This window comes from Rhincodon typus, chromosome 15, assembly GCF_021869965.1.
Source record: "Rhincodon typus isolate 14 chromosome 15, sRhiTyp1.1, whole genome shotgun sequence".
NCBI classification, from domain to species: Eukaryota; Metazoa; Chordata; class Chondrichthyes; order Orectolobiformes; family Rhincodontidae; genus Rhincodon; species Rhincodon typus.
Window position 1 is genome coordinate 41,340,954 of NC_063346.1, and position 72,089 is coordinate 41,413,042.

Sequence of the window (72,089 nt, forward strand, 5' to 3'; positions counted from 1 at the left end):
CAACACATAGATTGCGATCAACTTGTCAATTGCAGTCTCTCTGACAGTGAATCTCATCACTTGCCTGCATTCCCTATTCGCGCCCACATCCATCATCAGGCCGTGCATGAATTCTGCTTCGAAAAGCTGCACAGCTAGAGAGAAGCGCACGCTGTTAACAGGCTTGGCCAACTTGATGCCTCATTTTTCAATTTGGTCCAGATGGGCTATCATTGCAGTGTAAAATGCAATTTGTGGATGCAATGCAAATAAATGAATAAGAAGTATAATTGGACTGAAGTGTGTAGCCATTATATTACAGTATGAGAAACACAGGAGGCTATTCAGCCCATTATATTCATGGGGCTCTCGGCAGGAGCAGCTCAGCTAGTCCTGCTCTTCTGCCTGTTCTCCATAGGCCTACAGTTTCTTTTCCAACTAATAGGTGTGTGCAGGAAGATTAATAATTATTGGGGGGATGGTAGGCACTATTGTACCCTGTATCCAATAATCAATCACGCAAGCTGATCAGTGGCCCCAGAAACAAATCATGACCCCAGATGTGATGTCCCCTACCTCCATACTTGTAACATCCTGGATGTTCCAGAGGTCGACCTGAAGTATGAGTAATGGCAGAGTGACGTCACCATCTGCAAGGTGAGGCAATAAGGTGAGTGATGAACCTAGACCATCTAAAAAGAAAATGTACAACTTCCACATGGAATGGAAAAATGAATTTCTGTTCACAACTGTAAAAGATAAGACCATTTGCTTTATATGTCACCAAAGTATATTGATCAGTAAAATAGGTGAATTTAGGACCACAAAATGATGCACATTGAATTCAATGTTAGCCTTCCCTTGAAAGGCATGCTTTGGCCAAATGAAGTTGACGAGCTAAAGGCTGCTTTGTAAGCTCAATAGCCATTTTGTTATAAACCAGCAGCAAAAGTAAGGCTTGCAGTAAAACATCATCTCACATTTGTCATTTTCTGGCAAAGCACAAGAAATCAGTTACAGATATTAAAGAAGCAATGATTGTGGCTGTTGATTCTATATTCAAAGACTTTAAGGACATTGAAAATACAACATTGCAATCCTGAGCATATCACTTGCCGCTTCCACTGTAACAAGTTGAATAAGGCCTTTGCTGTAAGATTTTGTTTTGCAACTACAGCAAGAGCTGATGAACTGTGAATCTTCTCACTTTGATGAATCCATAGACATGACTGATGCAGCCCAGCTGGAAGTTTCTGCGTGCAGAATTTATGGATTTTATGCCCATAACAGCTAAAGAAGATATTCTCAGCATTTTGCCCCTTGAGAAAATAAGGGATGAGGATATTTACGATGAATTTAAACGGTACGTGCTTGAAAAAAATCACACTTAATGGCGCACCAGTCATGCTTGGTGCAAATGTGGGCTTTGTTGCATTTTGCAGAAATGATCCTGATTACCTTCTTTTGCATTCTAGAAAGATTGCAGAAGAGATTAACCAGGATGTTGCCTGGATTACAGTGAATCACCGATGAAGAGAAGTGAGATAGGCTGGAGTTGTTTTCCTAAGAGCAGAGAAAGCTGAGAGGTGATCTGATTGAAGTGTGAAAAGTTCTGAGCGACAGAGTTGGGATAGATAGGGAGAAACAATTCCCCTTATTAAAGAAGTCAATAACTAGGGGACACAGTTGTCACGTAAGGAGGATGTTTAAAGGTGATTTAGAATTCAGTTAATTCACTTAAACAAGAGTAATTAAATATCAGTACATGCCATTGATGCAAATGAGTACAATTGTTGAATTGAAGCTTTGCTTCTTGCATTTATCAAAGCAGACTCTCAAGACTACCAAGTCCGAAAGGGAACAACAATTTATATTGTATGAGAAATGGGTGGCGATTGGTAAAGTGGATTCTGACTGTTAGAGACATTGCCATGTAGAATCCATCTGGGCCCAAACAGAGTCGACTTACCTAGTTTCAGTTTAAACAAAAGGTTGAGGGAATATTTGTTTCCTGGTGCATTCTCCATGACAATGTCTCTAACAATCAGTGTCCACTAGCCAACCAAACAGCACCTTTTTTTCCTCAAACAATATAAATTATTGGTGTAATTTTAAATTAATATCCTTGCAATTCTATCATCATAAGCATTAGACAGAAAGCTGTGATAGCATGATACACAAAAAATTGGACATTTTCCATTTTACCAATCAATCTAATCTGACAATCTGATCTGCTTTCATCATTGCACAAACATGAGTGACGTGCAACCAAATTTGAAGCTCATATTTATCATGCCACAAAAATGCTGTGAAGCAAGTTTCAAGTTTACTTCAGAATTGAAAATCTATGCTTATTCTATTATCTATGATTCTGCTTAAAGTATGGATTAACCAAAACATTGATATTCAGCATTTTAGCAATTGGGAAAATTCAGTTTTGTTTATGGAAGCATAAAATAACGTAAACCATCTATTTCAAAGTGTACTCAATGGTTAAATGTATCGTGTTTTAAAATATCAATGTTTCCCTTCCTCTTCACCAACCCGATTATCTCACTGGAAACTTCTTCTGCCTGGTGTATATTGATCATTTCTAAATGTTTATTTTTGCAACGACAAACAGATGCAAATTAAGGGCACATTTATATGAATTTGAACTTGAAGGATAAACATGACCGATCAGACTCAGCTCTTTGTACATGAATAGACTCTGTTATGTAGCTTTTGTGTGGACAGTAAGGGAATATCTGTGATGCTGCGTAAAAAGTGACCACTCTTGCTTTGAGATATGGCAATTTTTTTCAGTAATTATTTTCTTCATGCTTGAGGTGTGGGGATCGGTGGTAATGTCAGCATTTCTTGTCCATTCCTAATTGTTTTTGAGCAAGTGGTGATCCATGTTTTTGAGCCCTTGCAGTCCAAATGCAGTAGATACACTCAATTGCAGTTGGGTCGGAATTTCCACGATTTTGACCCAATGACATTAGAGGAAAAATATACTTTCAAGTCAGAGTTGATAGATTGTTACAATTGATTTGATTTAACATTTCTTTAAAACAAGCTACTAATTAAAGAAATGCAATATAAATTCTAATAAAAACTGCATTTTATACTTGACAAAATATTACCATAGTGGTTATATCAGAATGTTGTATTACCAATGGATAATGCTATCTCGTTAGATTATTTTTAAACAATAGTAGCTATGATACCTTTACGCAATGCTTTACACTTCTACAACATTTGCTTGAAATGCAGGTTACAAACTCAGTCTTCTTTCTTCCATTCTCCTCACACAATTATGTTTAATTTTTCTCAGAATAAACCTTGAATAAAAACTTTAAAATGAAGACTATTTATTTGCTAATTTCCTTCATCCATTTTATGACGGTATCAAAGACCAAAGAGTAGATGGAAAGACCACGTGTGCTTATTGGTAAATGAGGTCTCGGAAAATGTATCTTCTGCAGCCCACTTCTTCCCTTATTCACTGAAATTAGTGGTCAGTAGGTATATACCACTTAGTTTTTGTACAACTTATTTGGTGGGCATGGACAATGCCCTAAAAACACAGTGTAATGGAAGGAAATGGCTAATGTTCATTGATTATATCATTGCTGCAAATAATGTCTGCTAGTTGACATACTCAGTGAGGTGTTCCTAATAGTGTTTTTATTCTGCCCTGGCTTTTTGCCACCCGGCTGCTAAAATGTAAGCATCCACAGCTGCAGTTCAAATATTTGACTGCTATGAATTGGTGAGACTGGTAACCTGGGAGACAGGTTAAATACAAGTTTCAAAGCAGCTTGTTTTTCACAATTCTCTGTATTTTATATTACATATAAATAACTATCTCAGGAATACAGAGAGCTAGCACAGGTCCTATGAAAAGTAAGACCTCAAACCTCATACCTGCTCTCTTATTAAGATAAGATGCCTGTCCTTTAAGAATGAAGGAATATTTATTCTATCTAATAATTTTTCTCCAACCATAGAACCATATTAGAGTCTGTGCTTCTGATTGACAATTTTCTCCAAACTTCACCCCGATAATTAGTAGGTAATCTTTCTATTTCAGTTACACATATCAGTCGTACAGATTCAACAATACAGTTATTTGATTTTTGTAACACTGGGGTAGCTCAAGGAAATCAGACAGGGTTCCCACTCTGAATCACGATGTAACAATTATCACTAGAAATGGACGTGCATGGACACTGGATAAAGGGTTACACCCAGGTTATATATACGTACAGCTCGTACATACACAATAGTCATTTGGACTTGATATTTGGCAGATAACCATCATCAGTGGACCCTACATTTGATTCCTGATCAGGGGCTGAAGATATCAGGCCTCTTGTGTGCAGTGGTAGTGTCCCTGCCTTTCAGTCAGGTTTACTTCCTACCCACTCCAGAGGTGTATCATGTCACATCTAAATAGGTTGATTAAAATGAACTACCACGTGAGGGAGTCAGCACTTTGTGGGATAGGTTGAAGATATTTGGAGAAAATAAAAGTCTCTTTATTTTACCCGATTTTTGGTTTGCTAAAATCAGATCTGTACAAGAAATGTTTTACAAATTTGTTACATTCACTTCAGCTTAATACACTGAAAACTTAATCAGTGACTCCTTGTTGGTGAATGCAGAGCAGTTCTCATGTATAATTGTTGTCATTCTGCTTCAAACATTATTTTTCAATTAAAAATAAAGACCATGTGCTTTCGAGATGCAAGTTTCCAATTTTCAGTCTCCAGGCACATTGCAGAGTTTGGCAATTTCTCTGTCGCTTAAATGCAGAAGAAACAGCATTACGATAGAAATCCATTCAAAGACCAACATATTAGTCATGCAGTCAGTGCTTCTTTTGTGATAGAATTTAGAAAGAAAATTTCTTCTCAACAAGCATCCAGAATTACCATTTTGCTAGCCCATCTACTAGGATCCAGTAGGGATGAAAAGAGCTGTGTCTGACTTGAATCCGGTGTTGTGGTTTGTTGATAAATGAAAATTCACGCCATTAAAAACCAAAGGAAGCCACGAACCACTTCAGGGTATGCCTGTAGGTGATAATACATGCTTAATTACTGCATCATGAATTGTAATAAAATGTAATTTATTTACCCCATATCAGTACTAATCCGATGAGGAATGTTCCGTTTAAGAGCAGATGTGATTGCTTTTGCCTTGTTATTAACAAATGAAAGTTAAAGTGTTTTTTTTTCTACTTTTCTTTCTCACCAACCCAGCGGTCATCGATTCCTTGTTAGGATGTAGCATGTTTCCCCATTAGCTTACCTAACATTCTTGATTTTTAAGCAAAAACAGCAAGAACATAAACTTCCATAGCCGACTTCAAGATGCTTTAGTGGGGTGGGTGGCACTTGCTCTTTGTCTTGTCACCTTATCCCAAATCCAGGGTGAGGGAGGAAGGAGGGGGCTATCAATGTAATTCAATATTTGGGGTGCGTGGCATGCAAGAACACAGCCTACTCCTCGGAGCTGGTGGAAAATCAGAATGACATCTTGACATACAGGGAGTAGCAGTGAGGAGGGATGAGTACAGGGGATTAAAGAGATTCCAAAACCCTTGCATGGTTACAGATTTAAGTCAAAAAAGAAATTTGATGTCCTCTTGATTCTCAGGAAACACATACCAAAACCTAAACCTGTCTCAACAAACGGGATCTAATGAAACTAGGAGAACTGAGTTGGGGGAAATTCCTGGACCATTTTGCAAATGTCCTTCCCAAATAGACCAGTACAGTCAGTAAGCGGAGGAGATGGATAGAAGGTTCAAATGATTCTCACTATTTCGTCTCCCATCCTCCAATAGAGATTTCCAACATTAGGCAGAAAAGCAGATTGCAGTAAAACTGAGTGTTCCATTTAAAATTACTTTAAAAGTAAATGCTCCAGTTTCTCCGCAGTTTTAACATTGTACTTTACCCTATATTAATAAGCACTAAAAGAGTGAGTGGGTAACCTGCTCGATTCCTCTGTCATACTGATCTTGAGTTGGCCAAAGCAGGGAAATGGGATGAAGCCCAATAGATCAAAGCCTGGAATTTGAGGTCTTCAAGCTCAATAGGTTCTTCTACCCTAGAGGTCTTACAACTGGCTTTGGTGGTGCCCATACTCAACAACTGCCTCTGCTTGTTATAATAATGTCCTCAACTCGCCCATCTTCAGTTTCTTCATCAAGTACCTTCCCCCTCATCAAGAGGTCAGAAGCGGAGATATTCTAATCTAACCCTCACCTCCTGACTTCAATGGCATTATCATTGTTGAATTCCCTATTATCAACATCATTAGGATTACTATTGATCAGAAATTGAACCTGACAATACACATACAGTAATTACAAGAGCAGATTAGAAGCTAGGAATGTTGCAGCAGGTAGCTCATCTCCTGACTCCCCAAACCTTGCCCATCACCTACAAGGCACAAGTAGGGAATGTGATGGAATATTCTCCACTTGCCTGGGTGAGTGCAGCTCCAACAACTCTCAAGAATCTCGACATTATCCAGAACCAATCATCTGCCTTAATTAGCATACATTTTCAACCCTCAACATTCAATTCTTTAACCACTGTACCAGTGTGGACCATCTATAAATGCACTACAGTAATTCACCTAACCTCCTTTGACAACATCTCCCAAAAATGTGACATCTACTACTGAGAAAGACATGGGCAGATGCATGGAGACACTACCACCTGTAAGTTCATACCAAAGTCACTAACCAGCATTTCAGCAATATATCAATCTCCCTTCACTGTCACTGGGTCAAAAATCTTAGAACTCTCCTACCTAATAGCACTGTGGATATATCTACACTACAAGGAGTGCCAAGAAGGCAGTTCACCACCACCTCCACTGGGCAATTAGGGATGGCAGTAACCATTGGCAAAGGCAGAGATGTCCACATCTCATGACCAAATAGTTAAGTAGCTCCCAAAAGCTGTTATTTTGTCATCCAACAGAACTCCAGCAGAAGTCACTCTGAAATATAAAACAGTCACTTACAGCATGTCATATAACATTTAGTTCTACGTATATCTAATTTGCAGAACACTAAATTTGTTAACCTTGGTAGTTATTTAAATGAGAAGAATAAAAAAAAATTCAAAAGTAACTTTGTGAAGTAAGTGTAATAATATTTTACTTGCTCAGCAACATTTATAGCAGTGAGAAATAAATGTTGTAAAGAATTATCTATCAGCAGAGGTGGGGGGACCTTTTGAAGTTTCCAAAAGCATGGGGGGGCATGGATAGAGTAAATAGGCAACATCTTTTTCATAGAGTAGGAGAGTCCAAAACTAGAGGGTATATGTTTAAGGTGAGAGGCAAAAGATTTAAATGGGGCCTGAGGGGTAACCTTTTTGCGCAGAGGGTGGTGCTTGTATGGAACAAGCTACCAGAGGAGGTAGTGGAGGCAGGTATGATTAAAACATTTAAAAGGCATCTGGATGGGCACATGAATAGGAATGTTTAGAGGGATATGGTCCAAGTTCTGGCAAACGGGACTAGGTCAGTTTACAATATCTGGTCAGCATGGACGAGTTGGACCGAAGGATCTTTTTCCATGCTGTATACCACTATGACTTTATGACTGTATAAAATCAGTATTTCTGAAATGTTGAAGAACATATTTCCCAATCTATAAAGCATCTATTACTCATTTTTGTTGAAAACATAACAATTTTGACATATGTCCATCTTAAAGACTCCTTCATGCTAAATATTGAACAATGAGGTAAACAGGAATATGCCAGACAGTTGGATTAGGTTAAATGCTTTCTGTGGAGGAAAACACCAGCTCAGACTTGATAGGATGAGTGACCCGTTTTTGTACTGTAAGTCTATGATTAGAGTTATTGAAAATACAACCAAATAGCATGGTGAAAGAGTTGTTACACCAGAGAGATCAGCCTTTTGCTATTTCTGACTTTCCGTTATGCACCTCTATAAAACTTTAAGAGTCAGTTGCAACATAGCACCAATGTTTAAACAAATTTTTATCATTTGGACAGAGAATTCCTGATTTAAAAAAAAATCAGAAAAGCAGCATATTGTCATATTAAACATAAGCAAGTAACACCCATTCCTTGCCATTTTAAAAAAAATGTTGGTGTCCTCTTTAAAATTGTCCTTTACTGTATCCTCCTTCCTCCTAAAATGGCAGCTGGGTAACCTACTCAACTCCTTTGTCATCTTTGGTTAGCTGATAAAAGGATTTGTGATGACACATTATTCCATCTTTCTGCAGTTCCGCAGCTCTGAATATTGCCTCACACTGATGCATTAATGAAATAAGGAACTTGTTATGTGCAGGACTGTGAACTTGAGACATGCCCTATCAATGTTGGAGTCAGAAACATCACAAGTGAAGACTAATGTTAGCTGTTGAGTTTGTACAATTTGTGTAAAATAGGTGATAGTGACTCAGCACCATTTCTAATTTTTATTCCAACTGGGTTGAATGCAATTAAAATCTGGAAAATGTACAATAAATTCCTGATCCGTTATCATCCATTTTATGCTATCACATAGAATGAAACTCTCCTCCATTGTGTTATTTATGCATCTGCCAAAGAACAGAATTGTAATTGGACTCTTGGTTGCTACAATCTTTACCATTTTACTGATTTACTGAACTTACAATGTTTTTAGCTGATCACTGCACAAGAGGCAAACAGATAAATAGTGACTGTGTCCACTTACTGCGGGAGTCTTTATGCGTCCTTTGGTGAATGGATAGTGTGGGAGTGTGCAGGCTTGTGAGCATGATAAGCAGATTAGTAGACCTCTTGCTGACTTTTGTTCTCTTTTTCAGCCATTCAGGTAATTAAATATATATATTTCAAAGAGGCAAACTCAGCGTGAATTTGAAAAGATTTTGCAGCCAAACTAGTCCTTGCTTCCTGCACCAATGCAGCAGTCATGATGCCAATTTACACTTCATGACTGTAAGCCTGAGCTTAACCATAGTGCAACATTAGCGTTGTTGTAAATCCCATACTGTAACTTGGAAAGGAGGCAAAAAAAATCACTTTTTTGGAATAATTTGGCTTTGGTTGCTAATATAGTCTATAGATCTATAAATAAACGTTGAATGCTACCTCTACTGTGTTATAGTAATGTTTCATATAATAAAATCACAATACTTCCACAGAAAATTGTGACTTTCATTCTCAATGGCAAGTAAACATTTCAATTTACAAGTTTGATACTAGAACTTATTAAAAGTCTAAAATTAATCAAGTGGAGTTGTGTTATGTTTTTTTCTCTCTCTCCCATCATACTTATCTTTCTTTGTTAAGATGTGCAGCTTTAAGGCAAAGGGAAGAAAAACCCTGCTTTTAAATTGACCAGCTGTGATTGATTAGCATTTCATTACTTCACTACTCTTTGCACCACAAGCTCCCAATAGGGGTCCACATTTCACATGCATGCATTTGATGGATAATGTTTACAGAGGTTTAACAAACTTTTGCTATTAACAAAGAACCAACAGCTTAACTTAATATACAACAGAATTACATTCAAACAAGATGAACTCTTGCTCAATCTCACTGAATGACTTCTACATTATTGTTCTGATGTGAGGAGACACCATTTTCTTTTGGTGTGTGGTACAGAGAAGAAGTTCACATCATGCAGTGGGATGATTAGTTGAGTTGCTAACCTGTAAACAGTGGAAATTTAGATCACCCATTGTTTTAAGGCACTAAGATGGCCACAGTCATAAATGAAAGAAATGCTTCCAAGTCCTGTGTGAAAATAAATAAAGTGTTGTGAGGCAGGCCAGAAATCCCAGGGGGGAGGCGATGGCCTAGAGGTATTATCGCTGGACTGTTAATGCAGACACTCAGATAACATTCTGGGGACCCAAGTTTGAATCCCGCCGTAGCAGATGGTGGAATTTGAATTCAATAAAATATCTAGAATTGAGAATCTAATGATGACTGTGAATCCATTGTCAGGAAAAACCCATCAGATTCACTAATGCCCTTTAGGGAAGGAAACTACCATCCTTTCCAGGTCTGGCCTACATGTGACTCCAGATCCACAGATATGTGGTTGACTCTTAACTGCCCTGTAGGTAATTAGGGATGGGCAATAAATGCTACCTAGCCAGCAGTGTCCCTCATCCTGTGAATGAATTAAAAAAAAAGCAATCAATATTTTGAAAAGGTGTTGGCATTTGTTTAAATTGCTCCATCATTGAGTAGAATCTAAAAGAAGGACCCATTTGTATTTATATTTATTCATACTTATAGCAGGGGCTCCCTCAATGTTCTTTGGTTGAAGACATCATTCAGTGGAACAGGAAGTTTTCCAGAACAAAGAGCCCAGTTTAATGGTTGGTTTCGGCTATGGCATTTGACCACACCCCCAGTAGCCTGCCGCATTCCTATTCATGCTCAAATGCCCCTGCTGGAATGTGTCCACATGTGGCAACTGGGTAAGGTGAGCTTGTGATGCTCAAATAGTCAAATAGCCTGCAGATAACTGAAGTTGGAATTTATCCTGTGTGTTTCTGAAGCCTGTCATCAGGCTGAGATGTGGGACAGAAGTGCACATTGCATGGATAACAGTCATTCATCGTGTTGTTCCTCGGGGCAGGTTGGGCTTGACATCCAGTTAAGGACAGTAGGTGGGCTTTCAAAGTGGGAGGATTAATAACCGGATTTCCAGCATGAAAGCAACAACGGGTTGCTGTGGAAGTTAAATGAGGGAAAAGATACTTCAGAAAGGAGGTGCCTTCTCTTCAATTGTTTACATTTAAATTAAAGAACTGGTCTTGCATCCAGGCTCCCACTCTGCTTGAGCTGTTCCACAGGGCGGCTTGTATCTGCTGTAGCATGCCCGTGGAAAATCCCAGTTGGCATCTTTAAATTGATATTAAGTCACCCTTAAATACATTAATCAGTGATGTGCAGGTTTTTATCCAGCATAGCCCTCATTCTGCCTCCAATCAATGGCCCAGGAATGGGCTAGAGCAAAGGAACCAGCACACAGGATAGCAGTTTTATGTTTTAGCATATTTTTAGCCCCTACTCTTTCTGAATCCAGCCCATCTGGGCTTAAAAATGAAGCTGTCACTGTATTGAGCTCACATGTGGAAGTTGGACACTCCAGCGAAATATCAGAAGACTGTTGACATTCAATGAACCAATATCAGAATGAAGTCAGTGCTGTTGGGAGAGGACACAGAAAATAAATTAGAATAAAAAATAATTATGAATTAAAAACACAAGCAACCTTTCCAGTTTGGCTCCATGATGTAGTCGAAACTTTTTTGTTGAAATGCAGACTGACAACAGAAAAATAAACACCTTGTAAAAATCTTGATAAGTATTAGGAAGAATTAAAGAAAAAAAGCTAACTGGGGACTCACAATGCACCATGTTCAAACCCTAAAGACATCAGTCGATTCTTCCATGACTGAATCTAGCATTATTGCCCACCCTCCATAAACTTCAGCTCATTCATCCACCTTCTCATCTTCCACCGGCCATAAATGTCAGCTCATCCAAAAGATGCTGACTGTATCTTAATGTGTGCTAATTCACAGACACTCATCACCCACTTCCTTAATAAGCTGTCATAGCTCCTGGTGCCCCCGACATTCCCCCACACTTCCAATTTAAAATGTTCAGGCTTGTATTTAATTTGCTTCACAACTGTGTGTGCCTCTCTAACCTCTTCCAGCCCTTTAACCCCTGCAGAATTCAAAGCTCCTTTTGAGCATCCTCCATTCTTCTGACTCTACAATTTGAAGCTCTGCCTTCATTTGTGGGATTTTTTTCCCTGAAATCTCTCCATCTCTGCTTCACACTGAAAGCAAAAAACTTTTACCAAGCCATAATGATAAAGACGAGATACTGCAGATGCTAGAAATCCAAAACAAGCAGAGAATGCTGGAGAAGCTCAGCAGATCTGGCAGCCTGAGTGGAGAGAGAAACAGAGTTAATGTTTCGGGCCTGGTATGACTTCTTCAAAACTGAAAGATGTTGGAAAATAGATTTTTGTTAATACTTTTTGGCATGCAGAAGCCCAGTTCAAAAGACAAAGGGATTGAGAAAGGAGCAAAGAGATGTAAAATGGATGTAAATTAAGGTGTAAAGGGAGAGAATCAGTCCTCTATTAAGAACAGGGTTGACAAAACAAGGCTGTAAGGAAGAGGGGGGAATGTAGGACAAATAGAGAAAAGACATAACCCGATCAGTTTCTGAAGTTAATTAATTCAAAGTTGAGACTCTAAAGCACCCAGGCAGAAAATGAGGTGGTGTTCCTTGAGCTTGTGTTGTGCTACTTTGCAACATTGCAGCAGAAATGTTAACGTAAGAACAAGGATGTTTATTGAAATGGCAAGCAATTTTCATCAATCTTATTGTCATCCCCTTTAACGTCTCCTTCTTTAACTCGGAGCACAATCTAATGGACATGAAAGGATTTTGGTCACTTGCTGGAGAAACAGTGAGAGCTCCCAATACCACCTCTTTCACAAAAAGGCCTGCTATAATAAGTGCCAATCAGGCACTGATCTGGACAATAGTGGGCCTGCCCCAGGATCAAAGACCACACGGGCAAAAGACCCTCCTTTTGAGAGCTACCAGCCAATGGTAGCTCTAATGAACAGCAATGCTTCCAAAGAGGTGACATATAATACTCAACTGAGGCATAGTATTGTCACTGGATCTGTACTCAGGAAAGTGATGGGAAGGAGATTGTGGTGTGGAGGGTGGAGGGTGCAGGGCTGAAGGCTGGCTGTGAGCAGTCTCCCACATCCCAATGCTCAGTCCATCAGTATGGCCCTATATGCCTTTGAATGAGCGACACTCCACTTGAAAGTCAAAAACCAACCCTGCATACATTTACTTATTATTCCCCCTTAAATGATGCCCTTAACTGGGCCCACTTAGGGGCTTCAATTGGCAAAGTACCAGGAGGCTGCCCACAGGCCATCCCACCAAAATGGGTGAGGCTATGTCATCACATGCCAATTTCTTGTTGGATTAAATGGACCGCCACCAAACCTTCCATTGGGTAGGGCATTAATCTCCACCCTCGCTGTCCAGCTATGTGCACTTTGGGAGGTTTTTGTACATTTTAAATACAAATGTGGCTGATACCATTCTGAGACCTGCCACAATAATGCCTTCCAAGTGATTGACAATGTGCTGTGACAAGGGTAACAGCATCAAAAATAGCTGCTCCTCCAAATGTTCAAATAAATTCTTTATTCCTCACAACTCCAGTTGGCTATAATACTTGTAGTTTAGTCCAGAACATCAGATCCCTGGCAATCTAGTGGTAAGTATTTGTTCATTTTCTTATGAGTTTTACTTCAGTTCGGTAACAACCTAATGGTGAAGTACTTAGCCAATCCCTTGGGATGGGCGTCTTACGGGGGTAGGGGAGTCTGATGCCTGGTGAGCTAATGATGGAACACTTGTCTGTATTCCTGACAGTTTTTGTGGACTAGTTAGTTTAAGACAGATTGATGGATTTTGTGTTTTAGAGCTGGTCAATTTTCTTTAAAAAAAAAGTAGCACAAAATGCGGAAAATCATGGAACATGCAGTTGAGATCTTTGACTATAAGAACTCCTAAAATTTCTTTGCTCCAGAATTGATTCAAAGATTAAGAGCAAAGTTCACGAGCTTCTTGTTTTAGGCTATCAAGGTTAAGTCATTATTACAGCACTTTGAACTAGTGAACACCTATTTTCTATCAATAATGTACAGTATAAGCAGCGTATCTACATACCCCACTGAGTTTGAGTGACAGGATTTTAGTTAGGTAAATAGAGACAAATCTTTTGGTGATTATCCCCTACCCTGTAGAATTATTTCCCAATCATGTTGCCTCTCTGCTTCTTTTTCAGCCTGCTAAAACTTTCCCTTTAGAACCGTTCCATTTACATCTCCTCTTCCTCTGCTAAATCTACTCCTTTTCTCTGTCTTAAATCATTAAGCACTCTATGGCATTTCTTTTCTGGAGGTCACATACCTAAAATGTTCATTCTCTTTTTCCCTCTCAAATACTATGAAACCTGGTAAATATTTCCAGGATTTTCAGTCTTTATTTTGGATACCAGTGTCTGCAGTATTTTGTGCTTATATAGATGTAAGCTTCTTGTTGTTGTAAATGTGTGACAAAAATAGTCTTTGCTGATTGACAAGTCTCCCAGCTTGTGATAAAAGTTGTCATTAATACTCTAGATCTATCATTCACATCTTAAAATACAGCCATAAGCATCATGGACTTTTATGACTAGTACACTCTGAAATCACTATTTAATTGCTGTAGTCAAGTTACCACACACTTAATAAACAGCAGTTCACTGTATTCCTGAGCAAAGTTGACACATACTTTGTTTTATATCATGTCTGGTAATATCCATTCCATGGCATTATTCCACATGGAAAATGGAAGAGTCGGCTCATCATCTGTTCCCTGTCTAGCTATCGGCCTGCTGGCAGCCGCATTTTGTTTTGGAACTATTATAGTAGCATTGTGCCAAGTAGCTGGCTTCTGAATGGGTAAAGTGATACCTTAACCTTTCATTTCACATTCATATCTTTAGTTCTCAAAGTATTCTATTGTTCTCAGTACAAAAGCTGAACTTCAGAGTTCTGATGGTAAAATTAGTGTACTGGGGCAGCATAATTGGTAGAGATGCAATATTAAAAATCTGCTTAAGTTACATGAGTAATGTCTTTGTGTCAATTTTGGGCATTTTGTTAGCAGTCAAAAGGTGAGTGTATTAACCCCTCCAGGACTGAATTTTTATTGCAGCCTTCAAAATACCTGCTTCTATTATAACATGTGCTACTATATTTGTCAAGGATAAGCCAGTAGCAGCACACTGCTTATTGTCACATAAGATATGTTAAAATGTTTATTGAGTGATATAGCTTTAGTTAAACTATCTTCCTTCACAACGGCCTGTAATTAGGCCTTGTCCCCAGTGAATGGAAAGCTGTAATTTTTTCTATGCTGTTAACTGATGTGCAATAATTTGCTTACTAGATTTAGCAATTTCTTCTGCTGAGGAATCAATAACTCTTCAGAATGATTGTTACTATCAGGTAGCTAAGATTTTACAATTTAAACTAAATGATTCCTTTATTTACAATTAAACAACACAAAGCTAAGCACAGAAGTCGGGATATATTAAAAGCACAACTCACATATAAACATGCATTCAAATTGGTAATGGCTCAATTGCTGTTAGCAAGATCAACCCTTGACTGTCCATGGGAGCTGACAATAAACTTTGAACGAAGTGCATGTTTTAAACATTAAATATAAAAATCTTCTATATTCAATTCTAATACATGTTGTCATTCTGACATTTTATAAATTCATTTATAGGCTGTGAGCTTCACTGGCAAAACCAGCATTTACTGCCTTTCCCTAATTGTCATTCAAAAGGTTCTAGAGATCCATCTCCTTAAAACGTTGCTAGTTTTCCAAGTAGGTAACAATGACAGTGAAGGAGCTGTAAAATGTTTTCAAGTCATGATGATGTAAGGCTTGGCGGTGAATCAGCAAGGGATGGCATTCTTATGGGAATGCACTCCTTGTTCTTGTAGGTGGTAGGTGCTGTGGGTTTGGAAGATGCAGACAAATGAACATCAGTGAGTTGCTGCAGAGCATCTTGTCAATGGTACGCACTGCTGCTATTGTGCATTAGTGGTGAAGTAAATGAATTGTAACATGGTGGATAGGCTGTCTATTATGGAGGCTTTGTTCTCAATGGTGCTGAGCTTTTTCAATGTTGTTGCTGGAACAGAACACATCCAGGCAAATAGAAAGCGTGTCATCACACTCCAGTCATAGAGTCATACAGTATGGAAACAGAGCAGTGCCAACCATAATCCCAAACTAAACTAGTCCCACCTGCCTGTGCTTGGCCCATATCCCTCCAAACATTTCTTATTCATGTACTTGTCTAAATGTCTTTTAAATGTTGTAACTATATGTGCATCCACCTCTTCCTCCAGAAGTTCATTCCACACACGAACCACTCTCTGTGAAAAAAATTGCCCCTCACGTATTTTTTAAATCTTTCTCCTCTCACCTTAAAACTATGCCTCCTAGTCTTGAAATCCCCAACCCTAGAGAAAAGACATCTGCCACTCACCTTATCCATACCCTTCGTGATTTTATAAAGCTCTATATTGTGTCTTGTAGTTGGTGGACTAGCTTTGGGGAATCAGGAGGTAAATTATTTGCTGCAGAATTCCCAGCTCTGACCTTGCTGCTGTTTCCACAGTATCTTCTTTATTTCAGCATAATTCTAAGAAGTAGAGAGTTTGGGCCTGATTTTCATCTATCTCTATCTTGGATTTGTTGATGCTACACTTGGTAGAATGCTGTCTTGGCATTTTGGACTTCAGTTCAAGTGCCTGCCTATTCAAGTCAGATTATATGCCCTGTTTAATGAAAATTGAGGTCCTGCAATTCAAATTTTAGGGAATTCTACATTGATCATCACTGATGTGATATGCTGACCTGAAATATATATTTTATAGATTAGCTCTCATTGATGGCCTTGCAACTGAAATTGATGCAGTGGTATAAACTTGTTCTATTGCCCCTGGGTTCCACAATAAAAACAAATAGAAACATTAGGGCTTGTACGTGCAGGGACAAGTGAGGTTTTGACAGTCTGATACATTGCAAGCACCAATGAACAATTGCACTGGGCCTGAAAATTTACTGTTAAAATGTGCCTCTCAGAAGAAAATTATAGTTGGATTTCTTTTTAATTGTTTACATTTCTGTCTATACCTTCCTTTCTCTCCTGTCTTTCCAACTGTCATTCCCAAACTTTATTTAGCTTTCTATACATTATTTAAATGTAATTTATATTTCCTGTTTCATAGTTAATTCCCTGTAAAGACTGCCAGACTGAAACATACAATATGTGAGGACAAGCCTGTATTTTGAAAAAAAAACTTTGTGGAACTGTCAGTGAAGTGTCCAGCAAACAACATTCCTTTTTTAGGAATTCTTCATTGTTTATGCCATTATTCCAAGAACGTTTGATTTAAAATTTAAGATGTTTGTAATCAAGTTTAATTGCTTTTATTATGATTGTTATGATAGTGAAACATATTCCCTGTCTAGACTTTTGCATCTAATTATATACATGCCATTAAACTATGATTTTGAGTTGACACGAAAGATTCATTAATCCACACCCATCTTTGAAGAGGTGATATCCTTTTATCCTCATCCTAGTTGGGCTGAAGTTCAAAAATCTTCATAAAATCAAAAGTGCACCATGTAATATTTTGGATGAAGTCCAAATGTGTTCCCATCCCATGTTTAAGTAAAATTTGATGCAAGCGTTAAGACAGGTGCCTGCATTGGACTTGAATGATGATAGGAACTGATTTCTCCTGTTAAACCACTCGTTCTTTCAATTACAAGACTGATGTTGTGAAAGAGAATGGTAAATATAAAAAAAAAGTACCTGCCAACAACAGGGGCATTGTTGAAGAAGAAAACTGTCTGGGTGGATATAAAACACATGTAATCTCTGAACTAACAACTGTGTTTTCAGCTAACCCACAATCAAAACCAGAGCGAAAGTTGTCCCTTAAGACACTTATAAATTACTTATCTCAAGGCTGAATTGAAAGAAGGCCGTAGGTTTTGTAAATGTCTGGCATACAAATTCGTTGCAGGAACCACTTCCCAAATAAATGAAGTCTTGTTTTACAACACGAAGTAGATCTTAGATGCATCTGAGTGTATTGAGGACATGAGGGCTCAGTGGAGACATTTTTCAATGTTAAGGCTCTGTGATTTTTATTTCAATCTGGTTTGCTAGTATGAGTTGTTCATGTCAATGGCAGGTATGTGGTTTTTATAATGTCACACTGCAAGCCTCATGGACCACAGTAAGCTTAATAACTAGAAGTGCTTTATGTTTCTGAACAAGCTGCCCCACTCCCCACACTATCTCCTGAAACCCAAAAGGAAAATGACATGTCCATGTCGGAAAGACAGACAAGCCTTATCACATGACAGTTCCAGATTACGGATCCCAGGAGACACTCCTGACATTGGTATTTTATCACTGAAATCACATCCCAAGCTGTTTGTTTTCTGTACCTCCACATAGTTCTCAAGGTGTTGCCAGCAGGGCCTGAGGCTGACACTGACACATGTTGTCACATTGCAAAGTCTTAAAGAAAACATGAGTAAAATTAAAAAAAAACATGTTTAGGTTGAGAAGTCTTTCTTGCAGAGTTATTTGCGTAGTTTTCTTGACTACTCTTCCAATTTAGAACATAATCATTAGTTTTCTTGTGCATAATTCTTTTTGATATAATGCAGCAATGTCATATTGACATGATTAATTAAAGAGGCAACAGCTTAACCACAAATATATATTAGCCAAACTTTGGTCTCTGTGTTCACAACACTGTAGTGTAAGTAATATATAAACAAATTGTATCTCAATGCACTGATGATTAAGTTAGCGCAATAGATTTCTGCTCTTTTCTCTCAAAAGAAACTTTAACTTGTAATAAGGAAGAAATTGCTATTTCTTTAGCCTGTTACCAATATGTAATGAATATCTTGGGTTTAATCTGACAGTTTTGCTTCAAAACACTTGAGGCTAATTTTTTTAAATTCAAAGTTGTCATTTTTTCTGTTCATAAAACATTGATGGTCTTAATCAGAGGCTTTCCATGTATGTAAAATTCGAAAACATAATTCACTTTATTGAAAGAAAAAATAAGTTAAATTAACATAAAGAAAATTATTCGCTCCCTATTTATATTTTTCCACCTATTACTCTCTGGAGAACATGCATTGTGCATTGCTTTAATTGCAGCCACTTTAGTATTTCCAATTTTAATCATTCCATTGTACCTTCAGCTTCCTAGATCCTAAGAACTGGAATTACCTTCTTATGCTTCTCCGTCTCTCTACCTCGCTTTCCTCCCTTAAATCACTCCTTAAATCCAACTCTGACCAAGTTTTCTTTCATCTTCCCTTATGTTTCTGTGCAGCACCTTGGAATGTTTTATTACAATGCAAGGCACTAAATGAATATGTGTTGCTGTTGTCATTTCTGACTTTTATTCCAAGCTAATAAAATTGTATTACAACAAAATAACAATTTAAAACTTTCAGTACAGGAAGTGTGCTTGCACTAGGTGCATGTTTCTCTGAATATGTGACGCTCTCAGATTTTGGATATTGTTATTCCCTGACACAACACTAAATGAGACTTCAATAGAACTTCCCATCATTAATTGAGCAGCTTGCTACTATAGCCCCCAGTTTCCCCACCACCTCGAGGCTATACAGCTGATGGAGCTGCCAAGCCTCCATAAAACTGATGATAGCTGTTTCAGTCTCAACACAGATACATATTGACCCCCAACGTCCCACCAGTCTCTCACTGTTACTCCTGGCAAAATGGCGCTGACCTATTTGCACCAGGAGCCGCCATTTCCAGTGATCTTTCAATGTCATGTAAGCTGTGCGACTTCTACCTGTTCTTGGAGAATCACATGGTGGACCAGGGCGAGGATAGTGGTGGGGAGATCCTGAATTGGCTATTGCAGTTGCTCAGGCTCACTAGTAACATTGCATGGTGATCGTGGTTGATATATATGAAACCAATAGAAGAACAAAGAAACCTCTCTTATCAGAGGATTGTGGTAAATGTTTTCCGCTGTGGCAAAGTTTGTCATCCTCAGCCTGGCTTCAACCTGATGAAACAACTATACTGGAAATTGAGGTGAGTTCATAAAAGATGTGCGTGTGAGGGAAGGATGGAAAACAAGAAAAAAAAGCCAATGCAAATAAATAATGTTAGAAAACCTTTACTGGGCTTTGGTTGAGAAAAAGGTAGATCTGCTGTGAGAGGAAAATGAGACTACTCATAACAAACAAAGTATCAGCTTATGGAAATCTTATCACGTAAGAGATCTTTAGCTGCTGTGCACAAATACCCTGAAGCACATACCATCCCCTTCCGTAGCCTTCTCCCCAGCAGTTCTGTTGTAAAGTTTGACGATGAAGTCTTAAAAGCAGTTTGATCTACTCCTGAAGGGCCCTGTCAAGGGTCAAATGACTCATAAATGGGGGAAGAGTGACATAAACCCATCAACCTGCGGCATTAATACAACACAACACTTGTCAATTATTGAACAGCATAGAAACTATGTTTGTTCAGATTTTCAATGCCTAATTAACATTTGCTGTGTCATTTCAACCTCTGGCAAACATCACAATTTATATATGTTCCTAAAAGATTAACCATAAAATTAAATGTACAGTACATGAATTACAAAGAATGTGAAGGCTCCTTTTCTACCCCTTATGGCCCATAGACTGCTAATAGTAGAAATTAAGTTTAGTTGAGTAGAAGTAAAGGTAATTGTTGAGTATTACATTAAAAGTATGACAAATTCTGAATAATGTTAAAAGTTCAGTTAGGATGGAAACTTCAACCTACCTCAGGCCTAAAATATTATTTGTCTGATGTCTAATGTGTTCTGATCTCAGCCAAATTGGGGTAGTGAAAAAAAATGAACCTTAAGCCTCTCATGTTATGGAGGCAATAATTGTCCTGACCTCCAATGACAATTCAGTGACCCCTGGTAGAAGGGTACATGAGTGGGCACTAAATAAAGGGGTAGGGTTTGACTGTTCTGCCCCTGTGGTTGAATAGTCTATCGGCAGATTTTGGAAAACTCTTTGCATTCATAGTACATTGCCCTAGTAAATAGTCCCATTCGTTTGGGGAGGGAAGACAGAAAATTGGACTGGGGTTGTCAATTATAAATTGTAGCCAAATTGGGAACGAAACCATAAAAGGTAAAAATTCATCTGCAGAAAATGACGGCTATACTTTCAAGGCTAGTTTTGCAACACTGTACTTAAAAGCTTCATGAGGCTAGGATTTCATCAATACATTTGCAGTTCAATATGGCAAAGAGGGGCTAGCATTATATCAGATTTCATCTGTTATGATGGGATCAAAAAATAAAGTTGCATGTCATCCATCTGTCCCATTAGCCCCTCCCTCTATCTTCTGTGTCACTTTTGTTGCTATCTCCACTTTCTGCTTACGGCACTTAGCCCTCTACATAAAGAATAAACAGTTTGAAGGAAGCTCACAACAATCAATTGAACTGTTTCCACATCATGACAAACAGATTTGAGTATCATCTGCGCCTTTAGGGAAAACCAGCTAAGTGACAGGAAAAGCCAGTTTTTTTTTTAACTGCAGCAAGATTTCATTACAACTCCAGAGGTATTAAATGAATTGCTCTGAGCCTGAGTTGCATTCCATGCTGCAAAGTGGTGGGAACAACTTGAGGAGCATAAATGAGTTTTGGTCTTTGATCTGGTGTCTCAGTCCCTAAGTAAAACTCACTTGAGGCAGGGTAGAAAGATGAAACTTTGCTTAGTTTAGCTTCCACCTGGTGTATCACTTGAGTTAGGCCTATTAGTCTGACCTGGTGAGACAGGCATGTCAAGCTGTAGTTTGAGATCACATGTAGATGGATTCAGACTGCCATTTCCACAGAACTATGTGAACACTGCTGAACAATCAGCTTCCTTGTCTTATAAATGAATCTGACATATTTTTCTCTCTCAAATCATGTGTAAAAGAAACAAAGAAATTTGCATCCTGCCAAAAAAAAGTTAAAGCAAGTAATGAGCCCAACTTGTTTCAACTGACACTGAAGGATTTTTCTGAAGTTTTGAAAAGAAAATGTTGCCATTACTAATCCAGGCTGTGCATGGAACGGTTGTGTTGTAATAACATAAACGAGAAACTGTTGACAAGAACATACTAAAATTTCTATTCCCATCTCTTGGCCACACTTGAAAAAAAACTGAGGTGTTAACTCTTTGTTGTCCTATTCAATTAATTCATTGTAAAAGGTAGATGTTTGAAAGACAATCTGTACAAATGGAGGTAATAAAGCACCAGTGGTGAAACAGACTAATTGTATTGTTTTGTATTTTCATTCTTCTGGATGGTAATTTAATTAAAACACTTGATTTTGTTTACTTGTCTGTGGTTTCCTGCCATTGCGTTTTTATTGGGAAGGACATATTTCTTTGAGGACAACCATACATATGCCTTTTTCAAAATTCTTCTTCAATCACAGCAAGATGTTGTATTTCATATTTCCCTTCATGTCATAAAATGGCCCAAGGGACTTCACAGGAATGTTATCAAACAAAATTTGACACTGAGCCACAAAAAACATTATTAAAACAAGCAATCGAGTGGTCTTGAAAAGAGCCTTAAAGAAGGAAAGCTAGGTAGAGATGAAGAAAGATTTAGGGAAGGGAATGCCAGAGGTTAAGTCTTGGCAGGCTGAAAGCACGGCTACCAATTGTTGAGGGAATAAAGCCAGCCACTTGCAAAATGCTGGAATTGGAGGAATGCAGAGACCTTGGAGCATTATAGGATTGGATTGAACTACAGAGATAAGAAAGAGTGAGGTCATGAAGGGATTTAAAAATAAGGATGTGAATTTTAAAATCAGAGATCTAATAGGGGATCATTAATTCATTCACTAGTGGAATGCAAACAATAAGGTCTGGATAATTGGAATAGAAGTCAACAGGGCTCCCATGCAAGTTGAGTCCCAATTCTCAAAAGGAGCAATAGGGAAAGCAACTAAAGTAAAGGTAATTAGGATGAACGTTATCATGGTGCAGGCAGTGATCCAGGCAATTAAGCATGAGTTCAGAATCACTATTAGACCAACATGTCAAGCCAAATAATGGACTCCAAATAAACGCTCGAACCGTAGGCAATGTTCAAATCTATCATGCTTATTACAAATAAACTTTTTAATTTATACCTTTTTATTTACTCAACCCATTAAATCTGAAGAAATAAATTTGCAAGATACATGGGCATCAAAATTTATGTGACGGGAGACCAGCAGCTAATCATGATGTATCTGCAATAATTCTTTGATCCTCAAACAGCTAACAAGTTACTCAAATAGTATAAATATCATAAATGTTTGAATCGAAGTTTGGGTATCCAGAGCTTAAAGAAAAGAACTGCATGCAATTTCAGGAAAAAAGTCCAATAATCAAGCCCTGGGCACACTGACAACCTCTGCAATAGTAGAGCATGAGCAGTTTTTCACAGACTCCCAAGTTTATATTGGAGATATCAATGGCAGCTAAATGGCACTCAAGGTGTTAATATAATGCCACCTATTCAAAAAAACCTGTTGAAGGTGTTGTAAAAGTTAAGAGACAATGGAAATGTCTAAATATCATTACTTGACAGCATGAAATTATTAAAAGATAAAGAAACATTACTTATCAAAATGGTAAACTTAAAACATTGCACTGAGATAGAAGAACGTTAGCAAAAATGCAGCTAGTAAGGCAATAGTAAAAATATCAGGGTTATGCAACTTGCATTATATCTACTTCATGTCATGATTGGAAAGAGAATGTAATGCAGAAAGCAATTATCTTGCAGTTAATCAGCTTCTCTTTATCCTCACTGCTGTTGCGTTTAATTCAAAACTCACACATAACAGGACAAATTACGGAGGAGGTGGCTTATGTCATAACCATGGGTCAGAACTCTAAAGTACAATGGACATTATCAACAATTGTACTTCCAAAAAAAGAAGACTGATACATCCAATAATGAGACAGTCATTCATGGATGTAAATTAAGTGACTGTTTAGAGAGAGAGAGGGATCCACAGAATATCACACCTAAAGATGCAAAGTGAACGGAAACACCAACACTTCGAAGGAAGAAGAAACAAGTCCAATCAGACTGAATTGTGATCTCTTATGATCACATAGATAATGAGAAGCTGACAATTCCCTGCTCAACAGCAAGCCACTCCTAGCGGAACATATCTAATATCAGAGATGTATTTTGTGTTCTTCCCCTTTGAAGCATACATATGAACAGGAGTTAAAATACCACTCTCACCTCTACTGGAGTGTTTTAACGGGACTGAATACGCTGGTGTGTGCAGTGGGCTAAAGTGCGCTGGCCCAGGTTCAAGTGCTAGTGTGCAGTGAAGGCAAATCAAAGAGCTATGCCCTAGTTGCCCCAATGTCATGGGTATTGATTGTCTCTCACTCACAGTGCCAGCAACCAGTAAGTTAGACAAAGGAAACAGGAATAAAAAGATTCTCTCACCTTTAATGCTGGAATTCAGGCACTGTTGAAAAGAGTCAGAACAATAGAATCTCAACCAATCAGTAAAACTAAGAGTCTTGAAACCGGCTGCTCAAACACCAATGTCACACTACCCACAACCACTACACCAACAGCCATAATGTTCGACTATCTGTTCTTCACAAATATTTCAGAGATTGATCCATACATTTGTTTTTTAACTTTTATAGTTTTGGTCTTACCTCTCACTCCTTATTGCACATGTATATGTCACATTAGTATTTAGTCATTAATAAACTCACACTTAACTCAAGGTCATCTAGGGATGGGCAAGAAATGCTGGCCAGCCAGCGATGTCCGCATCCCACAAATGAATAGAAAAAAAAGAAAACCCAGTTAATTTGACTCATTAGGCCTGTGAGAAAGGTGTCTTCAAGGGAACGGATCTGGTTTTACATTAGCCTTGCTGTGACCAACTAATGGGAGTGGTTGAATAAACAAGGGGAGCAGTTCTTCCTCCTCACCCAGGAGCTTAATAATCTGGTGTATCTGCTCTAGAATGAGAACAAATTGAGGAGTCATCCCCAGTGTCTGGTCATTATGTTTATCTTGTAAAACAATAAGCAAGGGAGAATTAGAAGGCTTTGAGCTGATGTAAGTTTGTACTGAGCTACCAGTAACTGATAGAAAAAATAGAAAACGATTTAATTTTGGTTTGATTAGCAGATCTATCACGATCTTATTGAAAAGTGGAGCAGACTCTATGGGCTGAATGGCCTATTTCTACTCTTATGTTTTATGGTGTTGTAAAATCTGTAATAGCTTAAAGATATTTTGTCTATTTCATCATTTCTTCATTGTGTTATATTCATTTCCTGTATTTTTTTTTCTCAATTACAATTATTATGCTCTTCCATCACATATTTGTTCCATGCTTTCAGAATCCTATTTATAACACTGAACTGCAATTCAGCGCTGAGGTAGTCTTCTTGGTTCAACATCCCAACCAGGTTCTTATGAGGGTGTGATCCGATATTTAAATGATCTCTCTAGTCACGACACTCCCAGTTCATTGAGCTCACTGTCATTTTTGCCGTGAACATTCAACTTAGAGTAAGGAAGAGCCTGTCCACAATAAGATGTTTTGAGGGATTAATTTTAACTCAAAAGATATTAGAGCTGTGGAGACTGCAGAGTCCGTGAAATTTACAAACAAAAACTAAAATACCTGGAGAAACTCAGCAGGTCCAGCAACATCTGTGGGAAGAAAACAAAGTTAACTTTTCAAGTCCAGTGACCCTTCTTCAGAAATTCACTGCTGCCAGATCAGCTGAGTTTCTCCAGAAAATTGTGGTTTTTGTTTGTTTCAGAATCTCCAGCATTCACTGTTCTTTGTTTTACTATATCCATGTGGTTTATATATTTGAAAAGCCCCACTAAAGAAAGTGGTCAATCTGACAGTTTTAGTGAGACACTGTAAGACATACTGAAAAATTAAAAAATAATGCAAAAAATTGTAAATTCTATGCCTTCCATAATAGTAGAGACTTGAACTGAAATTACTTAATTGTTGAGATTGAGTTTTGGTCAAACATAAAAATACTGTATTCTAATTAAAGGTTTCAGGTGTTAAATGACATAATTGCCATTTGTGGCTGAAAATAATAACCCATAATTGGTATGCACTTACAAAATGTCTTGAACTGTTCAGCCTCTTTTATGTACAGTCACCAGAGGGCTCTTGTAACGGCAGGAGATAATTATAAATATTAATAATATTTAAGAGTTGCAGAGTAAAATAAATTGCCCTGGCAGTGGCAGTACCTTGTGCAAACTGTCTCATGATCAGGAAAATTCTGGAGCCATTATTCACTTATGGCACCTCGGCAATCTGAAATTTTGGAGGCAATTAATCTTCAGCCTTTTAGACTCCAGCAAAACCTGTGTGATGTAAGGCAAGTGCTGACACTTTTATGTAAACATGAAGATTAGCGTATTTGTGAAGTGCTAAATGTTGCTTTGATCATTTGCTTCTCACAAGTACCAAGCATGCCAGCACTTAGGTTTACTCTTCACTTAACAAAGAACTCTAATCCTTTTCTTTAATTCATATCCATCTGCAATACAGAGCTGGATTCTTTTCTCCATTTTACCTGAGTACTTCTCCATTGCTCTCATTTATTTTCCACGGTCTGTCAATCCTTTCTTTCTTAACTCTTTTTCATTTGGTTCTTCATGTTTTTACAACATACTTTCTCTGTCGTATTAAAACAGGATGATTTTGATCAGGAAAATTTATTCAAAATTTCATTTTATTTGTGAACATGAGGCCATAAGTCTCAAATAATCAAGCCATAAATTGATTCCATCGTCAATCAGTTCAATGGAACTTGTGTGTAAGAATTTTGGAAAATGAGTTTATTGTGAAGTCTGAAGTTTTTCGAAAATAAAGACATAGCCATTTGTGGTCAAGTGAACAACAGCTATTGCTGTCCATTAAAACCTTCCCACAGATTTTCTGTGGAACATTGTTCTGTAACTTTTTTAAATGAAGAACTCAAACAACATAATACACTCTCTAAAGGGGATTTGCGTGAGCAGCACAAGCTCTGTGTATCTCATTTGGTCAATGAGTCATAGAGCTGTACAACATGGAACCAAACCCTCTGGTCAAACTCGTCCATGCTGTTGCTTAACGAACCTGATCAAAGAATTGTAGACTCTGAACTAGACAGTGTGAATTCAAACATTTTATTCAATTGTAAATCATGAACAGAAAGCAAAATAGAAACAGGATTTAAAAAGACAGAAAGAAAAGGTTTAAGGTTAAAACATAATTTCCATTTTGAATTTTTAAAATATTTCCACAAACATTCAAAGTGTGACAAAATCTCATACATTTTCTGAGGCAGAGAGTCTATTTAGAAGTAAATAAGACTGAATATACTGTCAAAGTTTTACTCACACTTAAACACACTTGCCTGGATGTTTTGCAGTGTATTCAGTGTGCACGTATCAGATGGGTTACTCAGTTTCACTGTCTTGCATGTGAATAACAAGGTGCCCAATAAGATACTGATATGGCAAAGCTTGATCAGGAGCCGTCTGGATGTAATTTCCAGACTTTCACATTTTAATATACATGTGCAGACATTGGAAGTTGCTATCTGATTCCTTCCTCAATAATAGAGATAACACGGTGTAGAGGTGGATGAACACAGCAGGCCAAGCAGCATCAGAGGAGCAGGAAAGCTGATGTTTCGGGCCTAGACCCTTCTTCAGCCATTTCTGAAGACATTTCTGTGACATATGCGAAATAAGATGAAATTAGAACAGCATGGGAATATGATATTGTTAAGCTCTGCAATTTTTGGCCTTTGCATATTATTATTTATTACATAGATTCTTCTACTAAAAAAACATTTATTGATATGTATTAGTGACCTATTTAAGGATCACCTTTGTATGTAAAAATGTTAAAATGCCAACAGTTTACGAAGCACGTTGTGCTCCAACTTGTTTACAAGCCAGTTAGAAAATATTTAATAAGAGAAACATTTGTTTTCTACTATTAATTCTATTGAAGCGAAGGATGATGGTGGTGTATGCTAAATGTTGGAAAAGGGATAAAGGGATGTCTGTATGACAGCCTTAGATTGCAGTGGCAAGAAAAAGCAAGATACCAGTGATTATCTAATTCATATCCTAAGTGAGAGTTTACTAAACAATACTCTGGTGCATTGCTATATCTGAGAGTTTACTAAACAATACTCTGGTGCATTGCTATATCTGATTTGAAAGTTGACAAAACTTTACTACAATAAATTATTATTTAGTACTCCACTAAACTTTCCAAACATGAAACATTTGAGCTGATTTTTTCATCAGTTACAATGTTGTTTTCTCTCTTCTCTGGGAAGTCAATTCTTCAAATATTTCCACACCCTTCACATTTCGCATAACTTTTTACACTTTCATGACATGCATATCATTATGAATTGGGAACTGAACACCTATTAACCATCCACAATGCTATGTACCAATTCCAGCAGCACTGGAAACATTGTGTGTGGCACAAACATGTGATTTTTCACATTAATCTGTAATTTGCTTCTTTCACCCCGATAGTAAATAGCAGTTACAAAATCAACACATGTATTTCAAATTACCAAAATAGTTTAGCCCTGCTGCAAATTTTGCTTATGTTACTCATTTCTTGTTTTTTGTTTCTTGGAGAACTCAGAGCTTCTTTGTGATGTAATAAATGAAGGATCTGCGTTTTACAAATCATAAAAAGATATATTTTTATGGCATTTTTAAATGATGGGAATGTTATCACAGTATTTAAAATGCTGTCTTTCTCTAGCTTCCATGCCACATTTACAGTATTCAATTCTCGTCCACTTTTCCGTCACTTGTTCTTCCATTTAACAATCTTCTCCTTTTGGTTTTCTTTCTTATTTGTGTGAAAACTAATAAAATTGTCTTTCAAAACAATGCATCTTGAAACTGGTTATTGGCTGATGGTTCCACAAACAATACTTATTGAGTTAGGATTTAGACATCATTGTAAAAGTCCTAGAATGATTGAAAGTGCAGTATAACTTTGCATGATTAATAGAAAAGGCTTCATTTAGGGTTCATGTCATTTATTAATTTTAATTACAAACTCTTAGCTTTCACTGTCTGTTTCTATGGCAACAAAATACGTTTGTAAAATGCGTAACATTGTCAATTCCAAAGTTTAGTTATAAACAAATAACCCAATGACATTTGAGAAAATGTTATTGATCTTTTGTGTGATTGGAAGCATCTCAAATCATGTTTTACTTCATTGAACATTCAGTAATGTCTTTGCTCTTCTAGAGTTTATCCAATTTAATCCATTCTGCCTTTCTACAGAGGTATTCCACTTTGCTCATAAGAACAAAACATAACTCTGATCCCTTGTGATTTCTTCCTGAAATTAAAAACCCAGACACTCGCCCAGATGTCTTAGGAGATAAGGGCAAGGCTAATTTGTGTGTCACAGAGGACCTGAGGAGTAGGAATTCATGTATACATCATCACGTAGTTATTAGCCAGGGCCACTTCTAGCCCAACACAAACATCTTCTGTAGACCCTGATTCAGTCTTGGCAGTGTTAAGAAAATACCCTCTAGCCATGTGTTGTATTACGCTGAAATAAAAGTAGACATGAATGGCAATAGAAACAGTAAAGTATTGTTTTCATTTTCAACGTCAGCCATAGAACTAACTGGCCTTAAAGTAAAATCCATCCAAATGCTGATGTAAGTAGTTGCTTATACAAATGAGCTATTGAATATCAACAATTTTATTTGGTAATAAAGCACTGGTGTTTGCAATACTAACAGTGATGCAGTATGGGACAGGAATGTCTATGGAACTGTTTATCTGGATGGACCTGACAGCAGGATCTGATCAGAACTGAGAGCAGTGATTGATTCTGACAGAAAAAAATCACCTTCATTGCTAAGTACCTTATTCAAAACTCAGTGCATCTCAAGTGAATTTTAGAGCTGTGTTCTTTCCATCTCAATATTTGATACAAAGTTTAATATCACAGCATGAAAGAATATGGGAAGAAACTAAGTTAAAATGCTGCTAGGCAAAATGGTTCTGCTGCACAAAGATACCATTTTTTTGTAAGAATATTTAGAACTTGACGATATTGGAACATTGTAGACATACTGTTTACTTGCTTGCTTAGCATGATTCTGGCATTGCTGTTTTGCACTATAGTTGACTAGTTTCTAGAGATAAATTGTTCATTCAGAATGATCACAGATCTCTCCAGTTATGAGCTAAGTCAAGGGGTGGAGCCTGAAGCCCTCCCTGTTGTGTGTTTGGTGGCTTTGAGGCATTTAATCAGATGGGAGGTGACTGCCACCTTTGAACCACATCCACACTGAAAGGCACCCCTATGCTCCCACCTTGATGCTGCTGTTGCCCTCAACCACCCTCCCTTGGCACCAACACCTTTCAGCCCCTCAGGCTCTATCACTCAGCCATATGTGGGGCACTCCTTCACCTGAAGTTTTGGATGCGTACACTATGAGCAGCAGTCACTGCCTCTCAATACAGACAAGCTGGTTAGGCTCCTCTGCATATTCACTAACTATCCAAGCTTCAGGCAGAAAGAAGCCATCCAAACAACGGCTGAGATCCCTCCACAAGATTCTGCCCATGACAGTTCTGATTGAACTGCTTTGGAGAGCATTGCCGTGAGAATTTTATCAGAAGGCCAAGGTGAGGAAGTTTGTCAAAACAATATTTGCTTAAAGCTATGGCAGCTTTTTCACCCAGACATTCCTATACAACACCTTTCAGTGGTCTACAAGCCCAACACCATAGTTCTGAGGAAGGGTCACCAGACTCGAAACGTTAATTCTGATTTTTTCTTCACAGATGCTACCAGACCTGCTGAGCTTTTCCAGCGACTTCTGTTTTTGCACCATAGTTCATAAGGCCGTTGTATAACTCAGCACCAGCTGTGACGCCCATTGCAGTGGGTTTTTTTTCTAAATGAAAAGGAGTTTTCGATTTTAGTCACTCCACAGCAGCATTATTTCAGCAAGAATTTCACACTGAAATATTATTACAGGAATTAAAATTACTCTGACAGAACCGCATACATGTATAATGGCCCCTACATTGGTATTAATCAAATGTTTGCACCAGCTAGTGGTGAGGTAATTTTCTCCCTCACTGCCAGAACCTTGAGTAGGTAGCAAGTATGCAAAGGGACCAAATTGTCCAGAAAGGATGTGGTGAGACTTCAATCCTGTAAAATGATTTGCTAACAGTAAAAAAAATGGCTGTACCTCCACAAAAAGACGGAACTCATGAAATACAGGCATACTTGGTGTTTTCTCCTTGATGATGCAAGACCCAAGGATGATAAAACATTATAGACCAAAAAAATGGAAGAGAGGAGTAGCCATTATTGTGCTAAATTACTTATCTTGCCAAGAAACCTCAATCCCCTCTAACCCCCACTGGACTTCTGTGGAAAACAACTTTCAAAATTGAACTGCCAATCAGCTCCTACTTAATTGAAAACAAAAAAATGGCAGCTAGCTCAGAGAAGGGATGTTTCTCTTTGGATCACTGGTAGAGACATCATTCATTATGCTGTGTTGCAACTAGTGACTTCATATGATTCACATGGGGCTGTCTGTAATTAGAACCTTAAGTATTCATTAACAAGAATGAATACAGCAGGCAATGAAAGTGGCACCAGTTTTTTATTTAGGATAATGGTTACCTGGGAATGATTACATGGAAGTACTATCATTGAAGACTAGAGGAATGCCAAAATCTGCAAAGAACAAACCCTGACTCATTTTAAACCATTGTCAAAGGATAAAGAAGTTATTGTAATTTGTGTGAAATCATTAATTTCTCATCACAGTATTAGACTGTTTTCAATAAGTCAAATAGCTGGGATTGGATGCGTATGTTTGCCCTCATTGTACAGTCTGTGATCAGTAATTATTAAAGGGAAGGAATTAATGTTATTTGTTCAGTTATTTGGGTATTGGTGCCAGTCTTACTTAACAACTATTCCACCTCTGTGTTACAGTTCATATAGTGTTAGGCATTTTTGAGTCTTTGGTCTCACAGTGAACCTTGCAAGGAGAACTAAGTTTACTGGGATAGTTTATTCAACACCAGCAATCTCATTTAATCATACTATATGTACTAGACACCATAACATGACGGCTGATCCCAACACTGCTGGGTCCTTCACTTGAGTTTTTTTTTAACAGGCTAATAATGACCTGTGGCAAAATAACTGGTTCAGATTACTATGATCTAAACTTCTCCAGAAACTATTTATTTTAGACTAATTCAGGTTAAACTGGTGTAAGTGCTAATGTTTACAGGACTCAGGCTGATTCATTGACTGCTTAAACTTGACTGTTTAAAGAAACAATCGGAATCAGTTCCTGGGGAACCAAAGCTGAACACTTTGAACTGGAGGCTTGCAAAGAGAACATAAACAGATACAAGTTTTAACTGGTCTATAAATGAATCTTCTTTACTTGAATGGCGGAAACTAATCCAGATATACACAGAAACTTTTTTCTCTGGTGCACATTTCTTTGATTGCATATAAAGGTAAAATAGCAAAGAGTAAAAGCACATCTTTACATGTATCAGCAGTGTTTGCTAATTTAACCAGATGTTTACACAAACAACTGCTTTGACAGAAAACATTGTGAAGAGCTTGATTAAATACAAAATACAGTACAACAACGAGTTTAATATACAACCTAGAGAAGTAAGTTTCCCTTTTATTTTATTTATTTTTCTTTAACCATTTTGACATGAAGCTAAGTGATTCAGACAGTTTTATGGTCAGCAAAAGCTATGTAAGCTTTGCTCAAATGGCCATTCTTCGTTTGTTAGCTCATTAACTCATTGGACATGAGTGGGATATTTGGCAATGAAAACATTTCACACACGTAAACACTCCTTAATTCAAGAATGCTAAAGCCCATTGTAGTTAATGTTGCCTTTAACTAAGAATATCAGCATTAGAGAATCCAGTATTCACACAACACATTTCTCCCCAAGAAATATGGCTCCATATTAATAAAATTGACATTGGCGGGACAAAAGGCTCATTATTTGTACTTCTTTAATATTTAACTTGTTGTGATTTTATCTGATTCAATGTTTGTGTTTGGAAATGGAACAATTTCTCTTTTTATCATTCACACCGATTCAAAAGGCTTCAGTTTAAGTCCTAATCCTAAAGCAAAATCGAGGCTCATACTTCAGTGCAGTACTGAGGGTGTGCAGTATCATCTGAAGTGATACCTTTCTGAGGTGTTAAACTGAGACCGCCCATTTGACTGCTTGGATGGAGAAAGCGATTCCATGGCATCATTTTGAAGACTATGGAAGTTATCCCGATTATTCAGGCCAAAATTTACCTTGCAACCCACAAATAATTTTACTCTTTGTGAGAGCTTGCCATGCACAATTGGTTGTAGCATTTCCTACATTACAACAGCGACTACAGTTCAAAAGTAATTGGCTATAAATCATTTTGAAATGAAAGGTTGGTTGTGAAAAATGTTATTTCTTTGAAAACCCCTATTGTATGTTCCCAGGGCAACCATAACATAATTAAGTGCAAAACAACGCTCCCTGTGCTCTTTGCAAACCATGTCAACCTTCAAAGAGAATCGCCTACCGCAGTCAGGGGGAATTCTTTCCATTTAACACTTTAACCATTAATATGGTCCTTCTGAATGAAATTTGCTGCAACTGAACAGAAATAAACTAGTCTAATAAATAGAGCATGACAGGACACCTCAGTCCTGTTGAATCCAGTGGACTCCTTTCTGTGTGGGAACTAAGGATGCTTCTCATGATGTGGATGACTACATGGGCAGGACATGTTATCTGTTGAGTGCAGCTAAATCTCCAGATTTTGGAGATTGGGCACCCTTTACCGTACCATGTTGCTACTATGAGACTGAGAACTATGTGGATTGTACATTTCTAAACGTTGTTGTCCCACAGCTTACAGGTGCTCAGCTGGAGAGGGAACGGCTGACTTCGGGTCAGCTTAGGAGCCCAATTCAGGAGTCATACTATCAAAATGTTCCGTCAGCTCCGTAAAAGGCCAACGAATGATCTACAGTATCATAATTTAATTGGAGGATAGCCAGTTTGAGAGAGGTGAGAACAAATCTTGCTCAAGTAAATTGGAATCAAAGATGATCTGGCAAACTATAACAAAAAAAAGGGCTTCCTTTAAAGTGGAGAGAGCTCAGGTATTGTTAAGGTACATTGCCCTGATGGGACAGGTAAGTGAAGCAACATCTGAACCCCTGAGTGATGAAAGAGATAGACAGTAAGATGAAGCAGGAAAAGGGTGTATATGACAAATGGCAAATTCATAATAAAAGTGAGACTCAGTCTGAATATAGCAAGTTCAGACAGGAAGTGAAAAAAGTAATAGAGAGGCAAAAGAGAGAGTTTTAGCAAAAACCAGTAGTTAACATAAAAGGAATGCCAAAGTCTTTTCTAGGAATTTAAATAGTAAAATCATTGAAATAATATACGTGAACCAGCTTGGAACCAAAAGGGATTTATGCCTAGAGGCAGAGGGTATGGCTGTAGTACTAAATGAGCATTTTACATCAGCCTTTATACAGACAGGTGAATATAAGCTTGTAGGCCTGGTCCTCAAGTAGAGGTCAGAGTTCCATCACCACTGCTGACCCTCCAATCCTGTAGCACTCATTAGACACCCACGTCCTATATACTGCTCCTTCATTACCGTAACCCTCTCTGCAGTGCCACATTCTGCCACTCACCACCATTAAGTTTCCCAGCCTTCTTCCTGCAGTAGCAGCCCCTTAATAGACTCCTCCCTATTTAACATTTAGTAGATGATTGACTGTAGCCCCCTTGAACAACTTTTCTGCGCAGCCCTGAACAATAAGTGATCAGACCCCTGACTGATACCTGTAAAGCTCTCTAACTGTGTTCCTATGACTCCCTGCACTGGAGGCGCAGTGTTGAACATGACCCACTTGCTGGAATTGTATGATGCGGATGCCTGACCATGAGCACATGAAACGGACTCCTGACCCTGTATAAGCTCCTGAACTGATATTGGAGGCTGACCATGACACACAATGCCAGGTCCCCCTGAAGGGTGCTTCCATAGATATAGCGAGATCTACTTCCTTTAGGTTTTGAGATATGGCAGTTTGCTTGAAGCACAAGCGGTGTGTTTGCTACAAATGTGGCTGCCACATGGTGCAGATGTGAGACTGATGTACAGCAACATGTCCACCCTCTTGAATGTTGGCTGCTAACAAGCATGTCAAGCTGCCTGGCTTTGCATCAGTGATAAAATGCAAGGCAATAGAGCAGTACTATGAGCTCTTAAGCTGAGGGGGCAAAGCTCAAAAGAGGTAAGGCAAGACAAGACAAGGCAGGAAAGCTGCAAACTTTCAGGTGGGTGCTTAAGTAAGTCAATGCTAAGAAGGTAAGCAAGTACCCATGATATGTAGCCTGGTTTAGTACCAGAACCTGGTAAGATTCTGCCCATTGACAAATGTGGATTAATTAAAGTCATCAAGGACATGTTCAAAGCTTGTCGTATTAATCTAACTTGATTGAGAGCTTTGTGTGATGTTAATACAGTTCATGTTATCAGAAGGTGTTTGATAAAGTGCCACATAACTCCAAATTAGTGTTTTCCAAAGTGTTTTATAACTTCCTTCTTTTTCTGCTCTATGCATCTATAAAGATCAAGAGCCTGCGTGCCTGTTAACTGCTTTCCCGAGCTGCCACCCTCAATGATTTGAACACATATTACCCATGTCTCTCTGTTCCTGCAGCCTTGTTAGAATTCCACCTTTTATATTGCCTATCCTAATTCTTTCTATGAAAATGAATGCCTTCACACTTCCATGCATTAAATTTAGTCTAAGACACGTCTGACCATCCCACCATCGTGTCTATGTCCTCTTGAAGTCTTTGACAATCCTTTTCACGGTTCACCATATTTCCAAGTTTGGAGTCATCTGAACATTTTGGAATCATATCCCGCATACACAAATCTAGGAGACTAGTATAGATTAAGAAAAGCAATGGACCAAATACCAATCCCTGGAGAAGCTCGAAATATACAGTCCACTGGTTCAAAAATCAACTGTTCACTGTTACTCTATTTCCTGTCTCTCAGCCCAATTTGAATCCACGCTGCCATTGTCCCTTTTATTCCAACGGCATTAACTTTCTTAAAAGGTTATTATGTGGCACTTTATTGAATGCTTTTTTTGGAGTCCAAAGGCAAAATACTGTGGGTGCTGTAAATCTTTTAAAAAAGGCAGAAAGAGCTGCAAACATTTAGGCAGGCCTGGCAGCCTCTGTGAAGGGAGAGAAACTATTAATCGGGCTAGATATTGCCACCCACTCCAGCGACTGGCTGAAATCAGGAACACTGGAGATGGTGGCAGAGGAGGCATATTGGAAAGGTAAGGGGATTTGGATGAAATTCCTGTCTTCTTGCTACCATCATTCCATTTTACCAGCAGCAAGGAAAGTGGATGTTGGATCTTCCACCCAGAGGAAAATTGAGCCACTAAAACCGCCAACAAAGAGCCTATTACTGCTGCCACTGACATTTTAACAGCCACAACAAACTCTTTGCTGTGTGGGGAGATCGCCAGTTGAACCCTATCCACCTACTTGCTCAGGAGTGGGACGAATGGTCCTTCTATTCAGGTACTCAGTGATCCATGGAGAAGTGACCTGGTGCTGATTAGCCACAGCCTCCACTCTTGCCAATTACCACCTCATGCTAGGCACTTTATTGACTGATATCAGCAGCTCCTCACTCCACCTGCCAACTCTACTTACCAGATTTGGGAAGATCCACATAGTGTCGTCATCTTCCAGGCACAGCGCTTGTCATACACAAGGGTGTAACAATTGTAGTCCTCTGGTATGACTCATATCTGAGGAGGACTATGAGATTATGGTCAGTACCTCTGCAATTTTCACTAAAATACTGGCTCGGTCATAGAAGACAGAGGGTAACAGTGGAAGGGTGCATTTCTGAATGGAGGGCTGTGACTAGTGGCGTTCCTCAGGGTTCAGCATTGGGACCTTTGCTGTTTGCAACATATATAAATGATTTGGGGGAGAATGTAACTGGTCTGATTAGTAAGTTTGCTGATGACACAAAGGTTGGTGGAATTGCGGATAGCGATGAGGACGGTCAAAGAATACAGCTGGGTATAGATCAGTTGGTAACTTGGGCAGAGAGGTGGCAGATGGAGTTTAATCTGGAAAAATGTGAGGTAATGCATTTTGGAAGGTCTAATCCAGATGGAAAATATACAGTAAATGGCAGAACCCTGAAGATTACTGATAGACAGAGGGATCTGGGTGTACAGGTACATAGGTCACTGAAAGTGGCAACGGAGGTGGAAAAGGTAACCAACAAGGCATATGGCATGCTTGCCTTCATTGGCCGGGGCATTGAGTTTAAAAATTAGCAGGTAATGTTGCAGCTTTATAGAACCTTAGTTAGGCCGCATTTGGAATATTGTGTTCAATTCTGGTCACCACACTACCAGAAGGATGTGGTGACTTTGGAGAGGGTACACAAAAAGATTTATCAGGATGTTGCCTGGTATGGGGGGCATTAGCTATGAGGAGAGGTTGGAAAAACTTGGGTTGTTCTCACTGGAACGATGAAGGTTGAGGGGCGACCTGATAGAGATCTACAAGATTATGAAGGGCATGGCCAACTGGACAGTCAGAAGCTTATTCCCAGGGTGGAAGAGTCAGTTACCAGGGCCCAAGGTTTAAGGTGCAAGGGGCAAGGTTTAAAGGTGATGTATGAGGCAAGCTTTTTACACAGAGGGTGGTGGGTGTCTGGAACTTGCTGCCGGGGAGGTAGTGGAAGCAGATATGATAGTGACTTTTAAAGGGCGTCTTGATAAATATGTGAAAAGGCTGGGAATAGAGGGACATGGTGCCCGGAAGGGTGGGGCGTTTTAATTGTGACGGGTAGCATGTCGGTGCAGGCTTGGAGGGCCGAAGGGCCTGTTCCTGTGCTGTAATTTTCTTTGTTCTTTGTTCTTTTGTACTTAATTATTTACAACTGTTTTCAATAATGTTTCAATATCTTTAGCAGAACTCAGATCTTTGGTGGTGCAGTGGCAGTGTCCATACCTCTCAACCAGGAGGTCTACGTTCATGTCCTACCTGCTCCAGAGGTGTGACATGACTTAATATTTAGGAGAACTCATACCAGCACAAATTGCATTGCATAAAAATTGCTGCTTAAAGGTATCCTACCAAATCATTACCTTCTAAGTTATTTTTTCTGCACAGATCTACAAAAGATCAAAGATTTATTTTGTGTCCAAGATAAACATTAGATCATGTGAATAAAATGAAAAAGTGCTTTGGTAGATGCTTAAGGCCATGTGGCTCATTTCCTTTGCTATGTTAAGGTGGGCTTATTAAGGCAGACTCTGGGAAAAATGTCAGTCAGGAGATCAATGCTCATTGCCACTCACTTAGTAGTTTTCTCCAAGTAATTGTTTAGTTCATAATAAGAGGTTTACACCAAAACCCTCTTGGCATGTTATAAACATAAGAAACATGAAATGATTGCACACCATGATGGATTAGCAATACTTCTGGGGGATAAGCAGAGAACAGGAAATGCAAATTGCTGAGGTTGTACTATTCGAAAGGACCAGCTTTTTGCCAGCATGTTCCTTGAGTTATCCCATGGAGACAACTTACAATTTGGCAGATCTTCCCAAAAAGTAAACACATCACACTAAAGAGCAGCATCTCGAAAATGAAGAATGATGTCCCAAAATATGTTATGAAGAGAAAAGTGGCAGAGACTGCCAGATAAACAACACCCACCTGAGTATGACCATCTGCTGCATAGGAGCTGAAGAGGAAAGGAGATTCATGATTTCAGAAATGGGTTGAGATTTTTAAATTGCTACAGATGCAGGACTGGAGGAGGATAGAGTCACAATTTCCTGACATCGGTTGGCAAGCTAATCAATCGCCATTACCCAAAATTCTGAGTAATTTTGTTCCGAAAGGCTCAGAGGTGTGATTGAAACTTTCCCTCAGGATCTACTAGGTCAATTTAAAGAGCCTATTAAGACCACTACCCACATATCAAATTGAATTTTCCATTTGGCATAAGGAGAGCCCCATCCGTTCCTTATCACTCAACCCCAACTCCTCACCACTGAGGTTTAAAAATAGCCAAAAAATGGAGGCAGCCTCCCAGTGGCTGCGTAGGGTTATGGGCAATGCTTAATCCCACTAGCAAGACCCACATGCCTGCTTTAGCTATTGGGCTACAACTGTGACTGCTGGTCTCTTAGTGCAAGAGCTTCCCTGCATAATTATGCCCTGACAGCTTGGGTTTTCTTCAATGTTAAAACTTTTAAAACTCACTTTAGAAGGTGCTTCTCTTTAAGGCAGATTCTTTCTCTCAAAGCTTCATTGACAGTGTCCACTCTTGCTACTCTGACAGTGCCTGAGGGCTTCCTTTTAGCTCCCTAGTCCATTGATACCCCCCAATCTAGACACTTGGTCTATAAGTGTGCAAGCTGGCTTCTAATTGACCTGAGTATCAAACATTGCAGGATCTGAATGCCAGAACAAAAATTCAGCCCATGGTACATGGTTGGAAATATTACTTTGTACATTGTATCACAAATTACTGGACCAAGCTTGTTGTGCATGATATTTGGAGAACCTCACACTTGGAGGACCCAATATTGACCCAATATGGTTGAGGTGACTGCAGAAGCTGCCTATTGAGACAAGCTGAGCCAACAAAAGCACCTGCCATCTGGGAGCCCTGAGTAATGCTTTGTTAAGTCTCAGCTCAACTATTGCATAGCACCCCTTGATGGTCTCCGTATTCTATCCTCTGTAAACTTGAGGCTATCAACATCCCGGCTGCCTGTGTCTAAATATGCAGCAAGTTCCATTGGCCTACCATCCCTGTGCTTGTACCATCCCTGTGGCTGTGCTTTCAACTGGCTTGGCCTCAATTTCCTTTAAGTACCCTTGCTGTACCATTTGACCTCTTTAAGTCACCTTCCCCCTATTACACACTCCTTAAAACCTATAAGGTTTTGGTCATTTGACTGAATATCTTATTATGGAAGTCAACGTCATAATGTATTTTATTAATGTTCATATGAAGTTCCCTGGGATATTTCATGATGCAAAGGTGCTATATAAATATAAGTTTTTGTTGTTGATTCACTCTGGGATGATGGATATCACCATTGAAGATTAGTATTACCTCTAAAAATGCACCTCAGTTAAAGATCTTATTCATGCGAAGCTGAACATTATTTTTGGAAGTGCAGGAGGCATGACTTCTATGGAGTTCATGACAACTGTTCAACAGAAAGAGATTATTGGACCAATACTTTCTCATAAGCTCAAAATCCATCTAATATTGGAAAGTGGCCCATAGGCTGAGAACTCTTCCCTGGATTGATAATATTTGTACCTAAGGTATTAAACCAAAGGACAGCCTTATTGAAAGTTAAATTGATAACCATTCCATGGAACACTTATACCGTTTATAGACAAACAGAAGATATTATCTGATACACGATCCTCCTGAAAGTGACAGTTTGCAAATCAGTAAATTAACATAACAGATATGCTGTTTGTGTCCATCCAAGTATCAGAATGATTGATGATGGTGAAGCTAACTTTGCACAGGTGAGTAGAGTTTAACTAAATACTGCAATCAACAATTTTAATTTATGTAAGTATGTATGTAGCACAAAATATTAATTTGATGTCTTAAGTTCCTGCCTTTGCATGGACAGCAATTGTGATTGTATTTCAAGGATTCACTATTGGTTTTAAAGGGTTTTGGGGCATTCTGGGAGTAGGATGAAGCAGTCTATAAATGCCAGCTCTGTCATTTTCAGTCGTATTCCATAATGGCTTCTATAAATGCCGAATACATCACTATGTCATCCAAAAAGTGGAAGGAAAATTTGTGAGTACTATTCTTTAAACGTTTTCTGTGGAACTGATTTGTTAATGTATTTATCATATTAAAATAATAAAATTAGTTAAGTTAAAATTTAAGACCCAGGTGATACAATATACACCATTTTAGATGAAATAGTAGACATTATTTTGTCTTTTTCTAAATACAAAATATTTATTTATAGTTTCCTATTAATAAAGCACTGAATTTTTTTTTTCTGTTTAGATTCAGACTTAAGATCTTGTTCTGGAAAGGAAGCATTGGCATTTGTATAGAACCTTTCAAAGTTTCTGGTTGTCCCAAGTTGCTTTACAGCCGATGTGTTCATTCTGAAGCATAGACACTGTTGTATTGTAGGAAACACAAGTTCTCAAAAAAAAATGGCCCCAGTATTAATGGAGTGCAGGAAGCATATATGATATCTAAGAAGAACCTGGTGAGCCTGGGGATGTGACATTCCTGCCAAACCTGATGGGAGAGTATCATTTAAATAATGGCCTGCACACTCAGTCCAGACCAGCAGGTTAAATCAGGGGCAGCCAAGCTTTGTTAAAATATTTAAATTGCAAACTGCCCCTCCTGAGACAATGTTGGCTGCTTACCCTTTGTCCTGCCTCTGGTAAATGCAGAAGAGATTGGATTATAAATTACAAACAAAAATAGCATAGAACTGCAACAAAAGAGTGTTTTATCATGGAGTACAGAGGTCTGTGCTGCCTCCGGGTTTATGGATATATCATATGAGGTACAAACTCAGCTTACTGCTCTCAGGTCTCAGGATATTTATTGTTGTTTACAATATCTATCGCTAGGTTTGTTGTGTAAATGTTAGGTTCTGCTGATTTTTTTTATCTGTTTGTAAAATAAAACAGCTAAAGGTTACTACTTTGCAACGGCAAATACTCGTGAATATTTATTGAAGTATATGATTCATTCTCTTGATGTTGGAAGTTCATAACCTTATTTTGAAAATGTTGGTTTGGAGCTGCACATTGTGAAACAAAGGGAACACTGAGAAATTGAAAAGAAACATAGCAGCATAGGCTGGAATTTAATAAGGAGAGCATAGCTCATGGTTGGCAGGACCAGAAATGGCGTCACTTCTGCTCAATTGTCAGGATCTGCCATGTACGCACTTTTCATGAAATCTGAAATGGTGTGGCGTGGATGCTATCAGCAGACACAATTCACTGTCAGGGTGGGTTATAGAGGGGTTTCCTCTGCAAATACCCAATATCTGCAGGTGGCCAATGTCGCCGTCATCCACTGCCAATAGTGTTACTCAAGTACATTCCAAGGTGTTGGCTTCGTAATCAAGGCATCATCCAACCAGAGTTACATCACTACACACTTCCTTGTACCCACTTTAAAGACCAAGGGGAGTGGACTGTTCTCACGCAGAGTGAAAAGAGATAACCCTTACCTCCACCCCCTGAGCAGAATGTCGCAGATACATCCCAGCAGGAGCAATGCTGTATTAGCCGAGATCCTTGACAGGGGGAGAACTGTTGGGAATCAGGGCCATGCTTGGAGCTGAAGACTGATGGGTGAGCCTGTGGTATCAGCCACGATAAGTTGTGGATTCTTGGGGATTCAACACAAATAGGGGAAAATCTGGCAGAGGTCACACAAACTATTCAGAACCTTGGAAAGAAGGTGGAGGAGTCCATCCACATCTTGACTTCTGCCAACACTTGAGTATGTGAGTGCATGGATTCCTCCATGGAGAGGTTGGAGACTGCATGGAGAGCTAGATCTATCATAGTACCCATAATCCTGAATGACCTGAATTCTGTTGTTTTGGCCATGGGCTCTGTGCAATAAGAGGGGAATGAGGCATTAGAATTCCCCCTAGGGTCTTGTTTTTATGGGGGATGCAGAGACGTGTCATTGTGCCCCGAGATGACGAAGAAGAGCCAGATAGCAGGCCCAAGAACATCGTCTAAGGACTCTCCGAGCGTGTGTGATAATGTTTCATATCCTCAACTGGTGACACCACTGCCTCCAACACGAATGCTGAGTAGCCTGCACCTAAATCCATCCTGGAATCCCCCAGTACATCAGGACTTTGAAGGTCTCTGATCACCAGAGGATGTGTGCCAAAGTCATCATCTACAGGATAATGCTGGCAGCAGCCTGACTCCTCATCAGCTGTTAATATCAAGGTCCCACCAAGGCATTGGAGATGTAAGAGAAAACTTCAGACACATTGCAGGCAGAATGGTGGCATAGGTGTTAAGCCATCTGTTCAGTTGGCGATTGTGTGCATTTGTTGGGATTTCCTCCTTCAGAGAACATATTACATTGTGTTTGTCATTGCCTAATGAAGAGGACTGAGTGACATCTCACTGGTGTGGGTGTCAGTGTGGTGTGTGTTAGAGGTCAGTCTTCAAAGGATGGTAGCATGTGTGGCATGAATTGTATGCCGAAGACAATGCAGCATGGCTGTATATGTGGCTCATAGTAATTTCATTGACTTGTGTGTCTATGCAAAGTTTACATCCTTGGGAAGTGGGTGGACGGGAGTTATCTGCTTTCATCCCATGTGAGAACAGTACAATTCTTTTGGCATTCTAGGCGTAGAGGACGGCTGTAGTGAGGTAGTTGCAAATGGATGCTGGCAGAGGTGAGTGCACAGTCAGAGCAGGCAAAGCTTTGCAGGTGATGAAACAGTGGCCAGCTGCATGCTTCACCTGTGGTCAAAAAGATTGAAGATGAGGTGGCACATGAGATCTCTGTTCTCTTCTTCATGAGCTTCCCTGTCACCCCATCTGAGGAGGTTCATAACCTCTCCACAGTCCTCCGTTCACAATTCTTCTTCTCGTCTTTGCAATGCTACATTGTGTAAGGCATGGCAGGTGATGATGATCCTGGAGACCTTCCGTGGCAGGTATTGTAAAACCCTCCTGGGCCAGTCAAGGCATTAGAAACATACCTTCAGCAATTGTCTAGTCTTTCCTATGATTGTCCTTTGTTGAGCATTTTTGGTGTGGAAACACTCCTCCACATGGCTTTGAGTATGACCACTAATGTCGAGAGCCATGTCCTGAGGCGATAGACCTTGTAAAACAAGATCCAACCCTACACATGAGCAGGGGCCTCAAACAGCCTTTCCAGTTGGAACTTTCTAAGACCCATTTGTCAAAAGGTCTCTCTGGGAAACGAGGACAGAACTGTTCCCTGTGGAAATTTGGAACAGCCTGCCAGTGTTGGTGTTTTGGGCCACAGTTACTTTGAGGGTGACTGTCATGGAACACTCTCCAAAGTCATAGTGCTGCAGGTCTTGATGTAAGAGAACATACAGAATAGTGATTGTCTCCCAGGAAAGACTTTTCTGGACATTGCATTGCAGATGTCCGGAGGTGGTGGTGCATGTTATTAATACCTGCTGATGTTCTGATGCTTTTCATTGACAAAGACCTTGGTTGCCTGCCTCCTGATCTCCCTTCCTCTTGCCTAAAGCCAGCTGATGGCCTTGTGGCCGATGTTATTGTGAACCAAAGCCCTCCTCAGGCTGCAGCGATAACCCATTCATAGGAGAATGAGATGAGGTAGTGTGACCCGGCACAAAGGACATCGATAACAGCCTTGATATATTTATGCATTGAGTATAGAGAGATCTCACAAAGGTCTTCAGTAGATCCTTGGAAGCAGCCTGTTGCGTACAATGTTAGTGCAGCTATCAGCTCAACAGTCACAGGAGGGGATGGTCTCATAGAATCCCTACAGTGTGGAAGCAGGCCATTCAGCCCAGCAAGTCCACACCAACCCTCCAAAAAGCATCCCAACCCCTACATTTCCAACCGTAGACACTATGGGCAATTTAGCATGGCCAATCCGCACATCTTTGGTCCATGGGAGGAAACTGGAGCACCCGGAGGAAACCAGCACAGACACGGGGAGAATGTGCAAACTCCACACAGACAGTCGCCCAAGGCTGGAGTCGATCCCGGGTCCCTGGTGCTATGAGGCAACAGTGCTAACCACTGAGACACCATGTCTCCTACCCCTTCTGGTCACAAGTCCTACCTCAGCAGTCAGCACAACTCTGTGATGGTGTCCCCAGGCATCCGCAGTCTGCAGCAGCACTGCATCTGGAGAACTGAGGACAATATACTCCTGTACATCCACTTCATCCTGAAGGGATCTTTAACTGCTTGGCAGCCCCTGAAGGTTGCTGCTCATCCTGAATCTGCTAATGCATTTGTTCCTTTTCAATCTCACTGCACTTTCATTGCACTGTGGTCAAAACAACAATAATTTTACTGTAGCTGCATCCACTCGTTACAGTTCCAATGACCCTGTGTGGGGAATATCAGAAACAGACCAGGTCTTTAGTAATGTGAACACTCGGTATTTGCATGATAAGCAAGTGACCATTTGCTATAGACCTTGATACAATAGGACATGGAAGACTCCAACATGGGGGACCATGGAATATCTATACGAGGTCCTTTGACATAATGGACCTTATTCTGATGTTTGCCGCACAAACTATGTTGTGCGCATATAGGAGGAAGTTGTAAGTTCTCTCACCTCATGCCCACATCAACCAAGAAAGGCAATATTACTTATAAGAACATGCTGTCAAATACCTACAGTTTGATGTGAGAGGAAAATCAGCTTTCTGCTCTTGTGTAGTCTGTGAGACCTAGGATTGTCTTTGTGAATTGTGTGACTTCTAACATTGCCTGTGATTACAGAGATGACTGAGATCAATCTGCAATGACCAATGACATGGTTAAGATTGCTTGTGGTTAGGATTTGTATCTCACATAATTGGTCACTATACACAGTTCATATGCAGAATTCTATGATTATATATGTCTTTAACCTGTGTAGTGTGAGAGCTTGATTAATACATCACCCCCCTAAAGGGTCTCACATCACTCATAAGAAGAGCTCACTGTCTCAGACAGACAAAAATTACCCCAACTGCTCCAGGTATGGTGGTAACCATTGTTTATTTCCATCATGCATTTGCAGTTTGGGTGAAGATGGAAGGCAGTGTTTCACAGAGTGAATCGCAGACTTGGCCTGTTAATCTAGGAGACATCCCTTGCTGCTAAATAGTGAAATTCTCATCTCATTGATAAAACTTTGGGTGGCAAATCTCAGTTCTCTGATCTAGCCATCTTTTCCCAACTGACCCGCCGTTGCCCATGTTGTTCAGGGAAGATCCCATTCATAAACTTCATGGCAAAAAGGGACCCATTGGTTCAAATATGCTGGACCAGACTAGCCACATTTATTCATGTATTATTTTAACAGCTTTACCTGTCTCTCTGAGTAACGTTAAATCCTGTTCAGTTACGTTGGTTGCTCTTCAAAAATTACTCTGGTTGTGTTCAGACAAATTGCTCACTTATCAAATCTTAGGTAGTGCTCATTTTTGTGCTTTGAATAAAGTTGGTGCTCACATCTTTTGGTCAGATTTTAAGTTGTGGCGCTATTGTTTCTTCTCAAAACAATACAAGGCATAAGTTAAAAACAGATGTTTTGGTTTTGTAGGTTTAATGTTGACAATCGATGTTCAGTTCAAATAAAAGCTGTTTGGAAACTTCAGAGAATTAGCAGTGCCAAAAGATTGCTGACATGTTCAACTGCATTTGTCACTAATCCTTTGATCATGCTGAGCAAAGAAAAAGGGTCACTGAAATCAAGCTGTTACTTGCTCTCTTTCAGTTTTACAGCATGCAAATATATTTACTTCAGAAAATGCAATATTTATGAAACAGATGACTTGCAAGTTAAACAAAGGAGGTCAGTATAAACTCTGCATGCACAACACTGAGATTTGCTGGGGATGTTTTTCAATGGGTGCAATATTTAAACATTAAAGACATCTTATGAAGCAACGCACAAATGTGGCTGGGATAAACAACAGTACTCAGCATTCACTTGCTCCTTGCTGATATTGTAATTGTCACTTTAATCTCTAATATCTATTGCTGGTTTTGAAATATTAAAATCATAAGTACTTGGGACCATATTTGGCAATAGATAACTGTTTAAATTTACCAACATTTATAATAGTCATATCTAAATTGATGTTGTTCCACCGCCAGCATCTACATTCCACATTCATCTGTAAATGGATGTTTATTGTGGAGATTTCACTGTAAATAGCCAATAGCATGGGGCCATTTATCACCGAAGGAGAGAAACAGAGTGAACTTCAGTCAAACTAGTGGTGTGGCATTTTCCAACTTTGTTAATAATGTTACGTTAGTGATTGTTTAATAGATATATTCAAAATCAAGTTGACTGTGGCATTTCCTGACAGTATAATACTAGTTACACCTCAAATGAACTTCATTCACTGTAAAGTGCTGTGATAAGTCCTGAGGTTTGGAAGGTGTATATCAATGCTAGTTTTTTTCTTCAAAGTGTTAATACTCTCAAAAATAAGTGGAATAAAGATGTGCAATTTCTTCAGACTTTATGCCACTTTCAATCCAAATCATGTGGGTTTAAAACAGATGATGACAGATAGAAAAGCACAGTCAATTCCTATCTTTCAAATTTGGGCTTTTAGATTTAGATTAGGTTCTTGAGTAGATTTGTAGCTCGGGTTGTGGATGCTGTGGTTGGTTCGCTTGCCGAGCTGGTTCGTTAGTTTACAAACATTTCATTACCCTCGAAAGCACTGCCCTTCCACAAATCCAACCCAAACTATGGATCCGATACGTGGACAGCACTTTTGTCATCATCAAACGGACTAAACCAGAAGAAACACACCAACTTATAGACAAGATTTTCACTGGCATAAATTTCACCAGAGGAGAAGAAAAGAACAAACAGCTCCCATTCCTGGACGTGATGGCAGATTGCAGGGCCAATGGGGAATTTCTGACCAAAGTATACAGAAAGGCCACACACAAGGATCAAGTCTTAAATTTCAACAGTAGCCACTCCAACACCCACAAACAGAGTTGCGTAAAAGCACTGAACAAAATCAGAAGTTGCTGGAAAAACTCAGCAGGTCTGGCAGCATCTGTGAAGTAAAAATCAGAGTTAATGTTTCATGAGGAAGGGTCACTGGACCTGAAATGTTAACTCTGATTTTTTTCTTCACAGATGCTGCCAGACCGGCTGAGCTTTACCAGCAACTTCGGTTTTTGTTCCTGATTTACAGCATCTGCAGTTCTTTCAGTTTTTATTGTGTAAAAGCACTGTTCGAACAAGCCACAACACGCGGCAGCTACCCAGAGTTGCGCCAAAGTGAAGAAAGAGGGTAAGGAAACATCTGCAAACTAACTAACCAGCTTGGCAAGTGAACCAACCACAGATTTAGATTAGGTTTTATTGTCACGTGTACCCAAGTACAAGAGTACAGGAGCACAGTGAATAGTGTACAGAGTTGCCACTCTCCAGCGCCATCTCAAAACACAATAGTTAGAATTAAAAACAAGAGCTGAAATTAAAGAAATAGAAACAAACAGAAAATAAAATGTCCATGTCACCCTCACCACTACCATGAGTCTTGTGCTGGGCTCAACAACACTGCCTGCTCTGAATCCACCAACGCTGCGGTGCCACCACCGATGCCATCGCCACCACCTCATGTCCTGCACCTTGCTACCACCTGCACCGGACCTACCAATGTTGAAGTCACCATGCTTTGATGCCATCACTTGCCACTGGGCCCGCCTCGCCAATGCTGCCTCATCTTGGAATCAATTAAAGTATCAGAGGCCACAGCCTTCCTGAACCAATGCGAGAATGTAACCCTTTGAACTAGTGTGGAAATCAGAGGCACCATCGCTGGTGTAGCTGCTGCCACCACCTACGCTGCCCTAAGCTGGGCCCACCAACATTGAAGTCACAATGCTCTGGCGTCATCTCTTGCCGTTGGGCCCACACTTGCTGCTATCACCGCTGCAGATGCATGCTCGAATTAGTGCCACTGTGTACGTTGGGTAATAATAAATGGCAGTCACTTGATGTTTTTTTGAATGCTTTGATGGCTCACAGGCCAGGAATGTGGTACAATATAATTCATATGAGATTAACCTTTGGAATTCATTACTAAAATGGGCAAATTAATTTTATCATTAACTTAAAAGTCTTACTTAATATTGAGGAGACTAGAGTGTTTTGGAAAAGACTATGATTTATTTTATTGTTGTCTAGACTTCATATAAGCCAGCTCTCTTTAAGTTGTTTGCTGATGTGGTTGTTAATCAAAAGGAAGGATTAAACAAATTATCTTGTGATGAAACTTGCCCTGAGGGGGCTGCTGGGAATGAAAGAAAGATTTAGAAAAGATGGCATTTAAGAAAAGCTAGTTCCCTGATGGTTATAGACTGATGTGAATATTAAAATGGACTTTTGGTTTCAAAGCTATAGCAATGAATCCCAGTCAAACAGCTCTTATTTAAACTTTGCTTTGAATTTAATACTTTGATTAAACTGGATAAAGATATACTTTTATACATATTATAAACAACATTTTAAGCAGTTTCTTTTGTTATTGCTGATTTAGTAAAGGAATAGTTTGCATTACAGATGCACTTCTGATCATTTCTTACGTTCATCTCACATTGTTTCTAATAGGCCACATCAATCAATATTCTACTGTCCATTCATATTGGTAATCATTTGCCATTCATTTTCTTGGGTTCTCAATACTTTTTCTGCTAATTCCTTTCACTCTAAGATCAAAGCATCTCTATGAAGTACTATTCCAATTAATATTATTAGTTTCATCTCATATCAATTTGTGTAATTGTAATTAATTTATTTAATTTGATTTGATTTATTGTAGTTACTTGTACCCAGGTACAGTGAAAAGCTTTGTTTGTGAGCAGTACAGGCAGATGGGTAGCAAGCAAGGGTATACAGCTCATAGGGTTCTTAGACAGAGTGAGGCATACAGGTTACACTGCACAGGAGGTGTGCAAAGCAAGATCAACATTAACAAGATCAACATTATTTGAAATTAAAGAGTCCATTCTGCAGTCTAATAATGGCAGAGAAGAAGCTGTTCTTGAACCTGTTGGTGTGTGTGTTCAAGCTTCTGTATCTTCTGCCTGACAGAAGAGGTTGCAGGAGAGCATTACCCTGGGGTGAGAGGGGTCTTTGATGATGTTGGCAGCCTTTCCATGGCAACGAGAAGTATAATGGAGTACATGGAAGGGAGGTTTGCTTCTGTGATCATTTGGGCTGTGCTTCAGTAGTTTTTTACAGTCCTGGGCAGAGCAGTTGCCATACCAGACCGTTATGTGCCCAGAGAGTATGCTTTGAATGGTGCATCTGTAAAAGTTGATGAGGGTCCTTATGGACATGCTGAATTTCCTAAGCCACCTGAGGAAGAAGAGTTTATAGCAGTAATTAATTTCAAGTAGATTGCAAATTAATCAACCTGAACAATGAAAGTAAATCTTTTACCTAACATTCAAAACATTAAAATGTTCAGAATAATTTATTTGTGTATGTTTGTTTTGAAAGGACAAAAGCTTAGTAACTTGTATTATATATCTCACCTTCAATCTAAATGTGAAATATACCAGACAAACAAACAGCTGAAAGAAAATAGTTGATGTTAACAGGTGAAAACAGCAACAATGAAGATAAAGTTTTGAGTACTGTGAACTGAACAACTCATGATGGCCATATTTATTTTGATATGTGCTCATAAACTCTGAGTGATGAAAGCTCCAGTGTATTCATACCCTGAAATCAATAATACCCTATAGGTCATAGACACAAGTATTTTTGTTACTCTTATTTTCAAATAACAATGCCTTATTTGTTTGGAGTGGTTTGCCACTGATGTTGACTTCACAGTAGCAGTTCTGATGCAAAATAAACCATTATTCCATAGACAACATGAAACCGTGAGTGCATCAGGAGCCTTCAAATGCTTCTCAGTTCTTCATTAGTCCAATTCATGAGATAACGTAGAATATTGATTCCCTATGCTAACAGAATAGTTAAATTCACTGGCAAAATCATAATATGTGAAGTACAGCCTTATACTTTACCCAGGTCAAGACTCATACAATGGTACTACATGACCTTGTGTCAATCCCTGTCTGTTCACCACCCATTGAAAAGCATTTTCATTCAATAGGTGCTTTATTGAGGTAGACAAAGAGTGCTTCATTCATTACTAACAAAAAACATATGGAAAACATTTGACTCAATAGACAACTTTTCTTTTTCTGAATTATTATGTAAGCTTGAATTCATGTCATCATCTCCACCTTTAGCATCACAGGCCAGATATTAATCTCCAGCCACAAAGTAAGTACAAATGCAAGCTCCCATATTTTCGGTGGTGTATAATCATCTCTCAGCAAGTAATAATAACAGGAAATGTCCTTAGTGTATCACTGGTTGGAGAAGAATCATATAATTTGCTCTGTAGGATTTACCACTGCAGCCAAATAAAAAGAAAGGTAACTTGTTATTCCATTATTACTAAACATAAAACTATAGCTGTAAACTGACGAGCAAAGATATAAAAAGTGTAGGGATTTTTAGAATGATTATTAACTTGTATCTGTCTCAGGGAGACCAAATTGACGTTGCTTCTTAGAAACTGATTTCATCATTGTGCCCCATCTCAAAGCTGAAACTTATCGTTAGATTACTAGGAACTGCTTGTTAGAAAGTTTCAAGCGTAACACTATGTATAATGAATAACAGTGGAATAGAAGTTATTTTAGATGTTTCTGCTTATCAAGTGGTTTTTCAACATGGTTCTCCCTTAAGATTTTATACATACTGTAGCAAAGTCTATGGAGACACTTTTTCCTCCAATTTTCTTTCTTCCAGTCTTCAGGGTTCAAGGAAGCAGGACTAGGTGGCATCAATGAGAAAGTATTATCAGAATAGTCAATCTTAAAGCTTCACAATCAAATGTTCAGATGCACATCTTTCAGAAGAGATCATTGAGTAGCAATCAAATGCAGTACCACAAGGTGATTTTCTTCCCTAGTTCCAGGCAGAAGTAACCAATAGTAGCATCTATATATGTAAAGTCACAAATCAGAGAGTCAGAAAGTCTCTTATCAGAGAGAGACATCTGACGATTGTTTAAAATGAGGGTCACTGCATCTCAGGCAAAGGGAGAGGTTGAGAAGAAGACTCCTTCATAATAACCTCAGCTGATATAGGAACTGAACCCATGCTGTTGGTGTTACTCTGCATCCCAAATCAGTCTTCCTGCCAACAGAGCTAATCAACCCCCAAGTAGCAACTATGTTGCCATCTTAGCAGAAGTTTGTTCACAGATTAAGTCTTGATCATAGTTTTATTATGGCAGTATATTTATCAACTGAACCATCAAAGCAGTTCAGGGACCTCTCATATAAGGGACATGATAGTCTTTATACAGGAGATCCTTGGGATGCGAACGAGTTCTATTCTGGAGTCCATTAGCAAGTCAATTTGTTCACAAGTTACGCAGGACAATGGGAAGCATATATTTTTAAGTACAGTGAATGGTCATATGTTGTGTCTTTAAATTTTAAAATTATGTGCGGATTGTAAGTACGAACTTTCGTAAGTCAGACATTCATAAATCGGGGACCCCTGGTAGTCAAAAACGTTCTGTATTGACATATACCTTTATGAAGAAGCTGAACACAATTCTTTCAACAGCTAATTTTTGAACAAATTGGCTCTGAAAATCACAGATAGGTACAAGGATCAAAGTTTATTTGTGCCTGGCTTTTAAAACTGACTCCTCTATGGTTCATGGGAGCATTAGATGGTTTAGAAACACAGAAAATAGGATCATTCTGCCCTTTGAGCCTGCTCTGTTATTCAATACGGTCATGACTAATCATCCAACTCAGTACACTGTTCTGCTTTTCACTCATATCCTTTGACCCTTTTAGTCCTAAGAAATATGTCTATACCTTTCCAGAACATCTTCAATGTTTTGGCCTCAACAGTCTGTGGCAGAGAATTTCATAGGCACACAACTCACCACTCTCTAGGTGAAGAAATTCCTCCTCATCTTTGTTCTAAAAGGTCTACCACTTATCCTTAGACTATGACCACTGGTTCTGGAATCCCGGTCATCAAGAATATCCTTCCTGCATTACCTTGACTAATCCTATCAGAAATTTAAAGGTTTCTGCAAGATCCCCCCATTCTTCTAAACTCTGGTGAATATAGTCCTAACCAATCCAGTCTTACCCTATACGTCAGTCAATTAGCATGACCTGAGGATGTATGTCTAAGTTGCTTTGCTAGAGAAACAGCTGGAGAGTCAGTTGGAAGATGCTTCAGGCTACCTGTGGTATTTGGAAGTTGGAGGAGTTGTAGTGAGAGGTGGCATGGTACCCCTTCTTGAAGAAAATGTAAGCTTTCACAACGGCCCAGCTGCAAAGTAATCTTTCTCGAATATCTAAAATAATTTCGCACTGACAAATATTCAAGGAGCAAGAGATAGTTCTCGACCCTGATCCATCACACAACTATCTGTTGGTCAGCCAAAAGCCAGATTTCACTTTCCACATCTACATGTCAGGTCCTTCGGGTGGCCTGTGGTAAAGGAACTTATTTTTAAATTCACTCGTGGGATCTGAGCATCACTGGCTAGGCCAGCATTTATTGCCCATTCCTGCTTGCCCTGGAGAAAGTGATGGTGAGCTACATGTTGAATTATTGCAGTTCCTGTGCTGTAGGTGAATCCATAATGCCCCTAGGGAGGATATGACCCAGCAACAGTGAAAGAACATTGATATATTTCCAAGTGAGGATGGTGAATGGCTTGGAGGGGAATTCTGCCTCTGTTCATCTAGATAGAAGTGGTCATGGGTTTAGAAGGTGCTGTCTAATAGTTTTAATGAATTTTCTCAGTGCATCTTGTAAATAGTATACACAGCTGCTTCTGAGGATTGGTGGCTGAGGAAGTGAATGTTGCATGAATTTTTTGTAAATTCCAAACCCTCCCATAGCCCGAGTATCACCCGATCTCAATGACTTTTTAAGAGACAGATTGGAGGCTCTGTTCTGAATGAGGTAATTTCAGAAAGTTAACGCAAGGTAGGAACTAGCATTAACAGCTTCTGGTCTATGCCCTAACTCCAGTCAGGCTCTGTTGGGATTACACGGAGTTTTGGTGTTTTTATTTTGTTTAATTCCCTTCCTTTGCCCCTGGTTGCCTACAGCCTGTGATTGATGCTGGAATATAGTTGCATGGGCATTGTCATCCTTCTGACACACTGTCCAAATAGCTATTTCCAAAAATGAATTTTAAGGATGTGCATTGCATAACCACTAGGATGCAAAGCTCCTAGAGCTGAGACCAAACCTTTGATTGTCCACATTCACACCACTCCAGCAGGGGTCAGTGAATAACAAAGGGACACTGGACAGTTTTCCCTGGAAACTAAGTGAAGTATAAATCACAAACTTATAATTATTCTCCTTCTACCTACAATAAGAAATACAGAAGTATCCATTTCAAAACTTATATAAATCTTCGATGACTTATCAGGTCAGAAGGTAACACTACTGAGTTAGTAGTAATATTAGTGGAATTCATGTTTGTTAATACCATTCACACGAGTCTTTCTAATTCAATTTAAAATTATCAGTGCTTTCCAACTTACAGCCCAAGCTTTAAGCAGTATGTCAAGTTACCTTTACATATATGGGATGAATGATTGTCTCATTTCAGAAATAAGAACCAGATTACATTATAAAAAAACTTTTAAAAATGCTGTACATTCTGATGATATTGTCTAGGAGATTGCATTACCATGCAGGAAGGCATGTCTGTAGCTTTCAGAAACAGGATAAAGATTTTGAATGGCCTATTCTTTGGTGAAAAGAGAATATAAAATACACAAAGGATTATCAAACATGGAGGTAGAGTGTAGAATATTTAAGAAGCAGAAGTACCTTATATCTGTCTACCCAGATTTTGATTTAAACCTACCACAATCAGTTTCCTTCATCAACATCATTTTTTTTTTAAATGAAGAGAATCCCTACAAGTTGATATTTCACAGTATTATTTAACATGGTACACTTTGCTGCTCTGTCTCTAAGTAACTTGAACAGCAGCATTAATGCTACCAGCTTGCATTTTCTGCAGCACCGAGGAATTACAGTGCAGTACAGCAACTCCTCTCTGTGAGGGCTTCTTTGGGAGCATGTAAAAGTCGATTCCAGGGGGAAGTGGTGCTACACGTATCTAAGCATGATATTTACCTGTATCTGTAAGAGTAAGCCATTTGTGCTGAAAGCACTGCCAGAAAACCATTGTTACAATGTTGATTTATCTCTGACCCATGTTCTAACAAGTGTGGCTCTCTATTGGGAGTGTAAAATTACTCCTTTTATTGCCATGACACATTGAAAAAAATGTCCACATTATTCCCTCCAATTATTGAGGAGGGATTTTTAGTCATCCACCAGTCAGGAAATGGCAGTGTCTGGGTGAATATATCCAATTTTTGGTCCAATTTCACTGACTTCAATGTGGCAGCTTGCTGTCAATATACAGAATGTAGTCCTTAGAAGGCATTATACCATACTGCACTTAAGTAGAAGCCATCATGAAGACACGCTTATGCTTGTATTTTTTATCCTTTCATGGGATGTCAGTGTTGCTGGTGATGCATTATTTGTTGCCCATCTCTAATTGCCTTTGAAATGAGTGGCTTGCTAAACCATTTCAATGGTTAAGATTCAACCATATTGCTGTGGATCTGGAGTTGCACGTAGATCAGATCAGGGTATTAGTGAACCAGGTGGGTTTCTAAGACAATCAATGATAATCTCCTGGTCCCATTACTGATGCTATCTTTCAACTCCTGACGTTTTTTTATTATTAATTGTGTTTGAACTCCAGCAGCTCCCATGTCCCCAGCCCATAAGCCAGGGATTCTGGATTATCTATCCAGACAATGCCACAGTCTCCCCTGGTATTCTGAAACCACATTGCAACATAAAACATTGAACTGTGCAACAAAATCTAATACTAACTTGTTTTCATACGGTATGGGTGAAAGAGCAGACTAATGCATCTGGTGTCTGAGTGTCTTGTCAGACTTATAACAGGATGATGGATTGCATTTTAAAGGTATATTAGCTGGTATGATAGCAATTAAACAAAGTAGAAAGCCCCAAGGTTGATTCCTGGTCAGTACTTCATTAATAAATATTAGCTTAAGCAACATACAGGAAGCCATGATGTGGAGGTGGACTGGGGTGGACAAACTCAGAAGTCACACAACACCGGGTTATAGTCCAACAGGTTTATTTGGAATCACACAAGCTTTCAGAGTGCAGCCCCTTCATCAGGACTATAACCTGGTGTCATGTGACTTCTGACAATGTACAAGAAGCTACAATTGCTGTTAATTTCACATTGAGCCTGGAGAGCCTTCAGCCCCAAGTGCACAATGGTTTGTCTCTAAGAATGGAGAGGGGGTAGTAAGTGATGATTGTGGGGGGTCTCTGAGCAGTGGGATGGGTGTGGGATGATTACCATAGAACAAGTTGTGGTCATCATCAGCGAGGGCTATCCTAGTGGGAAATACATTTACAACATCAAAGGGTCAAGCAGTTGATGTAAAGATCAACAGTTCTCATGAAAGTACAGTACAGTTCCTGAGGCAATATTTATTCATTATGTATCATGTTTGTATAATTTGTATTTGCTAATTAATATATTATGTTTATGGTACATCAACGAGATAAACATTGACCAATATTGTTAATATTAATGGTAATGTAATTTTACTAAGTTATATTATTAATGAAGCATGATATTATTGCTTCACTTGTGCATTCCCATGATTTTCAATTTTATAATTTTTGTTCTACTGCTAACAGTCAAGGCTGGTTGGATTTAAATAAACTCTTTTATGTGTAACACAGAATGGCACTGTTTAATGTTTGCATATTTAACTCACTAAGCAATTAAACCAATGTAAACCAAATAAAACCCAAACCACATGAAACATTTCCACATTACAAGCTTCGTAAAGACAAGCACACAGACAGCACAGTCTCGGTCCAAAAGATCAGATTGTTTCAACTAACAATTCAGCACTCATGTAATACATAGCCCTCAAATCTACATTAGTTGGAAAACTAGAAAAATGGCAGTTTAACGCCATTATGGTGATAGAGTTCTAGTTTGCACAGACTCACTATACTTTAGAATAAAAGATAAACAGGCACAAGCTTCTTGTTTGGCCATTGACTTGAGTTCTTTCTGGAGCCAACTGGGAAAAAAATCTCGGTTCAGTGACGGATTTATCTTTTCAGATTCCAGGAGTGAGTCAGACTTGTTGGCCAATCACCTCAAGCATTGTGGACCTACTTAGTTTAGCTTTCATCTGAATGCTTTTGCCACAGTAGTTTGACTTGCTTCCATCACAACCACACCTTCCTAAGAACACTTCAAGCCCAAAGGAAAGGCTAATCATACCCAAACAGGAGGGTCAATAAAGAGTTGGCAAGTGTCCTCACTACATTGACAACAGGACCATAAGAGTTTATCACTAGTGGCAGTTGATGGTTGTAACAGTCACCACAACATGTGAATACATTGCCACCACATCCTGACTACAGCATAGACTAACAGCATAGCTTGAAGTTCCATTGGTTAGAGCCACATAGTTTCAGTAACAGTTGCTAGATTCTCCGTCAGTCACTTCAGCAACCTGAAAGGGCATAACTACCTGAACAGTATAAATTTGAATACTTTTTTTTCATTGGGAGGAGGAGTGGAGAGTATGGGGGACAGTGGGAGTAAATGATAATAAATGCTCATATGTTTTGAGAACATGGTTCACCTATTTAAAATCGAATGGAAAAATAGACAAAGCATTCAGATAGAAGCCAAAATATTATGAACAATGTTTTTAAAAACTACTTTAAAAATATATGTAATTTTTTAAATCATTATGGACATATGTGATAATCAATGTTATTTCATGTCCAGTGTAGTTGTATGGTTGTACGTATGAACTTAGTGAGCCATTAAAATTCCAGTTACAATCCAATCAACACATATCTGATGTCTTTCATAGTGAGACAAATACCAAAGCAGTGAAGAAATGTTTCCTAATAAGCCTATTTAGAGATGCTATTACACACCTCTGGAGCACATGGGACTTGACCTCAAGCCTCTTGTTTCAGAGAAATGGACACTACCAATGCATCACAAGAAGGTGACTGTAGCAGAGTAGATTCTTCAAATTTATAGCTTGCAGGATCAATTGCATGCTAGAAATATTGTAATACCATACCCTTTAGGGAAGCACAGAATCCCTGGCAGTAACTTTTGGACATTCTTTTTTCATTGCATATATGCAGAGTCCAAGAATTGCTGTCAGTTTCTGAAGCATTTGTCAGCAACACTTACTACAGACAATTGTCATACTGCTGCAAGATTGGGGCTATCATTGCTTACATGGTCACTAAGGGCAATCTAATTTTATATGAACTATCAGTTTGCAGGAATAGGCCTCCCACTGTGGCCATGGTCTCCTCTTCCAAGCTTCACCCTAATATCCAAATCTTACATTTCCACACTCTCACGAATACACATTTCGTCAAACTCCAATTCCTGCTCCCTTTCATTGACTTGTTAAAATGTGATACCAGAGGGTGATGAGATCAATATTCTGTCCACATCTTACTTTGCTTCTGAGTCACCTTGAAAGGCAAGAAAAAGAAAGCAAACTAAAGACAAACAGGCATATGGAAAGTATGTGATAGACATAAAGTGAGCCAGGTATATAGATGCAGACAGAGACACATAGATTCCAATATTTATAATGAGTAGTGAAGAAGGACAACGTTTGCTGTGAATACAGAATTTAATAGCAAAACAACAGTCACAGTTTTTTGGAAAGTTAAGTTCTGGGGTACTTTGATGTGAAGGGATCTGGGTTTCTTTGTTCATGAATCACTGAAAACTATTCAGGTACGGCAAGTAACAAGGAAGGTAAATGGAATTTTGTCTTTTATAGCTAAAGGAATAGAATATAAAAGTGAGGGAAGTGTTACTGCAACTGTACCAGGCATTAGTGAGACTGCACCAAGAGTAATATGTACAATTTTGATCCCCGTGCCTGAGGAGGGATGCAGATGCATTGGATGCAGTTCAGAGGATTCCACAGATTTATTCTAGAGATGAGGGGTTTGCCTTATGAAGAGAGATTGAGCAGTTTAGGCCAATAATCTCCAGCATTTAGAAGAATGAAAGCAGATCTAATCAAGGTGTAAAAGAGCTGAAGTGGATGATAAAGCAGATGTCGAGAGGATGTTTCCTCATGTCAGGCAATCTAAAATGAGTGGTCAAAGTTTTAGGTTAAGGGATAGCAGATTTAAAGCAGAGAGTAGGAGAAATTACTTCTCTCAAAGGGTCATGAATTTGTGGATTTCACTACACCAGAGCATGGTGGATGCCAGGAAATTGAGTAAATTTAAGGAGGAGATGGACAGATTTTTAATTAGTGATTGGTTGAAGGATTATGGAGAATGGACAGAAAAGTGGGGTTGAGGCTGAGATAAGATTAGCCACAATCATATTAAATGGCTGAATTGTTTTGTCCTGCTCCTAGTCTTTTTGTATAGATATTCCCAAATTTAACCACTGCCCTGATCTTCTGTCACATATTTTGGTGGGAGTGGGTGGAGAAATGGGAGCATGTCAGTGTCGGGGGTAAGGGTAGGAGCTGGAGTTGTTGTTGAGTGTTAAAAGTACGTCTATACAGTGAGAAAGATTGATTGAAACATAAATGGTATAGAGCAACAGCAAGACATTTGTAAATGAATAAAGTACAAAGACAAGAAAAATGTAAGTGGAATAAATATAGAGAGGGAATGAAGACAAAGAGAAAGATAGAAAGCAAGACTGAAAATACCTAAGGAGTGGGAGGCAAGCAGCAAGTCAGTTATAGGAAATGAGAAATATAATTATTCTAAACTTTTGTCAGTGAGGAATGCCAAGGGAGAATAACTAATAATATTTAAAAACCTCATTAAACTCTGACTCCCGTGACACTCTGCAATGGCAGGCAAAGCAACACAAAGCAAAATTCTGAAGCTGGGATCTTTAACTCTTCTGTTCCATTTTCTTTCACTAAAACTTACCATAATACGGTGTATGATACAGTGATCATATTGAAGTGGCACATGCTGAATGACGGGGATTTGAGATGCAAATTCTATCCTAGACTAATCCAGCTTTATATCTTACTGCAGAAAAGTTATTTTGTGAAAATGATACAAATGTGTTTCTGGTTAGGATACACTCATAATTGTGTGATATTTTCCCCCTAACACACGGAATTCTGTAGACACAAGATCTAAACAGGGCAGAGGTTATTAGAAGCAGTGTGAGTGTAATATGGATTATGTTTAAAAGTAATAAAAATGAGAGCAGTTGGTTACGTGAAATATTTGTCGGTGGATTCCTGAGTGTAACTTTCTTTCATGTGTAAACTGTATTAAATGAGGCATTTAATTCAACAAATCCAGAGATCTGATCCACCAGAAATAGAGACTGGGTTAGTTCAATTTGTAACAAACGATCTCCAGATGATCAAAGTTCTAAGAGATGGTTCCAACATACTGCTTAAATTAGTCTAACACCGCCGTATTTGGCAGTGGTACAATATTTGGAATGTCTTACCAGAAGAAAAATTCCTTAGCACACATGGTTCCAATATCTGGGAATACCAGGCTAACTTTTTAATGGTCTGACAGGGCATATTGGCGCTAACTTTCTTAACAGTGAGTTCTTGTGCTGTCACCCACAAGCAAGGTTGAGAATTTTTCTTTTTTAAAGGCTGAATAAGGGAATTGTGTGTGAGCTACTCTGTGTCATATTGCTTCCCTACCAAATGTGCGCATTTTATGATGAAAGCGCTGTTCATACTTCTCTTTGGGACAATTCAGAGAGAGTACATTATACTCTTCAAAGAGATGGGGCTAAAATATTGCTTGAGATTCTACAATAGCTTCAATATTGATTCGACATGTTTGAATACAGTGATTCAACTGAATAGTGAATTGGCCAAGAACAATGGGCATCCATGGAAAACAAACTAGCTATCAGAACGAGGCTTCTGCTTAATTCATGATTGAAACATCTGCAAATAAGTTCAACTGTGTTATGGTCAATAATGAAATCATTTCCATTTTGATGGTTGCTGATCATGTATTCTGCTGTGTCAAGGATAAATCTACTTGTTTGTAGAAATAGTCGGCAAATCTCAATAGTGCCAAGCGATGGAATCATTACTGCTGTGCTGCTGTAGCCTACTCCCAGGCCCCATATGAATCTCAAATTCTGGTCATTACTTATGTAGCTCTGCTAGGCTCAAGGTTGCTTGGGGTTAGACACATGCCATCTCAAGTAGCTTTTGTATTATCATTTTCAATAAACACGCAGCAATCATGGGTTCTAGTTTCATGTCCTAAATTTATCTTTCTCCAGATTTATATGATTTCAAAGGATTTCTTGTCCTTAGTGTTATTGAAGTGTGATTAAATTACTTCAGGATGCTTAAGGCTGGTATCTTGAATTTCTATCAGATAACAGACTGAAATATCCTGAAATAATCAGGCTTCAACAATACAGCAGATAAGAAAAAATACCAAAATCGTGCACAGTGGTCATGCAAACAAAACTTCCTTATATACGTTAATTTGAATGAATGTTATGCAGGAAAATCCCACTTGCCAAAGGCCAGAGGTATGTTACTTCTGAGCTTTGGCAACTAAAAGTAAAACCAAGGCATTAGCTGACAACTCCAATTTCGACCCTGTTATGGATTCTTTCAACGTTCTTTCCTTGCACAGCCTTCAGACTAATTTCCTATCGATATCCTCAAAGTGTTTTATTGCATTTGGGATTTATTTCTTTTGAGGTTGTTGACTTGCTCGCCGAGCTGGCTTGTTCTCGTTCAGACATTTCATCACCATGCTAGGTAACATCATCAGTGGAGCCTCTGATGAATTTATATAAATTTATTAATAAATTCCAAGTGGAGTAGAATAACATCACTTCATCGAAGGCTCTACTGATGATGTCACCTAGTATGGTGACAAAACGTTAGAATGAGAACAAGCCAGCTTGGCGAGCAAGTCAAAAACTTTACCCATAACCTGAGCTACAGATCTTTGCCAAAACTTTGATTTATTTCTTTTGTCGATTATAGAAATAATATTTGCTGGGTGGAAACTTAACTGATAAAAAACATATTCTTTTTATCAAGCATAAACGAGGTTTGAAGTATATTCTCAACAATGATATACAGACTAACAAGTGGTAGAGTCTATAACGTGATAGGTGGCCTGAGATCCTTTCTCTATGCAGGTATAAGCTGAAGCCACAAGAAGATGGGGAAAGCCCTCAGTCAATGACAGAGCTGTTAGGTTTGAAAATGTACATTAAATACTCATCGTTCCCATTCAAGGAAAATGGATAACTTGGTTTGAATCTCCATAAGTGGACGAAGAATCTATTGCTCATGAAGTTTATTGTGTAGCTGGGATAGCTGGAGTCCTCCATTCTGGACTGGAAGTTTTGTGGCAGGAATAGAAATGAGTTCACTCATAGGCCCACATTTTGTCTCATGCAATTATATGGTGGTCGGCTCATTAGAAATGCATTTGTGAGGAGCATGGCAAACCTCGTGTTGGATTGGGAAGGAAGCCTCAAGCGGCTGAAGGCCGAGGCACCATACTTAAAAGGCACTCAATTCGGCTTCCACTCCCAGCCAATCCAGGGACCTCAATGGACGTGTTTGGTTCTGCAGCTACTTATGCCCTCTCTTATGTTCTTACGTTCTTATGTTCACTTGATACCCCCACCACCTTCCTTATTTGCAGCTGCTGATATAGTCTCTTCATTATTGGATTCGCTCACTTCTTGCCAGGCCTCCCTTGTGCAGAACGATGTACTGTAGAAGGAAAATGTCCCACAGTGTAGTGATGCCTCATTGCGGGTCCTTCTCCAGCCCATCTAGGAAATACAGGAGGTTCTGTTTCCCAGAATGGCAACAGGAGGTCTTCCTGCCTGACCAAGGCAATCTGGATGGAGATGTCCATCTATGCCAGCAGCCAGAAGGACATGGGTGAACTGCAGGAAAAGGGAGACTGACTGACCTGTTAAAAAAAACGCGAGAATAATTGACACTTAGTTTTCATTGCAAGCTGGCACTCACCCAGACAGCACCCAATGTAAATGTTTGAGTTCAGAGCAATGTCAGACAGGAGTTAGAGTTCCAGATCTCAGCAATAGATGAGAAAACTTGTCTCATTCTGAGATGAGCCCAAATGATTTGCTGTGGATGCAATAATGGATATTTTACCTTCAGCAGGGCATTTGTACCTAGTGAGGCATACTTCTTTTAGTTCCAGAAACATAAGAATTAGAATTGGGTAACATAGTATTGAAGGATTCTGTTGACTTTTATTACAACTGCTGGTATCTACATATGTTCCAATCATAGACACTCATGTGTGTGAGCTAGTACTATTTCAGTTACAAACTGTAGCCTACTTCCTTTAGTGTGTCATGCTGCAAGTGGTTGCAATAAGATGGGGACTGAGACCTTAATACTTTCAGGTCACATGCCATCATATAGTGATGATAACATAAGCATGTTTTTTCAAAGGTGCAGTGCACTGCACCCTAGCTGTGAGACATAACACAAGTCTTCATCGTCTGCAAAGTAATACCAGTTTCAGGATGGTGTGCGTGTTTGCAACACTTACTAGAATGAGTAGAGGAGAACATATTGTCAAAGGCATGTGTGCTCATTTACCAGATTTGCACCCTGTGGGATAACACCCAGTCCTTCTTTTTGTCTGCAGGAGAGAAAAGCTCACAAGCTGGGTGAGCAGAAAGAGGAGTCCCTGAGCTGAGACTCCTTACTCCAATAGAGGAAGAGACCACAGAAATGGTGGGCAAGGATCTTGACCTCTAGGAGCTTTTGAAGTCAGGGAGGTGGCACTCATGCAGAGAAATAGCATCAGCCATGCACTTAACACTTCATCCCAAGGGTGCCCAGCTTCCCCACCTCACCTCTGCCAATGATCGCATTGCCTTTAGCGAATCAGGCTGAGGTGGGTGCACTTTTCCCTCTACAGAAGATCCTCAGCAGCTTGGAGTCCTCTAGGCTTTGGACCACCCCCAGAGAGCAGCCGGTAATGTCATCACCAGTTGTCAGTGGGCAGCTTCCACCTGAACTGCAGATGCCAGGGCTGCACTTATGCAGAGCGGCAGGAGCAGAAAGATTCAGAAATAATAAGGGTAGAAGGTTGGAACATGTGTCTAATCATATATATGAAAAACGTTCTCAAATATATGTTTAACTCCATTTTGTTCCTATATGTTATAATCTTATTACACTGTGAGATGTTGCAACGTTTGTATACATTGTATTTCATTCCCGATCAATCCCGTAGGATGAGGACTTATGGATATTCTATTTATTGTATTCATTGTTGGTAGTAGTATCTCTGAGTATATTGGCGTGTAGAATTGAACATTGAGCATCATTGGTAAAATTGCAGCCTGGGATTGCATTTGGCAACACACCCTTCAGTGTTCACCTGATTATTATTTCTGTGAGGCTGCAGTCTGAGCAGTGCCTGCAGCACAGTCTTGTCTTGCATGTCTTGCATGTCTTGACGGGGTATGCACAACACAGTTCTTTGCAAGGCATTACCCCCATTTGGAGATTGTGTCAGTTGGACATGAGTCAAATTAAGAGTATGTGTCGATTTCAATATAGCATTTTTATTAAAGTCTGAACTATTTTTCCTTCCAGGTGACAGAGGTCATAGGAATATACAGTGTTATGGAAGTAGCGTCACATTCCTGCTGGAAATGATGTTGCAATGATGCCTGAGCAGCACATTTTACTCAAATGAGTTGTGTTTCTTTGGCCCACAGACACAATCACAATACTCGCAGTTTTAATGGGAAAATAAAAAAAGCTAATGCAGGCACCAGAACATAAGAGTGATGAGATGAAACAAAAATGCACCCACAACCGAAGCTTGGCCTCCCAGTCATTTCAAGATTATAACCTACAGTGTTTAATCAAAGTTTTTATAGCACACTTAACCTGGAATCGAGCTGGTATAAAATGCCACGGACCTGTCTGTCTTGTCACATCTTGCCTTGGATTCTGCAGCTGTATCTGCACCATCCGCTTGTTCTTCAGCAGTATCACCTCCCCCCGCTTCCTCCCTTTGGCAAATTCTCCCATCCTTTGCTGAACACAGTGGTGTAGCAGATTGTAATGATCCTGGATACTTGTTGTGGCAAATACAAAGTGTTCTGCTTGACCGATCCAAACAGTACTTCAGCAGTACTCTTATCTATTTTCTTGCCCTCACTGGGACATGGGCAGCATTGTCCGTCTCCTCAGCTATGCTTTGTGGGTTCTGCAATATTGTCATCAGCCAGGTCTTTGGCAGCCGGGCATTCAAAGAGTTAGAGCAAACACTTGTGGCACCTGCAAGTAGTTGAGGATGTGGGCATTGTGAGATCTCCCTTGGTAGTGTGCCTGAAGGACTTGATTTTTGCAATCACATACCTGCTGTACATCCATAGAGTGAGCACAAGCAGATCTAGCTGATCCCAGAGAGCTCTCAGTGCTACATGGTGTGTAGAGTTGATTGCCCCTAGCGCTTGTGGGAGTCCTTCACCCGGAGCAAATCCTGCTCTGGCTCTTGGGATCACGACTGAATTTTACAAAATCATTTATGGTACTGAAATGTGCCTCTGTCGCTTCCCTGATGCACTTGTGCGTGGCAGACTGTCGTGGGTGAGCCCTGGAAAGAGCCACTGGCAAATATAAGTTCACTGCAGCTGCCTCTTTCGGCAACACCAACATCGGATTTCCTCTCAATCCCTGAGGATACAAGCTTTCGTGAAGTAGCTGATATGTGTGAGTTACCACATCCCACAACATCCTCGGCACTGGTTCCCACACAGGTCACTTCTCCCCACGTGGTTTTTATGATTGGTCACCACAGGCCGCAACGTGTCAGCATCTTGTGTTGCTTGACTCGCAGCTGTACCAGGCCGAAACTCCAGTGGCTGCTCTCCGCCAGGGCCTGGGCGTCTCCCCATTGGCTGCTCCACAGCTGTTATATTGTTATCAAATGTTCTGCGTTGGCTTGGCCCATCATTGTGTCTACCTGGGGTTATCTGTAGACTGATTGATTTTTAATTCATTCACGGGATGAGGGCATCGGTGGTTAGGCCTGCATTTTTTGCCCGTCCCTCATTGCCTACAGGGCAGTTATGAGTCAAACACATTGCTGTGGGTCTGGAGTCACATGTAGGCCAGATCAAGTAAGGATGGCAGTTTCCTTCCCTAAAGGACATTGGTGAGCCAGTTGGGAAGTTCCCACAATCGGCAATTGATTCATAGTCATCGTTAGACTCTTAATTCCAGGCTTTTATTAAGTTCAAATTCCACCATCTACTGTGGCAGAATTCAAACCTGGGTTCCCATAATGTTACCTGGGTCTCTGGATTAACATCAATAATACCACTAGGCCATTGCCTCCCCGTTACAGGAAATAATCTGGTCAATATTCCTTTGAAGTCTCCCTCCTACCCTGAGCAGTTTTGCCCAATGGGAAGATTTATATTGCACCAGGGCATACCTTGGCCATCACCAACATCCCCTTGCCCATACCCCCAAACCCCAGCACATTATGCACCCCATCCTACAGAATAACGACAAAGATCACTTCTTATTGCTTCAGCCATGTATACATTACTATAATTCGAATGTTCCTTAGTCAAGTGGGGAATTCACCTTTAACTACACCCACCCAAAAAGACCCTCCTTCCCCACTTTCATTGTGGCTGTATTGACATTAAATTAATGAGGTCTGTTACCTTTAAAACACCCTGCAGCAACCACTACACTCTTTCCCTGTCAACCAGCAACTTCCTCCATCAGCTTTGACCCACCCAATACAAACATTCATCTTTCTGTTACTCTGAACGCTCCCTCTATTACTAGATCTTACATGAATCACTTCCCACGTGCCCAATCTCTGTTCTGAGCCTGTTAGAGTCCCCATTTCACCCTAGCCAGCCCCATTACCTGCATCACTTGTTTTGTCTGTTTCCGTGACTTCCGAACCCAACCCCCAAACTCATCCACTGCCTGACCATTATCTTTGACCTGCCACCCTACTACATCTCACTTTCCTCCCTTCGCTGTTAATGTTCCCTCCGCTGTGTAGTACTCTCAGTTCAACTCCTAGAACCCCAACATAGACAGCAGCTTTAACTCCATCTCTCTTCTCTCACCATCCCTGCTTAGAAAGCCCCTCTCACCCAAGATGCAAAATCCTTCCTCTCTCCCACATCCCTGTATACTCGCCTTCCCTCCATACTCTGGAATCAGTGTACCCCTTAGCCAGCATCCTTGCATGGTACCCCTCAGAGTGCCTCCACCCAAGCTCAATCATCATATCGCTGAATAATGTTCTCCAAGGAGGAAGACTACAGTGACTACTGACGTCAACTTATACTTGTTGACTATATTGCCTGTTGCATCCACTTTTGTGCAGTTGTAAATCTGAAGGCACCTATTTCTCACTCATGGATACCATAAATGGGTTGGGGGGACTTAATTCTGATGAGATTGATATTTAGCATGCATAACATGCAAATACGCGGTAAAGGGTTTCCCAACTCTTGACCCACCTTTAACCTTTCCTAATTAATAGTTTAGTTTCACCTTGCCATTGGGAAGTTGATTTTTTTCTTTTGGCCTGCTCACAGTTGAGTTTCCCAGCCTGCTTCTTCCCACCTTTTGAGGCAGCACAAAATTCCACACAATATTTCAGCATTCACAACCCTCCATATCTGTCAAGATGGGAGATACAATGTGACAGAAGAATTATATGCTTGTTATGACACAAGAAAATGCAGCCCTCCGAGGAAGACAGCAGAAATATTGGCTACAATTTGATTAATATTTCAGTGGCACAGTGGTTAACACTGCTGCCTCACAGTACCAGGGACCTGGGTTCAATTCCACCCTCAGGCAACTGTCTGTATGGAGTTTGCACATCCTCCCCATGTCTGCGTGGGTTTCCTCCCACAGTCCAAAGGTGTGCAGGCTAGGTGGATTGACTGTGCTAAATTGCCCTTAGTGTTCAGGGACTTGTACCTTAGATGGGTTATAGGGGGATGGGTTTGGGTGCGTGCTCTGAGTGTTGGTGTGGACTTGTTGGGCTGAAGGGCCTGTTTCCACACTGTAGGGATTCTATGAAGTATAACTGTAACAAAAAGCTTCTCTTTATTGTAAGGATAATGCAGGATAAGTTGGATTGCTATTACATTCTCCTCTGAGTGCTTTGTGCGAAATATTTTGATATGTTTCAACTTATCACAATGAGTCTTGACCTTTATTTTAACCACTTTTCTCCTTGCCTCAAATTACAGGCACTTGCTGGCATAAGCTTTCGTTGCCATTCATGTCCCACCTCTTTCTCATCCTAGTGAACACATATGAGTCCAATGGGAAGCCGGAGAACATCAGAAACAAACTTTATGTTGTTCCACCCGGTACACACAGTAGGAATCACTATGCAAAAGCCAACTGACTTTTTATCCCCTGCTTTGCCTCAAAGTGCTGAGGCTACTCTGGTACAGATTAACTAATTCACCACAGGTTGAGGACTGAACCTTAGATATTTTGGTCTTTTTAGCTTGAAACCAGAAAGCATGAGGCATTTATGTACTAAGCCATTGATGCAGCTCACCTTGAATCATAAAACACCAGTAACAAGAAAAGACTACTTAACCTATTATATATTCACTTACCAAAATTAAAAGCTTCAATTCTAAAAACATCATTTTCTGGTTTAAAGTATTACCCCAAATTCAGTCAAACTATCTGCCAAAGGACATTAACTTTAACTGAATACAAAGTATTGAAACATTTGCTTTTGATCAAATAAATTTAATAACCTTGAAAATGCACAGAAGCTTTGGCTTTCAAGTCAAAAGCGCATTTTTGAAAAATTCTGATTTAAACCTTTACTCTCCCCTTGATAACAGTTCGACTGTGATATGTATATGTCATCTTTAAAGTATGGAGCTAATTGATGAATGTGTGGAGGTTTTCTGAGGTGAATGGGGCAGATAAATAAAAAGCCTATATTCCATAAATCTATACTGCCAACATCAAAGCAGCATGATCCCACTAAGTGTATTTGGTTAATACAGAAATTTATGCAAAAGTGGTTTGTGTTAGGCAGGTTTGTACTGTTCCAACAAAGCACCTTTGATAAATACCCCTAATTTATTGTCATGTACCTTAAATCAAAGTAAAATATTTACAGCCTGTGTTCTGAAGTAATACAGAAGTCCTATCAGTTCAAGAGAATGCAGAAGCTTAACTTTTAAAAACCTCAGGGCCAGTATTGAAAGTTAAGATTACGGAATTCATAAAACCAACTCCTAATGTATTATGCAGTTTAAAATGAAAAATCTAAACATCAGAGATTTGAAGAAAAGGAAGTATTTCTCTCAGTGGCCTGGAGAATTCGCTTTTAAACTATGACCTGTCAAAAAATCTATATGAATCCATCTTAGACACATTCGTCAAGGGAAAAAATTAGTGCCAGAGAAAGCTGCTCTGACATTATTTAAATACTGATAAATATTTTTTAAATCAGTTGGATGCAGCTTTTTTGGGTCAATGGAGAATTTTAAAGGTGCAGTATTCACTAGCTAGAGTATGTTTGGAAAGAAACTCAAGTAAGCCAAGCAAAAGTAATTCGGCTCCTTCAGATTTGGGAATACAGATTTAGACAAATTCCCTAATTTGCACTCTTCCATCAAGGGAGAATTTAATTTCAGACATGATCTGATAAAATCTGGTCCACTGCTTGCAAAGGAAAGGCTGATCATATTAGAGGGAGGAATTGTTTTATGAGCAGACTGGGAGATCTAAAAACGGCGCAGAATTTTATCAGCTCCCCGGATGACAGGCTGTGAGGCAAGAGATATGGGTAAAATCACAGGGCACTGCTCCAGGATGGTTTCTGATATACTCCTGCCTTTGGGGCATTTGCCTAGTTGAGAGACCTAAAGCATAGGGGCTGCAAGGACGTGGTTAGCTGATTAACGTATATAAAGGCACAATTTGGGGTAATGCTAAGCTCAATGACCAAAGAGGGGCTGTGGGCAAAGAAGAAAGGCAACCGCCACACCACACACCCCTGAATTCGCAGAGGTGTTTCCCTTCTGCTCTGTGGTCCCCTGAATTTATAGAAGATTTTACTTAATTGGTCCAACTTCCAAGATCTTCAATCTGCTTCAGTAATCTAGCACCTTTGAGTGTGGCTGAGGCTTCTCTGAAGCCAATCCTCACACTGACTGAGCAGTTCTGGGTCCTGAAAGCCATTCTGAATTGGTCTCTGGTCCCAGAGATGGCTAAGGAGAAGGACGCTTGTGATTATGTTACTGAGAATGTCCTGCAGCTAGCATGTGTGGACTCAGGACCCTCTTTTCACCCTGAATTCAGGGTGCCAAGGCCTGAGGTAAAATTTAGGTCCTGTGTATTAACAAATGATGATTCCATTAACATGCAGAGTTATGCATAGGTATACAGGGAAGTCTGAAAGTAATTTAGTAACATCGAATTCTGTTTCTTTCTGTTGTGTCTCCCATGTTCCTGTCCTTCTTTCCTGGAATTCTAAGTTTGAATCCTTCCAATCAAGCTTCTGTCCTGCTACAGCACCAGAACAATTCTTGGCAAAGATAGAAATGAGATCTGATCTAACTGCTGCAATGGGGAAATTTTCCTCCTTGTCTTTCTTGACCACTCTGCAGTCTTTGACATGTTTGATCATATTATCCTCTTCCAACACCTCGCTATCGTGTTCCAGCTCAGTGGGACAATGTTCATCTAATTCATTCTTATCTGTTGATTCATAGATAGACTGTCAAGTGCATTGGCTTGAAAGTGTATTGATTGCCTATGCCAAATGAGGTGTGAGGTGCAGTGCTTGATGTAGTTGTAGGATTGTGAGGATGGTGTTGCTTTGGTGTCAATCCCTTTTCACTGATATGTGATGGTCCATCAATTATTAATTCTAACGCATGGAATGTGGATGTTCAATGCAGACATATTCCCCTGTTATCCATATGTGGAATGTTTCACTCTGCAGTGAAGTAAGCTGAACCCTCACGTACAGGTACGCCATCAACGACTGCTCTGAAATCCATGAAACACTTTACTCCTTCTGTGCCCAATTTAGATCATTTCCACCAAGGATGATGGGCCTGGCCACTGGTGGGATTTTGATCACTGTGGCTGCCTACCTAAGGTGATTAAGACAGATGCAGGAGGACCAGGGTCGAGGGGTTGCCTGTGCTCACTGATGGGTGATCTCTCAATCATGCATGCACTAATGCATCACACAGTGACCATTGCTGCCTGTATGAGTTCACAACGATTCAGTTTGTTTCCCCAGTGATGAGGACAGCACAGAGCCCAGGCAGTAGGATTCAGGAACATCACTCCCAGTCTCCCACGTTCGAGATACCATTGGTACTCAGAATCAAAGACATAACGATAGAGGACAGGGAACACTCCTGATACTCTTTCCTCATGAGGAGACAGGGCAGTGCCAGGAGGCAACCACCTGGAAAGGGAACCACACACAGACCCCTCACATGTCTCTACTCTGGACACTCCAGAGTTGATTGGGCCTCCACTCTGAGCCTTGGAAATAGAAGCTGAGGAGAGTTAACCTGCTTCTGGTATGTGAGGCCCGTCAGACACAAACACTACAAGGTCACCCAATCATTCCTCCGCTGCCAAGTTGTCATCTTCCATCCCAAATGCAGGACCAAGGAGCTCACTGAGACATTGTGGGAGGGAGAGGACGGAGAAGACTTATTGAGGATACTTTGATGGCATGGATGATAACGCACTGTATATGATTTGCACATTTTTTATGAATATCACTGATTTCACCTTATACCTCATTGTATGTCTCTCTGTGCAATCCTGATTGTGATTGTTACAGCATGAGTGATTTCTTCATGGCCATAGATGAAGTTCCATGGATGATGGTCTGCGCTAAGAGCTTGCTGCATCATCTGAAAGGATGAGAAACATGGCATATACGTAGCATTGGGTCATATTGACACTTTTGGCTCTCCTCACACAACATCCCTTTTGTTGCCCCTGTGTCAAAACGTCCAACTGAGAATGAGTTGTTCAGTGATTTTGGTGCTGGGGGTGGGGAGTTTTGCTGCAACATGAAAGTGGGGGTGCAGGGAGCAATGCATTAGGATGGCCAGGTTGTGAATGGTTAATCTTGCTGCCAGCCA